Consider the following 71,698-nt stretch of genomic DNA (forward strand, 5'->3'; position numbering starts at 1 on the left):
TTTTACATCACCAATCAGTTGTGTGCTTTGATGCAAGCCTTGCACAAACCTATTTGCAAGATAAACTGTGAATTAGAGAGAAATAGGAAATTAAAGTTATCATTATTATGTTTATAAATGTGAGGGTTTCTGTTGTTATTCATGTTATAACAGAAGTATGACTTTCAATCAATCAACATACTTAATTAATCCCAGGGGGAAATGAGGTTTTGTGACAGTTGCATATTAGAATAGGAATAAATACATATTTATAGAAACAATAGTTTCTATCTAAAAGAAAAAAAAATACTATAAAAAATGTAAGACACACAATCATGTCTTCCTTTAAAAGAGCTCATATCTGCACCCCCACATCTACACATCTTTTTTCTAAAAATCTATCCCGCATAATTATTATGATCTACTTTGATTTAATTAAGGTGGCATTTCAGGTGTTTCTTAATGCATACGCGTTCATAATGTTTATTTGTGACAGAATATCATTACTACACTGTAGTTTTGCTACTTTTACTCAAGTAAAGCATCAGATCAGAACTTCATTCACCCCTATACAAGTACAAAAATGTAGACTACATCTAGTGCATTAAGTGTCAGCCTCATGTAGTCTCACAATGTAGTGCTAATGTTAAGCTAATTCTACTCCAACTCGTCTCCCTAGCGACCCGTTGCTGACTCGGTTGCCATGGTGCTTTGCTGCAGTTTCCCGGATGTATTTCCCACTGTTCAACATGGCGTCGGGAAAGTGAGACTTCGGCTAATGTTAGTCAGTTTGCCCAAAGTTAGCCTGCGTCTACTCTTCTAAACGGAGGAAAGTTTATTTCCACATTGCGGTGGCAGCAAAAAGACGTTTTCCTGTGAGTTTTGGGGTGAGTAAGCACAGTTGATTCTAATACTTGTAGTTTGTTGTGCACTAGCTTGTGGCGCGTCTCTGCTCCCCGTTTAGTTGCTAACAGTGGCTAACGTTAGCTGCTTTCAAGTCTGGGTTTAAGGAGACCACAGTAACCTCATTCGGTGTGGTCTCCCTCCGTTTGTGTGATATTTGAATACCTTACTGAGATGTAGCTTGGCATTTTTACTGTGTGGCTACGATATGCGGCAATGTGTCACTTGTAAAAGTTTTAAACAATTTAAAGCCGCAGTCATTGGGACATAAGCAAGCTAACTTTACGTTGGTGCTGTGTGTTTGTTTGCTAAGACCCTCTAAGCTCGCTGGACGGCTTAATAGCAAATCCAGGAGAAAAGCTGGTTATGGTTTCATTGGCTTTTCTTATCTGTGTACCAGCTATTATTAACAGTGCAGCCAACTTATCTTCATTGCCATTTTTCATTAATGATGACGGGATGTAATTAAATACATTAACTCCAGTACTATATTCATGCTACTTTATCCTTATAACGTTATCCCCCTACACGTCAGAGGTAAATATTGTACCAACCCACAGCAGTAAATGCATTATACACATTAAGTAAGCAATATTCATCGAATAATAATAATAATAATTATCATATACTAATTTAACACTGACAGGGAACATCCTACTGCACAATGACTGCTGTAACTGTTGATACTTGATATTTTGCAGTGCAGTATGTTTGCAGCGTAGTATTTGCATAGTGTGGCATTATTATTGGTATTACAATGCGCATTTAAGGGATAGTTTAGCAGGTTCTTGTGAGTGGTTGTTCAAATGTAGTGTGTGTGTGTGTGTGTGTGTGTGTGTGTGTGTGTGTGTGTGTGTGTGTGTGTGTGTGTGTGTGTGTGTGTGTGTGTGTGTGTGTGTGTGTCTGAGCCTGAGCCTTACACTGTCTGGCCAGGCTCAAGGAGGAAAGAGGATATTGTCTGTCTGAGAGTCTTCCCTCTTTGACCTCACCCTTTTATTAAATACAGGTCACTGTTCTTTGGTCTTTTGGGTTCCCTCCTCTTCCTTTTCCCCCAGCATTTTGAGATGTATGTGTGTTATTCATATATAGTGTGCATGAGTGAGTCGCAATGAGATTTTTTATGCTGTTAGTAAGCTAGCAAGGTTGTGTGATCAGTGTTGGGCACACCACACATTCCTGGGATGCCAGCGCTGTATGGAGGGGTAATTCTTCCCTCTCATATACACCCAGCAGTGAGCGCTGACTCTTATCAAAATCCACCCCCTTTTCTACGTCATGCTCTGCGGATATTCAGCCAGGACAACTGTGTCTGGAAGGAACTGGGTGTCAGGTTGAAAATCACAGGGAACTACAGGTCAAATGACTGGTAGCTCATCTGTATCATTGCAGATTTGAAAAGTTATGTATTTGTAAGGTAATATAAGGTAACATAACATTACAACTCATTAGGGAATGACCTAAATATCAGAAATGTTTTTGTGGTCCTTTTGGTGTACAAGTATGGTACAACCAAAGTCATGGCTGGATTTGAGCAACAAGGCTATGCAGGGATGGAATTGGTTGTCTTGTTGTCTTGTCTAGTTTTTAAAAATATCTTATTCCAGTCCAGTGAAATGAGCTGTTAATGTAAGTGTAAAAGTGTTCACGACTCCAAAACAACATTTTGCCTTTGACAGGAGGCTTTACTTTCTGAAGCCCTGGCTGCTGTTTACAGTAACAGTAAATGTGTCTATTGTACCCTGGTGGCTTCAGAACAGACAAGAATGAAGGCCTTCTTTTCTCTTTACATTTCAGCTTGTCTTCAAAGCAAAAAAAGATATGGAGAACAAATATGGTGTAAAATGACAAAAACCATTTCCTGTACGTCAAGAGATGGAAAAGTAAAGACAATGACTTTTGCCCTTTCACAAAAAAAAAACCTGTTGCTGCTGGTATTATCAGCTGTAGCTTTGAAAAGTAACAGATACAGATAGACATTGTGAAACATATATCATAGACGGAAGAAAGTCACATGTTTCAACGTTTGATGATGAAATTGTGCTTTGTAAGGGAATGCAACTGTAAGGCAGCTCCTGGATTCTGTTTCAAGGTACTTGCTGTTGCAGAGTTTGAGGGTTTCATGCTTGGTATTCAGAATGGAAGGAGTGGAGTTTATGGTGGATCGCAGTATAGGGTTGAGTCATGAAGACAGAGACTATCAGGAACTGCTGACACCTGTTGAAAGACGTGTCCTGCAGGGAGAGAGCTGATGGCAGGACAGATGTTGTCATAAGGTGACCTGAAGGTCTCTCAGGGAGAGCGAGACAAACACAGCTGCTGTTTAGGTGTCTTCAATGAACTCCAAACAACTTTCACATCAACATAGAAAGTTCTGCCATGCATTGTCTATGGGAAACTGTGACATTTTGGGAATAATTAATTGTGGCCTGAAACACAGAAACATCCCAAATACATACAAATGACATTACTGCGGCACTACATATTGCTGCTGCTTGATGTTTTTTGGCATTAGGCTTTGAATGATCATAAAAGTTTTGAACGTTTTTATGTGGTTGAGAACATTCATTCTCTGTTTTCTGTCTGTTCCTCTGTGCTTTTTTATTAGGTTATTTCTGCTTAATTCATTGATTTTATTTCCTAATTTTCTATTTTTTTACAGGAATGTTTTTCAAACCATGCACATTAAAGGTCCTGTATTATGCAAAATGCACTTTTTGCTCTCTTTTATACATAAATATGTGTCCCCGGTGTGTAAGGAGACTCACAAAGTGTCAGAAAATACAACCCTCCTCTTACCCACATCTCTAAAAACGGGGGTACAAACGAGCTGATCCAGATTTGCTGCCGATATGACGTCATATCGTAAATGTGGGCTGGCTTTACATTGATCTCCTGGCAACGTCCCCCCCACGTGACTTGTCCCAACCTATCGTCCCCCTTATACAGTCAGTGCGCTGAACCCCCTCCGCAGCACCTCTGTGTGTTCAGCAGGATGTCTGCAGGAGGGACTTAGAGTTGTTGTGTATATAATACATATAATGTGTCTGTTCTAGTGGTAAACACTGAGAAGTGTTTCAGAAATAATACTTGATGTGGTTTTGAACATAATATGGCGTTTAATCACAGCAGCGTTTAGCTGAGTTTCTCCATTAGAAACTTCTCTCTTCAGAGAAGAGATCGTGACACTCCAAAGGGGCGTGGCCAGCTTCGGCTCAGCTCAGATTTAAAGTGACAGTGACAGAATCAGCACTTCAGGAACAGGGCTGAAATATAGGGGGATGAGGCATGCTACAATGGGTGATCTGTTTGGTATTTAGAGCAAAACACTTAACATATGCATTGTATAGATATTGCCCTACAATATATTGTTCAAATATAGCATAAAAAGAGACCTTTTAAAGTATCCAGTTTAAAGAATCAACAGAAAACAATGAACAACAGCTACATTTGCTTATTGACATACTAGTGTCTGGAGAGAGAGGATCAAGCTAAGCTGACTTGTAACGGATTAAATAAACTCTGGGTGGGTCATATCAGAGCCTACGTTATGATTCTTCCCTTGAACAGGGAAAATGGGCCAAGCTTATTGCCTTAGAAGAAAAACACTCCTCTCAGGAATGAATGCAGCAGCCAATATCAACAAACCCCTCGAGGTGCTCAGTGCAGAGGCATAAACACTGTAATATAAAATATATGCTTATTTTCACAACTATAAAATACATAGTTTATAAGTAGGCTAGTTTGTAACACCAGGTCTGGGTTTCAGGCCAGAATTGTAACAAAATATAAGGAGTTTAACACACGTGACAGGACTGGAGACATTACGGACAATTTTCTTCTCTGACAGATACTGCATGTTTCGTGATTAGTTGATTTAACAAAATATTGAACTTTACTGTTGATAGATGAATCATTTACTTTGTCAAGCAAAACACAAGACATTCGCAGCTTCTCAGGTGCAATGATAAGCTTGTTTCTCCTGTAAAAACGACTGTTTGCTGAATATTTCTAGTTAGTCGGGAAGAAGCTCTATAAAATTGTGACGGAATCTGGTTCTATTTTCTGACCTTTTAACAACCAAATAATAATAATAGTTAGAAGAATTAATAGCCCAAACTTGCTTCCATTATTATTCTTGTTTTGAATGTATAATGGTTGTCTCTTTAGGTTAGACTCTGTTCCTGTCTGTGTGTCTTTTGCATTGTACACAGCAACCCAGTGAGGAGGGTTGTTCTTGTGTTTGCATGTACAGTTGTTTTAATCTTGGCTGAAAAATCAAGCTTGGGCCTGCACGATCCCAGTGATGTAGACGTTTTAACATGCACCCACGCACGCACAAATACACAATAAAAAGAGGGTTCTGGATAGTGGCCGCGCTTCACCTCAGTTGTAATGATGTTGCAATGCTAGTGAAAGGCAGTATGTTACAGTGGGAGGGGGAAAACAGCTTTTTTGTTTCACTCTGACTCTGGAATAGTCTGGATGACACAGGCTGGACATTTGTTGCAGTGCTCTGTCTGTTAATAAATGCGGTCGGTCTCAGGGTCCTGCTATCGAGTGCAGTTAGCCAATCTTTAAGATAAGTTTCACTTCATTAAGACATGTTATTACAAGCCAGAGAGGGGTGTGTGTGTGTGTGTGTGTGTGTGTGTGTGTGTGTGTGTGTGTGTGTGTGTGTGTGTGTGTGTGTGTGTGTGTGTGTGTGTGTGTGTGTGTGTGTGTGTGTGTGTGTGTGTGTGTGTGTCTGTGTCTGTGTCTGTGTCTGTGTCGTCATCATCCTAGAATGTGCTCAGGAGACACCTACTGCAGTTGGTACTACCATATTTGTGGTCAGGTTTTGTCACCATAAATAAAGTTGCAGCAGTGAAAGATACAGTAATCACATTTACAGATGTGTTGTTGAGATTATAATGAAGGCTGAGTTCAAACAAGGGTGTGGTCGTGGACATTTTCCCCACTTCACTTTACATCCCGACCCATTTTGCATTTTTAAAATTTCTTTCAAAAAGTGTAATTGCAGAAAGGACCAACACCAAAGTGGAATGTTTTTTGCATGAAAATCTCCAAACGTTGTATCGCTTTGCCTGCACATCATTTCGGAGTTACTGTTATTTACGAGCATCTGATGGTTCTGATCTCAATTTCCCCTCTGTGACTTGAGTTTGAAAAACAATCACTAATCTGCTGTTGCAGACAGTACATCTCAGAGAAGCTGATGGACTGATGACTGGCCTCACTAATGACAGGGGAGATTGAGGTGATGTTTGACCTCTTCACAACAACATCACCTCAGTGTCAACATGCCATAACCATATAATGACGGTGCTACACTGAGTCATGTATTCTACAGTGTGTTTTACATGACACTAACATTGGCTCGAAGCACCTTGTCTTTATAGTGTAGATTAGTTGAGTACAAGTAAGTGGAGGAATCTACATTTACATATCAAGTACTGTATTTAAGTATTTGTACTTGACCCTTACTTTCCAGAAAATAAATGATTGTCAAACTGTATTCTTTATATATTAGGATGTTTTGTCTTTGGGGTAGATTATAAGCAACTTTTGGTTGGGGTTTATTTTCAGCTTGCTGTGCTAAAACTGATAGGGCTGTTGCATTTGATCTCCTTTTCTTTATAAATATAAATTGTCTTTTGGGTGTTGAATTTTTTAATTCATACGCCATGAATCCTTGAACTTGCATGTTGCTCAAAAACTCCCAGCAGTAAACTTTTTTCAAAACTTGATGTTTCCGTATCAGAGGACAAGTTAGTTGCAGGCAAAGGTCTGTCTGAGTATGTGTGCTGAAATATGTGTAAGCTAGCCTGCGTGATCTTCGTAGCGCTCTCTTTATCATTGACCTTTCCACATTCCTCGACCTGCTTCTGGAAGTCAGTCCTCATTGGCTGCAACACTGCGTGCTTTGTTTGAATTGGGCCTCGGGATTGGCAGGTTTGTGTGTTATGTTGCTTCCATACTTGTGGAACAGTTCCTGCTGTATTTTCACTCTGAGGAATGTCAACAGGCCTTATCCTTATTGAAGCTGACACCTTGTAGTCTGTTAGACAGTAGATGATAAATGATGAAACAAATGGACAGGATTCTTAGTTCACTTAAGATAGATTTGATAAGAAACTATTATTATAAACTTTGATTTAAAGATTCTTCAATGTTATCATAGGATTTCAAAGTGGCTGGTTCATTCATTCAGGAAACTTAACATTTGGTTAAAGTAGCGTTTGTGATTAAATGTTCCATTGCAACGGTACATTTATTACATTTCAAGTTTCTTGTTTACAGTGGATCAGTTGATTTCTTTTCCGCCAGCTTCATACAATGCTCATACAGAAATGTATACAAGAAACACAAACTGAAAAACAGACAAGTCAAGAATAATAGTTTTAGACATAAAATAGCACATCAATTAAAATATAGGATTTGTTGTGGACAGGTGAACATGAAAAACTGTAATCTCGTGCAAGTATCCCTCTTTGATACTTAAGTTAGTTTGATTTTATGTCCAAACTGTGCAACTATTTGATCTGTTTAGGTTGGCAGCATGGCGACACACATTATTGTCCTTTCTTTGCAAGGAGCAACAATGAACTACATGAAATGAAATATAGTGCAATGTATGAGACTAAAACAACACTGCTGCCACGATGACCACTGTCGCCTGCGTTTTGATGTGTTGAAGATGAGTTTTGTCCTCATGTCACTCTGTGTGCCCTGTGTAATGTCTGTGGTGATGGATCTGTTTATCTTAGCAGACAGACATGGCATTTCACAGCAGCCTGCCTTGATCGGACTGCTATAATAATCTAAAGCATTCTGAGTTTGTTGCTCCACAAAGTGTGTCATATTGTTCTGGATTATTAAAGTAATCCGTAATCTTCTCATTGAATGTAACAAATAAGAATCTCATCCCCATTTTGTAGCTCACTTGATGTTTCATTTAATTAAATATTCATTACTCAATGCACTTAATATTCTCCTTTCAGGAATGTATGCCTTATTATTATCGAAGAAGTAAAATATTATGGCAGGAATACAGTAGTAGTAGTAGTACAGTTTTATTTGAACAAAATATCAAACTTTGACTGGTTAGTTTTTATTCTGTTGGAGCTCACCAAAGCCAAATGTTTCTGTTAAGGACTGTTGGTTTGATAAAAAGACAAGTTCTTTAAGGAACTTTTTATAATTGGTGTATACTTATTGTTATTAAAGGTTGGACTAATTATACCCAACGTATATATTTGTGATTTTCAGGTTATTAAAATCAATTCATTTTCTATAATTAATCATATTTGCTCATTCTGTAATCTGTAATACTAAATAATTATTTATTTGTTGATGTTTGTATTGTTAATCTAAATCTGAAAATTAACAAAGTAGCCTACTTTTAAAAACGTAAAGGACTGCAAGACTGTTTCCTGCAGGACAGGTAACATTTTATTCTGTTCCCGTGACATTTATTTGTAACTTTATTCGAACGGACATATAGTAAGGGTGCTAATAGTAACAGACCCGTGCTAATCTCTCTCTCTCTCTCTCTCCCTCCCTCTCTCTCTCTCTCTCTCTCTCTCTCTCTCTCTCTCCCTCCCTCTCTCTCTCTCTCTCTCTCCCTCTCTCTCTCTCTCTCTCTCTCTCCCTCCCTCTCTCTCTCCCTCCCTCTCTCTCTCCTCCCTCCCTCTCTCTCTCTCTCTCTCTCCCTCCCTCTCTCTCTCTCTCTCTCTCTCCCTCCCTCTCTCTCTCTCTCTCTCTCTCTCTCTCTCTCTCTCCCTCCCTGCGGTGACGTCATGATACTGGGCCGCGTTTTGCTGAAACCATAGGAATGCGACACACTTTGTATGTACAGTCCAAAGCTACGGGACTTTTGTCTATGAATGTATTCATTCTATTTTTATCCTCATAACTCAATCTGTGTCCCAGTCCGTTGTTATGAAGACGTGTCGACGCTTGCGACGGTTTCACTGAGTTTGATTTGTTCGCGGAAACAACCTTGTTGCTGCAGGAGTCTGTTTCCCCTCCGTCCTCAGCTGCGTTTCCGACATGACATCAGGTGGATAGTGTGCTGCTGTACCTGGGACTACAAGTGAGTAGATTTCCCCCGTCGAGAAATATAGTTTTGTACACGGATTTATCGCTGTTTCATACTTTAACTACTCGTTTTATCTGGCGTAAAGCAAGCCTTTCAACTTCTGGTAGAGTCACTGGGAACGAGCGAAAATGAATCTGGGCCACAACAACACAACTCTGTTGCTTAAATGGCACAGCATGGATTAACCGCGAGTCCGAAAAAGAAGCATAATAACTTTATTGTTTGCCTTGTGTGAAGGGTGGGAGTGAGGGGTGATCCGTTTCACATCGACAGCCCTGTTTGACTGGCTGTGTCTGCCTGACTGTTACCATTCAAACCTGTTACTGACTGATCATATGTGTGTGACTGTCAAGCAGCTGCTGGGCTCCCGGTCATCTGTCTCTCTTTGCACAAGTGCTGGTGACACGGAGAGGAGGGGGAGCGCAGGTTGTGGTAGTTATTCACAGTTATTTTTGTTTTCAAACACATAAGGAAGTTTGCTCTTTTGTGCAGGAACTGTGTTTAATGTTTTTGTTTATTGTATTTACCTAAAGGGAGTAGCTTGTAGTTCCTACTCTTAATGAGCTATGAATATAGAGGATGGTTTTGCCAGTGTGTCGTACATGTAATGTTTGTTCATGTTTAGAATAGAATATACCCGTATAGTCCCACAGAGGGGAAATCTACATTCTGCATTTGACCCATCCTAGTGTTAGGAGCAGTGGGCTGTCATGTTTACGGCGTCTGGGGAGCAGTGTAGGGAACGGTGCCTTGCTCAGCAACACCTCGGTAGCACTTGGTCTTTCGGGGGCGTGAACCAATGACCTTCCGGTTCTCCAACCAAGTCCCTATGGACTTCGCCACCCCAGCCCACCATTTGAGTTTGAGAGAATTGTAGTTATTTCTATGGCAAATGTGTTATTTTTGGATGAGGCTTGGGTTCCTATGGCTGGGTTTAAATATATGATAGTTCAATTGTGCCCTTTTATTTCTTCTCTCTTTTTGCCATTAGTAATGTACAAACAGAAATTGGGTGTGTTACAACAAAACAGATATGTTAATTATCTTGCAAGCCTACCATTTTAAACATCGTTTTAATTCATTTATCTGGGCTTCTGTTCTTTTAATGTTATTTGTAATTTAGCGTTACTATAAAAAATGTTGTTACCTGTAAAAATGTTGATTCATTGCAAATGTTGTTATGAGTTAATAAAATTACTATTGCTCTTTAGCGAGGATCGTCTCTACGGACTTCACAACAAATTTAAGTATGCACATATTCAATGATAACCACGCCGCTCAACGTTAACAATATTAGGGCATTACTTCTTCATTCATTTTGATAGGCAGTCCCCTACTAGAGTGTGTCTGAAATGTCATCTTGTAAACAAACTAAGGACTCCAGATGGTCAGGAGTCAAATCCAAAAGTGTCAAATATATTGCTTCAACCAGAGGATATGCTATGAGGAAATACTGAAACCTGTTATCCCAGGTCAATGCAGCTTCATGTCACAGGAACTGAAGTAGACCAAGTGTAACAGCCAGTTGTGCATCTTAACTACCATAATAGTACACAGATGTGAGCAGGCACTCAGTCTTGTATTAAAGCTGAGACTGCCACTCATATAAAGTGTTGTGAACCAGGGGTGGAAGAGGTATCCAAATTGTTTACTGAAAGTACCATAACAACAATGTAACAATTTCTGCATTATAAGTTAAAGTCCTGCACTCAAATACCAGCTATGCTTATAAAACATTTCCAGCAAAATAATCTTTAGTGAAAAAAGAGTATACCTTCTGCTGCAAAATGTTTCTTATTATGGAAATAGTGATGCCTTATAATACTGACGTGGCAAGTTGTTAGCAACAATTTGCTGTTGTAGCTCTTTAAGGTGGGGGTAGTTTTGTATACTTTTATACTCAAGTATGATTACCTCAACACTGCCCTGTAGTACAGTACTTGTGTACTTTCACCACTGGTGTAAGCAGGCTGATGGTCGTAATCACTAGCTCTAAGGTCACACGGTGTACGCTATGTTTGCACTGCACTTTATAAATCTGGGAAACGCTGGGAAAGAAGTCCTGCCCTTGGTGTGTGTGAGTTTGTTGATGTGTGTGGTTTCAGCAGTGAGAAAACAGGCTATTAATTATCAGCCCTGATTCAGCATCAGCAAGCTAATGTAAGAACACCACGACAACAACGGTAACCTGACTACTGTTGTCTGCTGTTTGGCTGGTCATTCTTAAATCGTGTCTCATTGAAGAGCTAATACTTGCGCTTTCATTTCTTAACTTTGCTGAGTGCTACTTTTTATCAGAGCTGAAACCAATAATACGACTAATACATTAATAACTGTTTTATATTATCTTAAAATGAATATGTTTGGGTTTCAAAATGGTAAACAAGCCATTTAAAGACTTCACCTTGGACCTTTTGTCAATCATTTCTGACATTTGATAGATCCAACGATTAACCAATGCATCTATAAATGACCTGCAATTTCACTGATAATGAAAATGATTGTTTGTTGCATCTATTCTTTATCTAGTGTGAAAAGTATTTCCATCTGGTAATGTTTAGATTGTTTTGCCTTGGCTGGTAGCTCTGTGTACAAGTGCCTTTGGCAGGTTACCAGCCATCATTTAGAGGCAATTCTGAAAACGTGGTCAACTGTAAAATGTGGGGATTTATCACACATTGTGGCTCGTATGTGAACAAGAGAGTTTCTATGCTTTAATTAAACTTATTCCATGGGTCCAGTAACATCTGAGTTGTGCAAGGGAGGGAGTCGGCAACACACATTATGGCCTCTGACTTGTGGTAACGGAATATCAGTGTACGCAAGGCAACATATTAATGTTCACCATCCATATTCAGCACATTTTCTTTTGAATCACCATGTATTACAGGTATTTAGTCAGTCTTTGATTATTTTTCATGGAAAGGATGATTTGCTCAAGAAGAGAGCCTTACAGTGTTTGCCTTGTTGCAAGTTGTTAATAAGGTAAAATACTCAAAACCAAAATCTCTGAAGTGAATCATCCAGTCCACTATGATTCATTTGATCTATTTGAGGTGTGTTTGCATTGGTCTTCTGAAGCCCTGAGTGTTGTTAGTCTCTTCTTAGGAAGATAGTTATGCAAGGTATGTCTCAATGGAGCCGCAGACAGAAAATCATTAGAGCGGAGGAGTGTGATGCATCGCACGCTCTTTGAGGTGGATGATGCTGATGAGGTGTTTACAAACTAATGAGTTCTTTCACTAATAAAAAAAACACATCAGTAGTAGTAACCTACTTATGTGAGCTCAGCACTTTTTAGATGGTACTTTTTATAATGTAGCAAATACTCAGATCATCAGTGATGGATCCATCAGTGTAATGGATTCTGGGTATCAGGTCATTTTTGATTCACAGTAGTATATAAAGTATTCCTGTGATTTTCATTTTACCGTTCTGTCATAGGTTTTAAAACATGTACAAAATGTAAAAAATATTGAAATGTTATTCATCATATTGTGTAACATTCATTGGTTCCAAGTCAGTGGCAAATTTTAAGAAAGAAAAGAAGTTTTGTTAAAAGCAAGCACTATATGAAAAAACATCGTATATCATCTGTTTTGATCCACTGCATGAATTTGCTTTTACGCAGTGGAAATGTTGTGATTTTGGACATACACAGGCATTCTTCTGTGTCTATGAATAAAAGTAAAGCACCCTTATGAATTTTGATCTCTTTTCAGTTCCATTCACGCCTGTATCTTTGTAGCTAAATAGTGTTGTGACTGACAGTGTCTTTTCCAAGTGTGGACCACCCGTGCACAACACTTGAATGAGGCCAGAGGACATCGGCTTCATCCAGAGCTTATCAGCCTGCTTTGGCCCACTGAGCGGACAGGCTTTCTCACTGTTCAGCCACGCATACATGAGAGAGGGAGGGAGACAGAGATGAAAAAGTGGGAGGAGGGTGGGAGCCTATTAAAGGGGGAAGGAGAGTAGAAAGAGAATTTGAGGGTAGTGGTGGGGGTGATTCGATATGGACTTTGAGTAGGCGGGAGGGGAAAACACAGGGAAGCTATAACTCCAGTGATTGTTGTGTTCAGGGAGGGATTCTTCTTGTTTGTGTCTGTGAGAGGAGAGGTCCTTTGATAGCTTCTGGTTTACTCTTTATGTGTGTGAGAGCATTAACAATGTTTGAGTGTGTGGCTCTTCCACTGTATTTATCCCCAGCTTAAAAGCTGTGCCTGGCCATGTACCATTTGCATAACATCTTTTATATCTTTGCTTGTTCAGTGCAAATGTTTCCTCCTTCCATCCTGACTCAGAGGAACAATGTCTTTTTGTGACATTTACAGTAAGCACTGTTGTTTCAAGTAGATGCAATAATTGGAACATGGTATCTGCATGTCTCAATTGAAAGTATTAAATGTACACTTTTTCAAATATTGGTAACGGTTCCTCTGTCTCCACAATTTTATTTTTGAGTGATATCTTTGTGAAATCTCGTTGAACAGCTATGTTAATAATCTTAACTTAGGTCGTTGAAGTCTGCAATTGAACATACAGGGAGCTACTCAACCTTGTGGAAAAATTGGGTAATTTGTGAGGACATTGTTTGAGTCTTTTGCTGTGTGAGCCATTTGTTAACTCAGTCTTTCTTTGCTTTTGAACAGTCCATAGAACACATTTTGGTACAGTCAGGAAGAGCAGACACCTGTTGCTCTCATCTTCCTGTCTGACACTGTGGTTTTCACTTCCTGTTTTATGGTGTCGGGGTTATGGAGAGGGTTGTGGTCGGCTGAGCCCTTGGGGCTGTTTGTGTCGGGGGATTGACCATACACCTGCTTCAGCTGTAAATCACTCTCCCTGGCTAAATCCCTGGGGATCACTTGCTCCCCTAACACCTGTCCCACTCTCTATCTGTAAAAGGCCTCTGTGATGCTGGACATATAAATAATAGTACATTTTATATCCGATGACATTATTCATAATCTTAAAATGTGCACTTTTTTACATTCTCATCTTTAATAGTGTGCTGAAAAGGTTGTATAAAAACTCATTTTATCACTTTTTTTATGTTGTGAATTCCTAGCATTTATGTGCATCTATCGTCTACAGAAGTGCAGACCCAGATGTAAAGCCCTCCACTCTTTATGTTTATTCCTACTACAAACAATCAACTCTGTGCCACCTAAGTTCTCTCTGAAAACAAACGCTCTGAGGTCAGAGCTCTGTAATCTTTTAGCTCTTTGCCTACGTAACATTTAAACTTTATTGGCTTGCCTTGGCTCTTGACAGCAGCAGTAAAATCTTGTTTTGCACCCACAACTCCTCAAGCTAAGAGTTGCAGATATCTCCAGATGCAGAAAGAAGCCATGAACTTGAATGCAACAATCCTCCACGATCCCCAGCCAGACCGCTGTCTGTGACTCTGAGACGCACAGTGTAATTCTCCATACCAACATGACTGATTTACGCTTTGTTTAAAGCTCCAATAAAACATGACAACTCAAAACATTAACTGACAGCTCTAACTATACATGTCTTGCAATTTGTAGAGCTAATCATAAGTGCATGCACATATTGCTTCATGTTTTTGTGCTCTGTAGGTAGAATGATTTCTCCTGCCACCTATTCCAGTGTTCATTAGTTGTATCCTTCTAAAAGGCAGGAGTTGCTATCTGTCCCAGAGCTCACATGCATTGATTGGCTGTATCGCTGTCTCAGTCAAACACTAATGATAGTCCTCCCCAGTGATTTATACCCCTCTGCTCTGTTGTCACCACACTCATTAGGACTGGAAAGAGGCATTTATCATCAAGTGTTGTAACCTTGCTGTTATGACATACTTTTGCTAGGGTTATAGAATCCAGAGTTGGTTACAGGGTGGAGTAACTGAACATGAATTGTAATGTGGTAATGGCGCATGGACATTTGAATGATGTCAAATCACTTTTTAAATATGAAGACATTGGCAGTGAAAAATCAGATTTAATTTCATTAGAAAAATATCTATATATTGAGGTCAACGTGCTGAAATGTAGCTTTATTCACCAAACATTGAAGGATGACCGTGGCGGAAACATTTGTTCAAATGATGGGGGTGCTCTATCACAGGAAACTCACTGGAACACGTGTTGATGTACATTCTCACTACAAATCAATGGCATTAGATAAACGTTTAAAATTCAAGCTACTAATTAAGAATTATGATAAATGCACCATGCCTGAGGATATAAACTGTGTCATTTTTCTTCCAACCATAACCCTTAAATGTGTGTGAAAATGTTAGAAATTAGTAGTATAAAACACTGTCCTGCTTGCTGTGCATTTAGTAACCAAATAAAGTGTGATAATATCCATATTAGCATTGAATCCTGATTTTTGTATTGCTGTTTTTAGCAGAGCGTTGAAGTTTTGTGTTGTTGCCGTCATTGTCGGCTATGATACTCACTTTTTTCTGTGTGTTCCTGGGCGGGTCCCGCTTGACTTCAAACACTCCTGCTGTTAGAAGGCTTTATTAAAACTGCACACTGTGAGCTCTGCCGCATGATTCATGACCTCTAACTGATGACCCGCCCAGATTCCCCTATTACTCAGCTCATCCACCCACCATCCTCCTTTTTAGTCCTCACATCCGTGCATCTATTCATGGTCTTGTTTTAGACTCCCCCTGTTTTCTGTTCTTTGATACAGTATTTTATAGAGAAAACAATAAGAGAAAGCTGTGGCAGAACTCGAATGGGCCCCTCCGCTCCTGTTGGCCCCTCTGGCCAGCTGCCTAGCAGGTCCTGCTTTTGCTCATAACACACTGATCTCTATCCAGCCTCTGTTTGACTACTGGGAGTGTCTCCTTTGATTCCCACTGACAAACAGCAAGGCTGAGTGGGAGACGATTTAGACTCAAGCTAAAAATGGTGAGCAGTGTGCTCTGTGTTAAACAGGATAGTTTGGGATTTCAGAAGTCTTCCTACATCTGCAGGTTTATTATTCAAGCCAACCACAACAACAGCAGAATCTGCCGTGATGATGCATTTGTTCCAGTCATTGATATACATCTTGACAATGTCTGGCAGTAGAAACAGGTGCATTTCAGAGTGCAACACTGGACATTTTTATGTTCACTTTGAAGATCAAACCTTCCTATTTTGCAAGATGTTTTACCCACACTCCCCCAGAAATATAGAAACAATCGTATGAAATGTACGGATGTTATTTTAAAACTATTCAATACCAACAATATCAGTTATTGTTGTACTTTTCCTACAGTGACATGTCACAATGTCGTCTTTGGCAAGACACACGGTGTGGATTCAGTTGGATGTTAAACTGCAGTATTTTGAGTGCTTGATATTTGGTCCCCCTAGTTTATATTTAAAGCACTTTGCACTAAATACCAGACTTGTTGCAGCCATCAAATATCAAGCTGTCCTTAAAAGAAAATGTCACCAGGCAGTTTGTTAAGATACAAGGGCTGGGAAAAATCCTCAGAGGCATCCTCCCACTTTCCCTCTGTGAGAATGAAGTCCAGAATAAAGTGTGCTTCTGGTGTATGTTACAGCAAGTGAACTGTCAACAGCAAACGGGACTGTAGTCAGTCTAATGTTTACACAATAGTGTGTACGGGAAGTTGCACAGAGTGACAGTCATAGTAGCATGAGATGGGAAGAAAAGCTGTAAGGAAATGTCAAATTGATATTGCCGCTGGGTGTCACCCCCCTTCAAGCTGGTTACATTGTTATGCCCATTAGGAAATGCTGGAGCAGGAGCAGTTGTCCTGTCATTAGTATTTAGAGGCCAGCAGTGAGCCTATTGTTCGGCCTGCTGATGAGCTTCAGTTAAAGGTCACATCTGCTTCATGCCAGTACACAGCTTAGTGCATGGGCTGAAATAAACAAGTTGGATTGTCATTTATTTGCTTAACTACACACAAAACCACAAGCACATTTTTTTTGTAATGGTGATGTGAGTTTTGCAAACAAGTATTGAGTGATTTCTGAAATTGCTGTGTATGTCTTAGTGCATGTCACAAGATTTAGATCTTTCTCAGTCTTCCCTGCTAAACCTCCTCTCTTTTCTCCTTCCTGCCGGTCTGATGCTAGGCTGCAGCTGCCACAGCCGCCATCATGTTCACCAAAAAGAAAAAGTCTCGGATCCAGATCTCCTCTCCATCAAACTTTGAGCATCGCGTACATACCGACTTTGACGAGCAGGAGCAGAAGTTTGTGGGCTTGCCGCGACAATGGCAGTCTCTCATCGAAGACACTGCCAAAAGGCCCAAACCCTTCATCGACGCGACGGTCATCACAACTGTGGAGCCGCGCAAGGTGGGAAAAGCAAGGGATCTAAACAACCGTCATGACAATCAACTGAGAATGTAGTTTTTCTCAGTTTGTGGATCCAGCTGTATTTTGAAAAATGACACAATTTTCATATTTCTGGAGCAATTATACAGTTTTTGAAGAACAGAAATATTGTTTTCTGGCATCACTGAGTGGGGAAAATCTGCATTTTGGTATGACAGTAAGAGGGCGCAGCGCTCCTGTTACCTGGTTTAGACAAAACCCGATAAATTACATTTCAAAATACATGGAAACAACCGTGTTATTGAAAATGGTTGTCATTCAATTATCTTTCATCCCCATTCATGCTTTCTTCTACATTATAACTGAAGATTCAGATGTTAAGCTACCCAAGACAGTCTAAAGTTGGTAGCACTTAATGAAGTTATTATCTGTAAACTTTTGTATGACTGATTGTATTCTGTCACTAAATTGACATTGATACTTAGAGAAGAATCATATAATAGTGCCAATCTCTCATTCTCACCACTTTTAAATAGATAAATGGTTTTACCAAAGCAGCTAATTGGGAGGAGAAGCGTTTTATATGACAGCCTGCCATGTTCACGTCCCACAAATCTCATCATTTTTTGTAATGTCTCCAGACAATTGTGCGTGGCAGCAAGCTGGGTGTGGACGGCTCTCTGACATGGCTATTGGATGAGTTTGACGACATGTCTGTGACACGCTCCAACTCCTTGCGACGAGGCAGCCCCCCCATCCATCCTCGCAAGGACTCAGGCTCTTCAGGGGGAGGGGGGCAGGAGAACGGAGATCCTCACCACAGACACCACCCACACCCAGACAGACAAGACAGGTACGGAGTAAAACTGCATCGTATCTTAATGATGGAAACGGGACCAAAGCAGATGTCAGTACCACCTGATGAGGCATCACTCCACATGTTTCAGATGTCTGCATCTCTTTGCTTCTCAGAGACCGACCCAGACCAGACCTCCATCCGGGTGGAGGTGACCTTCGCCAGGGTCAGCGTGCACTCCGGCCTCCTCAGTGGGAGGATGGAGGTCAGGGTCGTCCTCAGCAGCAGCCCCGGGGCCAAGAGCCCAGCCGTGCACACAGGGATAGACCGGGCTCCGGGCCCCCTCCACCACCTCACAGAGACAGAGAGCATCGGGACCGGGACCAGGTGGGGCTGCAGCTTCACTTTTATTGCTGGTTACAGATGGCTCATTCTTAATCTTCCAGACCAACATGCTCACCTTTGTATATCTTACATTGATATATCCTTACAGTTGACATCTAACTAATGACCCATCCATCTCTCCACAAAACCCTTCATCATTTCAGGGGGTTCAACCAAGTGACCAAAGGCCAAAGTCCAGCTACATGGTGCGGGATGGCAGCCCTCAGTCTCCCAGGGACAAAAGGCCTCTCTCTGGTCCTAACATCCGCACACCTAACCTGCCAGTATCAGATGGGGTGATGAAGACCACACAACAGAACACACGGCCGTTTAACACCTACCCCAGGACGGACAGTGAGGGTGGACGCAGCCCGACGGGACAGGTAGGGACAGCAGCATGGACAGAGGACAGGCAGAGTGAGAGCGGGCCGGAGGGAAGCTATTGACTGAGAGAGAAACGACAGACAAGTGCAAATTGAGCTAACAGCTGATGGATGATAGCTCTTATCACCTTGCTCTTTGTTCAGCGGTCAGCGATGCTTGGGAGATAATTAAAGCAGTGCAAGTTTAGGGCTTTTTTTGTTTTACAGAATTATGCAATGAAAGCAAATGCAAACTGTTCAGACAGTTCAGAGGGAAATGCACTTAAAGATTGTGGTGTTTTCTATTAACAGTAAATCAAAGATCTTCCCACATCATTTATACTGCACTAACTATTCCCTCAGATATCTCTGTGTATAAGGTCTTTACTGGTCATTAGGCAAATCCGTCAGAAGGCTTCTCCCATTTGATCGGTTCATGTATTTTGCATAAATTCGAGTTACTTGGGTTTTCCAGGTATTTAATTTGCTATATTAGTCTTGAACAGACAAAGTTCTGCTAGGCTTTTTCTCCTGGCAAAATGAATATATTTCAAAATATAATGTGAAATCAATCAATTCTCTAACAGAGGATGCATCTTGCCCCTTCCTGCTGTACAAATGTGGTATTGATATTTTCTGATATAATAACAACGCTAAAAAGCTTATTTGCTGTAGATATTCTTGTTATCTTATTATCGGCCTGTGATCTATTGGTGATGGTGGTCTCTTTCTCACAGCCTGTTCGACACCATGACTCTCCTCAGAACGGGCCCTCCAGTGGCTCCTCCCGAGGATCCTCCAGCTCCAAGCCCCCTGTGAGCCACCCACACCCTCATCACACATCCCATCCCAGCCTGACCCCTGAGGCCACCCAGCACCCTCACACCCCTCACCCAAGTGTTCCAGCCCCCCGACCCCCAGCACCATCTGGGCCCCCAGCACCAGGTGCTCCTCCCCAGGGCCGCTCGCCCCAGAGGGAGCCCCAGAGGGTTTCTCACGAGCAGTTTAGAGCAGCGCTACAGATGGTGGTGGATCCTGGTGATCCCAGGACCTACCTGGACCACTACATCAAGATAGGGGAGGGGTCCACTGGGATCGTCTGTATCGCCACGGTGAAGACCACCGGGAAGCTGGTAGCTGTGAAGAAGATGGACCTGAGGAAACAACAGCGCAGAGAACTCCTCTTCAACGAGGTAAGACTTTATGATCTGGTGAAGGCTGTGACTGATTTGAACAGATTAAGAAATGTTCCTGATTAAATCTATTTTGTCTTCTTTATTAGGGACACCGTTTCCAAAATAATGCAACTCTACAACAGCTCTGATCAAATAAACAGAAAAAAGATATACCTTAACCGTGTTTCCATCTGTGTCTGTGGTGACTGCAGGTGGTGATCATGCGGGACTATCACCATGACAATGTGGTGGAGATGTACAACAGCTACCTGGTAGGAGACGAGCTCTGGGTCGTCATGGAGTTCCTGGAAGGAGGAGCTCTCACTGACATTGTGACACACACCAGGTGAGGGAAAGAAACCTTTAATGCCTGTACGTTTTTATTATGCTTTTAACCACTCTTTATGACCTTTTCATTGTATAAGAACAAATGCATTTTACATGATTTCTACCTGTTATTGTACTAATACTGCCTTTCCATGAATCTAATTCCCCTTACCAAATCCCCAATTCAACAACATGGGTTCCACAAGGGGGCAGTGTTGCTCTATTTGTTCTGCAGTAATCCAATGAGCAATACTACAGTGTAAAAACACTCTGTTTCTTGTAAAAGTCATGCATTCTAACTTAAGTAAAAGTACAAAAGTATTTTCATCAGAATTAAATTCAATTACCATCATTGAAACTCCTCATTTGACGTAAGGCCCATTTCAGGATGATAATAAATGATGCTATTCACTTGTTGTAGCTGGTAATGGTGGAGCTCCTTTAATCACTGCTGTGTAACATATACTATTATAATATATCATCATCTTTTTTAACATGTTTTTCAAATAGTCTGAAAATAATAAACTGTCACGTGTAAGTAAAGAAGAAAAAAGTCAAACACAAGTACATCAAAATTGTACTTGAGTAGATATATGAATTTACTTGCCCCCACGGTGTGTCATTTTACATTATTTATTTGATTGTCATTCTAGGTTCTAAGTTTGTTTTTCTTCTCTTGGAGCTTCCGATCATTAACATGGCTTCAGAAATGATTGTAGAGTGAACCTTAATAAAACAGAACTGATTCAACTGCATAAAAAGGGTGTGAAGAGTCTAAATCTGTGTGTGTGTGGTGTCGTTGGCTCTGCAGGATGAACGAGGAGCAGATTGCCACGGTGTGTCTGTCTGTCCTGAAGGCGCTGTCTGTCCTCCACACACAGGGTGTGATCCACAGAGACATCAAGAGTGACTCCATCCTCCTCACTCATGATGGCCGCGTATGTACCACACACTTCCCACTGGATAACACTGCATCTTAGTTCTCTTAAGAGGCATTTCAAACTCATTAAACCTGTCAAAGCCTTCCTTTCAGTGCAGTAGTGCAGAAGATCGGTGTATGAGCCACCCAGTCAGACAGAGAGCAGAAGTGTGTTCTTTATGCTGTTCAGTAGCAGCACACATCCACATTTATCAGTCAAACCACAACACTGCAGCATTAAAGCATTTCTTCTCAGATATCTCGACTTGTCATAGAGGGACATGTGCAGGTGTCACAAATAACATTAGTCGTTTATTGTTTTCATTTAAATGAAGGGAAAATATGTTAAATGCGTGCTGTGATAAATGTTTTAGCCTCACAAATTGTTGTAAGAATCAGATACATTACTCTGTTGTCTTAGTTAACCAAAACTGGGGCTGATATCAGCTCACTTCCTGAAAATTTACAGGCAGGTTTCTGCTTTCAGTAGAAAATGAAACCAACCTGGTTAGACCAGAGGGAAAAGGAAGTTGCTTAGCGGAATACAATTAAGTACTTGGTACTTATAGGTACATGTTATGCCGTTTTATACTTTGACACCTCTCTGAGGTAAATGTTGCACTTTTTACTCCTACATTTATCTAACAGCTTTAATTAGTTTACAGACTTTTCCTTCCCCGTCCTTTTGAGTAAAAAAAACACATATCTCCAGATGTGTTAGTTTATATGGTGAGAAAATATTTCTGCTTTTTAATCTAAATAAAAGCCTCTCAGATCAGCTGTAAAATGTATTGTCACAAAGCTAAAAAAACTGGGCTGTTTTTATGAGAAACTCATGAAGAGTTCAACAAAGTCCAACCTACTATATACAACAAATAATATGAATCTAGAAACATTATATATTATTATAAAACACTGACAGGGAACTATTTTCCTGCACAATGAATACCTATTCTAGGTGATTTTGCAGATAATACTTACAGACTCATACTTAATAAGGTTCTGAATGCAGGTCTATAACTTGTAGTGGAGTATTTTCAATAGCATACTAAATATCTAAATGCTTCTTCCACCACTGTGTCTCAGTTGTGCACAAGCAATACACAAGACCTTGTCTCAGTGTGTCAGATGCTGGATGAGTGGTTCTGCTGAGTTGAGCTTTTAACCACACATTTTAACAAGGCCGACAAGTTGTGGCAAGTTTTCTGCTACATGTCGTAAGAGCTTGTGTGAAACTGGCACCTTGTCCACATTTGTTGGATCACAATGATGTCCAATGTTGTAAACAAAATACTTAATTTTCTGTCAAGCGTACCACATCTTTTGTTTGTTGATCAATTTGTTTAATATAGGTTAAGAGGCAGATTGTGTCTCAGTCTCTTGCTCCAACATATAGTATGTTGTTTGTGCAAGTTACAGATCTGACACTAAAAGGGCCTAAGGTGTTAACCACAGTGACTTTGATGACAGCTGATGAGTTTGTGGCTTTGTGTCTTTATGAGCTGTGGTGCAGGCCTCTGTGACGCTGAAGGGCTTCTTCAGCGTGGTCAACCCGTGTGAGAAACAAAATGACAGCAGGGTCTGCTTCATGTTGCTCATTCTCCTGCAGACAAGATGTGCAGCCGACAAAGTGATCCGTGTGATAATCCATGTGATAAACGTGATCTTTATAACTCTGCATGGTATCGGAAGGCTTGTTTTATATTTTTTACTTTGCATCATACATGTAAACGTTTCCAATCCAGTTGAGTATTTTCCACCTGTGCACACAGCATCAGTATTTGTATGGTGGCTGCTTGCACCAAATGTCTTCAAAAATAACTTGAAATACTTTCCTAAATGTTTAAGAAAGTAGTTGATGTTTCTTTATGTTTATATCACTTTTGGTAGTGAATTCATGTGTAAACATTGAACTTAGTTAAAGTCTTAGAAGATACTTTGAGATGCATCACAGAAAAGCATTTCTGTGTGACCTGGTTCCTGCAGGCTGCTGTGGGGAGATAGTGTGAGGTTGGGTCTGATTCCCTGCCTGCACTGTTGACAGGCAGGGGAAGCAGACTCGACCAAGCCTGACGTGTTTCTCGTCAGTAGGTCAGTGTACCTGACACAGCTGTGCGATAACTGGAAGGCTTTAGAAACAGTTTTAAGACATAAGCTCTCTGTTCTGTTTAACTCTAGTAATAATGTCAGGGTTACATTCAAAGCTAAAGCTCAGTCCATCAGTGGCAGACATACTGTTACAGGGTCTTGGCTGTGTGAGATGTCATTGTTTATGTGTTGCAAGAGGTTTGTTTCATTTCTCTTTCTGAGGCTCACAGTCGGCCCTTTTGGCATTATCAAAGGCTTCTTCTCTGTTTATATTTCTAGCCATGCATAGACTTTCCTAGAAAGATTTGCAGATGGTATCAGTGAGGGGTACCGTTGAGGGAACGCCTCGACTATTGAAGCATAAGCTGTGCCTCACATAATATTTGTTTCACACCTTTTTTAGATGTTTTATATTACTTTTCTTCATGTTTATGTAATCTAAAGTCAAATGTTTCCTGCTGAGAAATGCTTTTAGACCATTTGGACATGCTTCATGTAGTTTTATCTATCTATAATTTTGTTATCCTTTTTATACTATAATGCATTATACATTCTATTTCTTACAAACAATTTCTATTGCATGTCTTTCCTGTTAACATGCTTATATTTACATACAGTTCTAATTATGTTCATGTAACTACATATAAATGCCTGTATAAGAGTTGACATAGTAGAAGGAAGTAGGGGCTCTTATTGTGAAATAAACCGGAAGTTAGTTGTTGGTTGTTGCGCTTGGAGCGTGGAGTGAACTATGGCTAGCGTCAATAAAGGAGTTGTTGTTTAACTACAAAAGTTGTCTTCTTGTTGAGTAACATGTCCCTCCTGAGAGGTTCTTTCTCTGTAGCTCTACCCAAAGTTTATTCTATTTTCTTGTGTTTTTTAGGGTAGGTATGCTCTGATTCTAAAAACGATTTGTCATTAAGTTTTATACTTTCTTGGAAAAATAATCTTGATTTCCATCAGTCATTCTGTTTGGTTTAAACCTGGGGTGTCAAACTCTGGTCCTTGCCACCAATCTATATGACCAGCTGATGGAAAAGGGAACATTTTTGGTTGCATTCTCCCTTGCTGCGGATGAGAGCAGCGACACATCTGATACTGCCCAGCTGTCAGTCTTCATCCGTGGAGTGGGCTCAAATCTGTGTGTTACGGAGGAACTTTTGGGATTAAAATCAATGCATGGCACAACCACAGGACAGGAAATCTTTGAAGTGGTTTACAAATGTGTAACTGAAATGAAGCTGCCGTTGGATAAACTCTTGGGATTAACGACGGATGGTGCGCCAGCGATGTGCGGTCAAAAGAGTGGACTGGTGGGCAGGGTTTGGTAGAAGATGCGGGAGGAGAACTGTGCAGGTGAGCTAACTGTTTATCACTGCATCATACATCAAGAATCGCTGTTCGGCAAAGCCCTAAAGACGGAACATGTTGTGACCACAGTAACACGAGTAGTTAACTTTATAAGAGCCAAAGGCCTGAATCACCGCCAGTTCAAGTCATTTCTGGAGGAGTGTGGATCGAAATACGCAGACGTGCCGTATCACACAGAGGTGAGATGGTTAAGCCGAGGAAAAGTACTGAACAGATGTTTCGAGCTGCGTGAGGAAATATGTCATTTTCTGGAAAGCAAAGGGAAAGACAGAGCAGAGCTCCGGGAGCAAATGTTTCTGTGTGAGTTGGCCTTTCTGTTTGACATCACGAGTCATCTCGATGCGCTGAACCTGCAGCTTCAGGGGTGGGGGCCTATCATCACTGACATGTACGCTGCAGTGAGGGCTTTTCAAACTAAATTGTGCCTGAGGGGGAATCACATGCTGCAAGGAAACCTGGGCCATTTTCCCCGCTGCCAAACCATGATAACGCAGATCTCTACCGCCGTGTTCCCATTTGCACAGTTTGCTGAAATACTCAGCGTACCCGGCGATTTGCCGACTTTGATATCTAGAAATGTAGGTTTGAACTGCTCAGTAATCCGTTTGCAGTTGACGTGGTAAACGCACCAACCAACCTCCAAATGGAGCTGATTGACACCAGTGGTGCCTGTTAATTTACATAGTTCTGACTTTTAATGTTTGTTGTTTACATGCTTGTTTTTTAATATTAGTATGCAAACGTCTCTGTAGGGCACATCTTTCTGTGCTTTTCTTGTGGTTTATTTTTTAAAGTTATTATTAGCCTGTGGGAAAAAAGGTTACTGTTGAAATTTAAACCAGAAGGCTGCAAATAAAAATAGAGGCATACGATTTTTATTTAAATTGTATTTAACAAATGAATGCCGTTGATGTGGTTTTTTTTTTATTCGATCTTGCATGTGTGCGATATGACGTTATCTATTGGATAGTATTAAGCTTTGCTTGTTCCATATTCAATGTTTAAGCAAAACTTGTTTTGGTCCGTATGAAAAGGTTCATTGTTAGATCTGGAGTAAGATTTTTTCAATAAATATCAATGTTGGCTGGCGACTTTGTCCAGATTTTAAATGTTTGCCCACTGTGTATTTGAGTTTGACACCCCTGGTTTAAACCATTTCTTTGTGTGGCTTGTTCTGTCTCCAGGTGAAGCTGTCAGACTTTGGTTTCTGTGCCCAGGTGTCTAAAGAAGTGCAGAGAAGGAAGTCTCTGGTTGGAACGCCCTACTGGATGGCACCAGAACTCATATCCAGACTGCCTTATGGACCAGAGGTAACACTTGCACTCATCAGGGTTTAACTGCTGTTCATGACGAGACATCACCATAAATACATCTCTCCTCTTGGTGACTCTCTCTCCACTGTGTCCAGGTGGATATCTGGTCTCTGGGTATCATGGTGATAGAGATGGTGGACGGGGAGCCGCCGTACTTCAACGAGCCGCCGCTCAAAGCCATGAAAATGATCCGAGACAACCTGCCTCCCAAACTGAAGAACCTGCACAAGGTACCAAGAAAGATGCTTAATTCTACAGAGCCATTTATGTGGAGCACCAACATCATGGTGTAATTACACGAATGTTGGATAATAAGAGACACTTTTCACGGTTGGATCATAACCTGTGTTTAGGTCTGGTGACGTTTAATTAACAAAAGCACTAAGACAGCTAAATAAAGCTTTGTGCAAATTTGCTCCAAAAGCATAAAGCCACTCGAAATGAAGTTGTTTTTGCTGCCCGTGTGTGGGTTGAAGTGTCTTGTGATCCGCTTTGGAGGAGTACAAAAAAAGCATATCCAAAGATGCAGCTTTAACTGAGTCAATTTAGAAAGACCAGGATTAAGGTTTGTTGCTGAATTTAAGACAAGATGGACCTTTATTTATCCCCATGGGGACATTCAGGATTTAAAGAAGCAACAAAGTGAGAGTGATACAAAAAGACAAGAAGGTAAAAAAATACATCACAACAAGGTAAACGTTGATCATTTGAATTAATATATATACATATTTGGCTCGAATTGTTAAATATATTTACATGTAAGTCTGCAGGTCAGAGGTCATTGTACAAACAGTGCAGGTTTTATGTATGTACAGTACGGGTTACAGGGTAACTGACCAAGATCCGAGGTGCGTAGTGCTGTTCCTCATCTTCACTAGGTCTGCATGGAGGGGCTGGGAGGGGTTCTTATGGATACAGTCCAGCCTCCTCCTCGTCTTCGCCCTCCGCCACCTCCTCAAGATTATCCAGTTTTACAGAGCTAGCCTTCCTCACAAGCTTGTCCAGCCCCAGCAGACCCCTGCAAAGAAGAGCACACTGGCCCCCACAGACTGGTAGAACGTCTGCAGCAGCCTTGTGCTGAAGGACCTGAGCCTCCTCAGGAAGAACAGCTTAGTCTGTCCCTTCCTGAAGAGAGCATCAGTGTTGTCACTCCAGTCCAGTTTATTGTTGAGGTGCACTCCCAGGAACTTGTAGATGTTCACCACCTCCACCTCCTCCCCCCTGACGGTGATGGGGGTTAGAGACCTCTTCTTGCTCCTCCTGAAGTCCACCACCAGCTCCTTAGTCTTGCTGACATTGAGTTGGAGGTGATTGTTGTCACACCAGCCTACACAGTTTTCCACAAGGGAATTGAATTATATTTTTCGGTGTTACCCGGATTGAAAAGGAAATGGTTAACATGGGAATATATCTGATGGAGAAATGTGGTTCCTTTGCTGTGTGTGTGTGCATGCGTGCAGACTCCATTACTCAAAATGATTTAATATAAAGTCAGACAAGAACTGACACATACATAAATATTGATATTATATATATATACTGTACATACAGTGGGGCAAAAAAGTATTTAGTCAGCCACCAATTGTGCAAGTTCTCCCATTTAAAAAGATGAGAGAGGCCTGTAATTTTCATCATAGGTACACTCAACTATGAGACAGATGAGAAAAACAATGCAGGAAATCACATTGTAGGATTTTTAAAGAATTAATTGGTAAATTCCTCTGTAAAATAAGTATTTGGTCACCTACAAACAAGCAAGATTTCTGGCTCTCACAGACCTGTAACTTCTTCTTTAAGAGGCTCCTCTGTCCTCCACTCGTTACCTGTATTAATGGCACCTTTTTGAACTCGTTATCAGTATAAAAGACACCTGTCCACAACCTCAAACAGTCATACTCCAAACTCCACTATGGCCAAGACCAAAGAGCTGTCAAAGGAGACCAGAGACAAAATTGTAGACCTGCACCAGGCTGGGAAAACTGAATCTGCAATAGGTAAGCAGCTTGGTGTGAAGAAATCAACTGTGGGAGCAATTATTAGAAAATGGAAGACATACAAGACCACTGCTAATCTCCCTCGATCTGGGGCTCCACGCAAGATCTCACCCCGTGGGGTCAAAATGATCACAAGAACGGTGAGCAAAAATCCCAGAACCACACGGGGGGACCTAGTGAATGACCTGCAGAGAGCTGGGACCAAAGTAACAGAGGCTACCATCAGTAACACACTACGCCGCCAGGGACTTAAATCCTGCAGTTCCAGACGTGTCCCCCTGCTTAAGCCAGTACATGTCCAGGCCCGTCTGAAGTTTGCTAGAGGGCATTTGGATGATCCAGAAGAGGATTGGGAGAATGTCATATGGTCAGATGAAACCAAAATAGAACTTTTTGGTAAAAACTCAACTCGTCGTGTTTGGAGGAGAAAGAATGCAGAGTTGCATCCAAAGAACACCATACCTACTGTGAAGCATGGGGGTGGAAACATCAGGCTTTGGGGCTGTTTTTCTGCAAAGGGACCAGGACGACTGATCCGTGTAAAGGAAAGAATGAATGGGGCCATGTATCGTGAGATTTTGAGTGAAAACCTCCTTCCATCAGCAAGGGCACTGAAGATGAAGCGTGGCTGGGTCTTTCAGCATGACAATGATCCCAAACACACCGCCAGGGCAACGAAGGACTGGCTTCGTAAGAAGCATTTCAAGGTCCTGGAGTGGCCTAGCCAGTCTCCAGATCTCAACCCCATAGAAAATCTTTGGAGGGAGTTGAAAGTCCGTGTTGCCCAGTGACAGCCCCAAAACATCACTGCTTTAGAGGAGATCTGCATGGAGGAATGGGCCAAAATACCAGCAACAGTGTGTGAAACCTTGTGAAGACTTACAGAAAACGTTTGACCTCTGTCATTGCCAACAAAGGGTATATAACAAAGTATTGAGATGAACTTTTGTTATTGACCAAATACTTATTTTCCACAATCATTTGAAAATAAATTCATTAAAAATCCTACAATGTGATTTCTGGATTTCTTTTTCTCATTCTGTCTCTCATAGTTGAGGTATACCTATGATAAAAATTACAGGCCTCTCTCATCTTTTTAAATGGGAGAACTTGCACAATTGGTGGCTGACTAAATACTTTTTTGCCCCACTGTACATACAGTATATATATTAAGGTGGTTTCCAGCTAAAAAAAAGTCATTTGTCCTTCTCACCTCAGTCCAAATTCTAGAAAGGAAGTAGAAAAAGGAAGTTATTGTTTGTTTGGTATTTATAGTGTGCACCATCAGGTATCTCTAGAGATATCTTAGCGGTAGTGTACGTGTGGTTGGATTCACAGCTCTATCACTTCTTCGTTTAAACTAAGGCTCCAGGCTGTGTCACAAACACCCGACTGAATCGGATGGCTCTGAATACTTTTTCCTCCTGCCAGGTCTCCCCTCTGCTCAAAGGCTTCCTGGACAAGACGTTAGTGCGGGACCCGGCTCAGAGGTCCTCGGCCAGTGAGCTTCTCAAACACCCGTTCCTGACCAAGGCGGGGCCCCCCTCCTGCATCGTCCCTCTGATGAGGCAGAACCGGATGAGATGAAACCTGTGACACACTCTGGAGGGCAGCGTGTGCAGGTTAAGATGGAACAAAATACTCCTGCACCTAGAGGGGGGCGACAGGGGCCACGGCTGAGAGCTGCAGAGAGTAAACTGGGTGTGCAGGAGTGTTCTTTTTTCCTTATGTGAATCACTGTCAACTGTAGGGGCGTACTCCTTCACCAAGAGGCAATAAGGTGGTGTGTGTGTGTGTGTGTGTGTGTGTGTGTGTGTGTGTGTGTGTGTGTGTGTGTGTGTGTGTGTGTGTGTGTGTGTGTGTGTGTGTGTGTGTGTGTGTGTGTGTGTGTGTGTGTGTGTGTGTGTGTGTGTGTGTGTGTGTGTGTGTGTGTGTGTGTGTGTGTGTGTGTGTGTGTGTGTGTGTGTGTGTGTGTGTGTGTAAACATGTTGGCAACACTGTTAATGACAGTGTTTTAAAGAGTGCCACAAATTGCCTGTCGAGTGATTTGGATCAGATTCCATTTAAACATTTTGTTTTAATGGAAGACCTGGAAAACACCTGTGGCTGTTCTTAATTCTTCCATTTGGACCATACCTGGATTTAAAGTGTGAAGGGGGGGGTTTTGCACACCTATTGAATGCTTTGAAGGAGCCGTGAGCCCATGGCTGATTTCAGGCATTGGCGGGGCGACCTTTTAATCTCAACATTTGACGGTTCTGGAAGATGACTTCTCTCACTTCAAGGACTTCTACCACGGACAGATCCCAGACACTCTCCTCATCACACCCAGAACTTACTACTGAGGGAGGACTTCTTCTGACTCGCACAGACTTTTTAGTAACCATATAAACACTAGCTTTTTGTTGTAAACAAGCAAACATACACTAAGTCAAAAGGTAAACACTGGAGTTGTGGTTTTTTAACAAATGATTTTACTCTTATTTCCTCCTTATTTTCCTGTGTAAGTACAATGAACATAGAGAGATATCAGTTTTGATGTTTTGCTATCTCGTTTTCATGATTGTTTTATTATAATTATTATTATGATTTGTTTCATGGGTTATTTTAGAGAAAGATGTGATGATTTTTGAAGCACTGTCGGCGAGAGATAGAAGCTGCACTCCGGTTGATTCTAGCACTCAGACACTAGACTTCATTTCTACACCCCTGACCAACCTTTACACATTTTATAGGCTTTTCCATTTCCAACTATTTCACCTGAAAGAGGTTTCCTCATGCTCTAATTTTTAGTCAGTCTGCGTTTGTTTGGAGCTGTTTTCATTCTGTGGTTCACATCCTCTGACAGTCGTTGCTCTCCTTTAACAAACGCAGAGCGGCTGCTGATCAGTGCTCTCATCGTGTTATCCTATTCAATCAATTCACAATGATTTCCTAGTTAAGGTATCTGACAGCGTTCTTGAATCACCTCATAGTGCGAGGGCTTTATTTATAAACGGCAAAGGAAACTCTTCTAGTACTCGGCACAGAGAGAGTGTGAAGATATGCTTCTGTTTGCATTTCAGTCTCTGTGCCTCGTGTTCTGTGACAGTGGACCATCGGGCAGATGACAGGAGTACTTAAGGCCCAAAAAGCTTTCATGAAAATCCAATATGAACACTATAGCAACAACTGAAATACAAATGCGCATATGCATGAGCTAAAAGAATAATCAGACCGGGGTCATAGTTCTGCAGCAGTGAAAGGAAACCATCTCTCATGAGGACTTCCAGATCAGTCACTGCAAAATAAATGGTTTTAAATTCCAGCGGGCTGAGGACACTAAACAGAAATGGATTACACTTCAGGTCTGGTTTAATGCCCTGTTTCACACTGTACCTTGTAGCATTGGACTGTCACTTATACAGACGACGGCTTCATTGATAAGGCTCTGCTATAATTCATCCCTCTGAAGGTAGTTGGGCACAGAGATGCACATCCACACATTCTCCTCTCTGGTGCTGTTTCCATTCCTTCTTTGTATTCTGTTGCAACTAAACAGGAGAGGGGGTTCAATTATCAGGATGGCATCGCACACTCGCTGGTGTCATTAGCTACTCCACATAGCCTACATACACTGCGACACATACAGCTGAAGGTATGCACTAATGATAAAGCGCACGTTTAGTGTGCTCATGCCCAATGACTGTGAAGCCTTGTGCAAATAACGATAAAGAGGATGTGTTCCGAGCTAGAACTTGTTTTCTCACAATTTGGATCATTCTTGCAAAGCACAGCAATGATTAGAGAAGTCACTACACCTGAAACCTTAGTGAGACCTCCCTGGCATGTAGCCTGGACTCGTGTCTTCTTGTAGCTTCCACTTCCTGAAACCTGCATTCTTTTTACATGAGCAGGTCTCTGAGCAGGTTGGTTTATCATCTCTTTCCAGTTTGTCACTGAAGAGAAATTCCTGGTAGGTGTTTTGTACCCAGGCCGGATAGCTGTACATTTCAGCTGTTTTTCCGTCGTGTCAATGATTCAGAGAGTAGGAAACCTGCTGCCATGCTTCGTGTTTCTAATGAGAGACGTGATGGCTTAGCTGTGTGGAGTGATGATTGACTGAATTAAGGGTGCTCAAGGGAATTCAGCATGGCATTTGGGATTCTAGGATATGACACTTTCTCATTTTATAACAGCATCTCAAATTAGACCATTAGATCTGGACGTATTGATTCATCACTCAAATTTCAGAGTTTAAATCTGCTGAACGCTGGTAACGGGATCTGGCGAGCTTCCTGCTGTTCTTTTTGAGAGGATGACATATTTATATATTTGACAGCCTATGAGAACCACTGAGACAAAAATTAATCAAATCATTTTGAGAATAAGGTCAAACTGTATATTATGAGGGGGAAAATGTGTATTTTTTGAGAAATAAAGTAATATTTTGCTCACTATTTTTAGATGAAAAAATGAGGTTACTTCAGGAACAAAAAGGATTAGATTTCTATGTTTAATTGTTTGGCTCTGCCTAATTTTCACCTCAATATCTTATTATACTAAGGTACTCATTTGGCACAAAGACACAGACCACTCTGACATTTCTATATATATATATGTTGTCTTTTCCTCATAGTATTTCAATTTAACCTCTAAATATTGAAACTTCTGTCATCAAACATTTCGCCTTTGTTTTCAGATTTCCTACCTTGGCCCTGTGTTATGTTTATGTCCTTTATAGTGTGTTATGCAAGAGTTTTTTTCTGCCTTGTCCCACCTGCTTGTAGGTCAAGGTGTAAACAAACTCTGATATTTCTAAATATTTGTCCTGTTTATCCCATTCAGTCATTTCTCTTTTGATGACCACTGTGAAATTCCTGATGTGTTCTGGTGGATGGTTGGGTAGACTGTAACTACACTTGCACGGCCCAGATTCTACTGCTGTGTTTGTGTTGGAGGGTATGTTTGTGTACATGTTCATGATTTCTTGCCTTAACATTTACAAACACTTCTTGCCGCATGCTGGTGTTGACACTACGACTTTTAGAGACGGAGAGCAGAGACTTCCATGATGCTTCTTGTCATCTCACATATCTGAAAAAATCAAATAATTCGTATCAGAAGTAATGAGAAGATCTTTCTGCTTGATACATCAAAAAAGCTCTCATTGAAATTCCTGCTGAGACCACTCCAGATTTTCTTCTCACCTCCATTTCCAGAGCTTCCAATAGTTTTCATTTACTTCACAAGTAGCCAGCTCAGTGCTGTGTTCAGGGTTCAGTGCCTTGCCTTGCGCCATCTTGACCGCTATTTTCGGGGATTTTACAGTTCCATGAATAGTCTTGCTTGTTGGGAAACCCCCCAGCAACTGGTTTCCATAGCGATAGTGTGGTGACTGAGGCCCATTGACCACTACTGACTGACCAGCCTGCGCTATGAAATATGTGACAAATGGGTAATTGTCATTGACTCGCCTTTCTGTTTGAACGCTGGTGTAGTGCAGTATTGACATATCTTGCCAAACATCCAAATCCAACTGTTCCTGCTCCATCTTGTTCTTGTAAATTTCACTGGTATTGTAAAAAAACATAGACTACACTTTGCAAATTGTGCTTTTTTTTTTTTAATACAGATTTTGTAAAAGTCGTCCATGGTGTTGGATTTCGGTTCTTTTTATTCTGTTCTGAAATGATGTTCTGAACAGAGACCCTGACAGAGGAGGAGCAGTGAAGGTCAATTTATTCTCCACTTAAGAAGCTTTAGAAGTAAAACAATGTCACATATTTAACAGCTCCATGCTCATCACACACTCAAATAGTACACTTTTAAAATGGTGCCTTATGCACTTAATGGGTCCTAACTATGCAGTTTCAGGGTGGATTGCAACCACATTTTGGAATAATGAACAAAAGTAGAAGTACCAGAGTGTAGGAATACTCTGTCACAGTAAAAGTATTCTAAATGTTCCTCCAGTGAAAGTAGAAAGTACTCTCATCTAAATGTACTTAAAGTAGTGACAGTAAAAGTAGTCATTGTCTGATTGGTCCATTTCAGAATAATATCTCTGATATGTTTTATAATTATTGATCATTAAAGTGTTCTCAGAGCTGGTAAAGGTGCAGCTAGTTTGAATGGCTTTGTATACTGCAGGGTAGCTGCTGGATTTACTGCAGGTGAACTAAAGTCTGATTTAAGGGCTGATCATATTTACCATCATTAATCCAGATCTGTAAAGAAACTAAAGGGATTCAATACATGTAGTGGAGTAAAAGTACACCATTTACCTCTGAATTGTAGTGGACAGTCAAAAGTCTATCAAAATTATACTTACGTACAGTACTTGAGTAAATGTACTTTGGTACTTTACACCACCAATACGGTACAATCGTACCAACAGGGTGTGCTAGTAATATTAAAATGTTATTTCTACATTTCTGTTGACCTAAAGGAAAACCTCCCGACAAGTTCTCAATTTTAATCAATTTATCTCCACAGTGTTGGATATTAAGGCCTTAATAGAGAATCACCCTTTAAAGTCACTCCTCTGAATAAACCAGTGTGATGAAGTTCCACGCGTGGTGAGCTGCTGCTGTAGAGAAACCAGCAGCTCTATTCTCTGCACAGCGGCACGCTTTTATTTTTAGCACTTCCGTCAAGTCGGGGAAGTGAGTGAGCAGTAGAGCTGTAACAATGATGCTGCGCCACTATCAACACTGACAGCACAAATACAGGGGCCAGACAGCTGTGTGTGTGTGTGTGTGTGTGTGTGTGTGTGTGTGTGTGTGTGTGTGTGTGTGTGTGTGTGTGTGTGTGTGTGTGTGTGTGTGTGTGTGTGTGTGTGTGTGTGTGTGTGTGTGTGTGTGTGTGTGTGTGTGTGTGTGTGTGTGTGTGTGTGTGTGTGTGTGTGTGGCCTTCATAAGTATAGAAAGCTAAGTGGCTCTTTAGGGTCTGGTTTAGAATAAAAACGTTATGTTTAGTGTATAGTTTAGCGATAGTGTGCATTAATGATGGAGTGACGATGCCACAGTAGGTTCACAGTATGGATAAGTTATTTATCCATAATTGGGAAATGACTTTGTCACAGCAGCAGTTTTCTCAAGCATTATATATATCATGTGTTCATGTTCCTTTCAGGATGAACAAAAAGAGCATTCACTTTTCTTTTTATTCAGTTAAGTATTCAGATAATGCATGTTCAATTAAAGTTTGATTTATATTAATATTAATAATAATTATAAAAATAATGTAAATACTTTTATACCTTTCTTAACTAGTAACTGAAGTGATGAGCCAATGTAGTGAAAAATAGACTACAGTATTTCCCTCTGGAGTGTTTAACATACAGTTCCGGTACCCCACAGTGTATTTTAGTACACTCTGAAGGAAATGAGATATAATATAGGGTGCAGATGTTGTCGTTTCTCTATTCAAAATGATCTTATATTTTATATATCTTCATAAGATACGTTTTTTCCACATTTCTATATTTGAATGGATGTGGCCGCGATTTCCCTTTTCTAAATAACTGCGTGCTCGCGCGTTGCTGTGTGTGTGTTTGGTGGAGCGCGCCTCTGTGCTTTGAGGTAATGGGAGCGTTTCCAGAACCTTGACGGAGCCGCCCAGGTGGGCGGTGATTGGCCGCTCGCAGCAGCCAATCACAAGCCTGGGCTTCTCGGTGCCAAACACAGCTGATCGATGAGTCAACGCGAGGCAGCAGAGCAGCTCCCACTTGTTGCTGAGGCAGGAGCGGAGCTGACGGAGATCTACGGACGCGACCCATCGCACCTGCCGGGTAACCAGAGGAGCTCCTCCAGCCTACAGAACCTCCGCCTCTCTGCAGCTCTTAGGTGAGACTTCTAGACGTTTGTTATTAATACCTGGTCCTATCAGAGACCTGCCGGCACGTTATTGAAATCAATAATCTATAAACATATAACATACCGTCATATATGACACTGTGTCCCTCCGCGGGCTTCTATATTGCCTTTAGTCTGATAAGCTGAATTCGGTGTTGTAGCTGTAGCTGTGAGTTCCTACAGAGAAAACATTAACTGCTTATTGCCTATTAATTATTCATTCTGCTGATAGAGCGAGCATCAGAATCAGCTTTATTTGTTTAAGTCAAAACGTCAGCTTTATTAATATTATCTGAATAGACATGCAGCTCAAACAAGGACAACAAATCAGGCCAATGTAAACATAACAATGTACTGATACAGATACATAAATGTGTAAAGTCAACAGAGCAAAGGCTGCAGCAATAAATGTCGGATGATTCATGGAACAGATTTAAATACATGGGGTAGGTGGATGTGACTTATAATTATGTGACAGCGATGATGTGTTCATGTCAGTGTGCTGTGTTATTGTTGGGGGGATTGTTCCTGATAGTTAATAATCACAGGAATATTATTGTGAAGTCATGAAGCTTCCCTGAGGAACAAAGGCTCTTTTAACCTGTGCTACTGTATGCAGTGCAGAGCCCTGAGGGGCCCACAGTGTGGAGCTGCGAGGTGGTCCCTGAGGGGCTTCAGTGTACCCTATCAGTCCCTGGATGTGTTCAGGACTGTGATCAGGTTCATTAGAAGTGCTGCAGGGTGGGGGGTCCACCTTGTGTCTCTTTCAGACTTATTTAGAGTTACAGGGATTTATATTTTCAGTATAACTTAAAGGTATTCTCCAGCACCAGCTGTCTTTCAGATTCTCCCATTTGCTGCTTTTTTTGTTCTAAACTGAATATCTTAGACGGTTGGTTTTTTTTACCATTTCATAAACCAGACAATGAAAACACATTTTTTCCGATGAATAGATAACAATTAGGTTTAATATTTAAACTTTAGATGTATCAAAAAAAAACACTGATAACAATGAGAGCAGGTCTTTGCTCCAGACACTCTTGTCTGCCTTTTTAGTGCAATTAAATCCAGATGTATTTATCACTGTACCGCTGAATGATTACATATCTCCAAGCTGCACCAGGAAGTGGCAGACCATGGGAGCTAATATGAAACCTGGTCTATCGCAGGAACATTGAATATGAGGTTCACCTTTTACAGTTATGATAATGTTGTTTATTTCCAGTTGTTCTACTCCACAAGGCAAACCCAAAGTGAACCAAAATCTAACATGCGTGATTCTGTTGCTCATATTTATTTGGCTTTAATGTTCACTTTCAGTTGGACCGTGTTCAGAAGGGGAAGTGTTTCAGTGATGCATCAAATCTGTGGCAGCACATTATACAGAGATCAACTGGCTGCTCAGAGCATTAACACGGCCCAAACATCCCATAATCACACTGTGCATGAAGGAGTAGGTTTCTTGTGAATGCTTTATATGTCATATGTGATTATATCAAGTTAAATATAGTCAGGAGGAAGTTCTGAAGGCGTGGATACTTGCTTTGCTTCCTCAGTGCTGTCTGAACTGTAAGGACTGCAGCTTTGTTTTTCTCTCTTAATGTTGCTTATGTTTCAGGATGATTAGATAGGTGGATCTCAGACTTCACACACCTGGATTTGGGATGTGGGAGAAGGATTGTTCTGTAGAAAGAGAACAGCTACCCCCTAGAACCCCAAACAACAATGAACGTGTCTTTTCTGTGTAGGATCTTTATTGGACAATCACATGTGTAAGCAGCTCTCATAAAATAAGAAGAGTGGTGAAGCTAGGGGAGGGAAGAAGGTGAAGAGAGGATTCCTGAGTCAATGTCTGATGATTTGCTCAGACATCTGTGAGGTAGAGCTTGTGGTGCAGCTTTGTGTCGACGGTGAAGGAATGTTCATTTAGTGTTCATTCATCATGACTTCTTTCTACTTTATTTCAATCAAGTGATTCTATGTGTTACTTTCTCTCTCCACCCTACTTCATCGCGGATGCAATAAGTGATGCATTCAGTTACTCTGCAGATTCAGATTGCTAGTATAGAATAAAAATCACTATTAAAATGATGATGCATTACTAATAGGTATAGTACCCAGCAGTGTTGAAAGTCAGGTCAAATGAACCCCACACTTACCAGCTAAAGTGGAGAACACACAGAATATGGTGCGTTAGATTATTTATTAATGTAGGTGGTTGCAGGATTGTCCACTGGTATCTACTCCACAGCTGGAGACATCAGTGAGGGTTGAAAACAAGAATCAGTTCTTTATAAAAGAGAAGAAAAAAAACCCTGACGCTAAACTTTGATCGATGCAGGGTGTGTTGGTTGTAGAAACAGAGAGGCAGCAGTGCAGAAAGAGCAGAGGTCAGTCAGCAGCTACTGATCTACCTCTGCGTCAGGGTTCAGGGGGGGACTCTGCTGCTCCCAGTGTCTACACCCTCCTCCTCCTTTGTTTGCACCAAACAAATCTCTTGTTTTGGTTGGAAACATTAAGTACATAATTTCCTGTGTGACTAAACATTTTCAATAACGTGTTTACTGCTGGAAATGTTAATATACGTCATTTAAGGTGACGTGTTGACACCTTTAAAATCCACTCAGAGAGAACACAGAGCACGGTGCTTCCATTAAACACATTTAAATGATTTATTTCATACAAAGGTGGAATGTAACTAATGTACTGCACTTCATTACAATCTTGTGTCTTACAATGGTCTGCTTCTTTCTACTTCAAGTCCTCACCTTAGCCATAAATATTTTACTTGTTTTGTTACTTTTACATCATAGTGTTTGATTCGCCTCCTGTGAAAACCATGTTTCTCCATATGTGTCGATTAGGATTTTTCTTAAGCTAGATACACTTTTTTTAAAGCTTCTTGAATCAGATCATGTGAAGTGCGTCATCACAAAGCTGAAAACAGAACAGTTTTTTCAGAGGTATGTGGTTCTCAGGACAAAGCTAAACATGTGATGATCTAACAGAACATGATGCATTGCTACAGTTTCACCGACAGTATAAAGGAGTTAAATGCGCACACATATACCATCTACAGCAGTAACATGCAGCATCCACATAGCTGCAGCCGTACTTTAGTTAAACATAATATTTATTAGTAAAACACACAGGAACTTTTTACTGCACCACTCATTGCAATACTTTTACTCCAGTAAGACTAAGTATTTTGTCAGTGCTCTAACTGATGGAACAATGTAAATAGTTCTTCCCTCAGAGCGTGTGCACAGCAGTTGTTATGTGGCACAGTGGGCTCTGTTGTTTTAACTGAAGCCCCCTCAGTGATGAAGGATGGAGAGGAGTGAAAATAACAAATGCTCAGTGAGCGCTCGGTGTGTGCTTTGTAAGATAATCTGCAGCAGAGAGGATCTCCGAGCTGTGAGGTCACCTGCAGAGCAACTCCAACATGCTGCCCCTCCCCCCCAACAAAACACAGCAGACTGTGACATTTAAAGCTGGCAGAGTGATGATGTGACCATCCTGATCCTGTTAATGCGTCACATCGCTTCATTTTAATTTATACGCTTCTGAAGTACAGTACTTCAGTACAAGTACTTTACTATTTACTATTTTTCCACAACTTTATACTTCTTCTCCACTACAACCAAGACTCAAATAATAAGCTTTTTACATGAAATAGCATTTCAATGCCTAATATTACTTTGCAGTGTCCGATAATTAATAAATAATATAAATCAATAACAATTATGATGTATATATGTCGTCAAACTTTGCCAGCTACATTATTACAATTATTAACAGCAATAATTATATGCAATAATATGAAAGTTATGGTTCTGAAATGGACCTGCAGAATGAGTACTTTTACTTCTGGGACTTAAGTATATTTTGATGAAGATACTTTTGCACTTTTTGAATGGTTTTTGAATGCAGGACTTTAGCCTGTAACAGAGTAATTCTGCATTATAGTTTTGCTATTTTTACTGATGTACAAGACCTGAACACTTCGTCCTCTCTGGATGTAATTTTCTGTGTGTATTAGAGTTATGTTGACAAAAATGACAGCAGTTTTAATATCACGGAGAGCCGTGATGACTAAGATCCAGACCTCCCACGCAGATTGTGTTCATGAGATGGAGCAGTGCGTGTGTGTGTGTGTTCCTCTGTGAGTGTGAGACAGGGACCCTCCCTCACCGCTCCAGAGATGACTGGCATGAAAGCCCAAAAGCCACTAAGCACACCAAAGGCTACACGCACACGCACGCACGCACACACGCACACACGCACACACACACACACATTGACCTTTATTCTGAGACCCGGCTCTGTTGGCACCCTCTCATCACAGGAAGGTGTGTGTGGCAACCAAACTTCCAATAAATGATGCTTAACAGGCTAAACCTGACTCATCAGAGGCTAAGTTTCACGATGTTTAGTAAAGAGAATAAACATCATAATCAGAGCAGAAACATACAGTCAACTAAAGTAACCAAATCCCCCTCCTTCTCTTTCCTCACAAACCCAGCATGCATCAAGCCACACCCAGGTGACACCACCCGGAAGTGACTTATTGTGTCGTAAACAAATGCCAATATAATAGAAACAAACAACAAGTGTTTTGGCTCCCGCAGTGAGCAGTCACCTGCAGAAAGAGTTGTGTTGTTGTGGTGCTGCTGGTTTGTGTTTGTCGCTCTGGTCAGTGTTGACACACGGAACAGTGAAAGGTGACAGTTTCACTATCACTGCTCTGAGAGCTGGCAGGTTTACAGTCGTGGTTTGATCTGACAATAACAGCTCAGCAAATACATTTAGGGCAATTGTAGGGTGTAATTAATTTTATTTAAGTCAGATTAGGACTCCAAAAAACTCCAGCAACCAAACACACCCTTCTGCTTCTGCGGTGACTAGGTTAAAGCACTTAAGCACTTATTAACAGGGATGTTTTATGAACTACTTTTTGACAATTAAATGTGGCATAAAATCTGCATTTGAATGTTTGATGTTGCAGTGGAGTTCAGCCTGACTGAGAAGACAGTGGTTAATATTTCGGTTTTGAAATTGAACTGCAGACTAATGAATGCAGCAGGCAGTCACAGCTGTGCATACTTTCGTGTGTGTGTGTGTGTGTGTGTGTGTGTGTGTGTGTGTGTGTGTGTGTGTGTGTGTGTGTGTGTGTGTGTGTGTGTGTGTGTGTGTGTGTGTGTGTGTGTGTGTGTGTGTGTGTGTGTGTGTGTGTGTGTGTGTGTGTGTGTGTGTGTGTGTGTGTGTGTGTGTGTGTGTGTGTGTGTGTGTTATTTCTGCTTCTGACTCTGCTTCCACTTCATGTCCTCAGGAAGTCAGGTTTGATGTCTGCGTCCGTCCTGTCGCCATCGCCGTGTGGACGCCTCCCTCTGGTGTGTGGACTCCTCCTCCTGGCCGCCTCACCGCTCCTCACAGCAGGTACGACCTCTGACCCCTGCTGACACCAAGAGGCCAACACTCACATTCATTAGCTCTTTGCTTTGGTTTGTCCTTCATCCTTTGCAGCACACAGGAAGATATAAAACACACAACTCCAGTAATAAAGGCAGTGTGAGTGAGAGCTACAGGGTGATGTGCAGCAGGAAGCACCGCACAACACCTGAAAGTGTTTCCAGGGCCTTCTGCTTATTCTTATCTTCCAGTTCAATGAATCTGACGAAACCAAAAAACACCTGTGAAACATTTTCTGAGCTATAACTAATAACATGAAATCTATCCATCATCTTTAATGACAGAAAGACTTGTAATGACGTAACTGCATTTCATTTGTTTTAAACCATTTTTGAAAACATTTGCAATTGATTTTATGTTTTGAACATTAGGCTACTAGTTGCGGTCACAATGTTAAATAAAGCAAAAAAACCTCAACTCCATTTTTTTTTAAAACATTGATCCATGGTCAATTTAGTAACTTTATAACCCAATAACCATGGCAACAAGAAGTGTGTCCCAGCTGTGTGCATCACTGTCTACCGTCCCCTGGTTGCTGTTCTGCTTGAGCTTCTTGCAACAGGTGTTTTGTATTTCAAGATTCGAGGTTAAAGGGTTTTTAATATCGTAGGCACAGTAGCTACAGTGTAGTCATGGCAATAACAATTTTAGGTCCAGAGCTCCTCCAACAATCCAACATATTATATATAAGACGTAGACAAACAACTAAAAATAGTGTAAAATGAGTAATTGTTGCCTCTGTTGGCAGAGTGTAGAGTTCTCAGGGTCCCCGTAGAGATCTCCAACTAAAGAAATGCTGAAAACAGATGCTTAATGATATTAAAAATGAAGAATGATCAGGAAACACGTTCTGTTTAACATCCGGGTAACCCGAGAACAGAAATAATATTTCCATTTTATGTTATCTTTTGGATTTGATGGCGAATACAAGCAGAATGAAAACTAGCGATGAAATACCTTTAATCGTAAACACGACCCGGGTTTATAGTGGCACGCAGGGTTTCATGATGACTGATTGTGAAACATTAAGTGAACTTTAGGCAGCGTGTTCCAGGATACAGACTCTGTTTCAGAGGTTTGAAGCTCTCTGGTTACTTCTCATCAGAACTGTTGTAGCTTTTCTCAGTGCTGTTTCTCTCCTCACACTTGACCCACTCTTCAGGGGTTGTGTTCGGGGTGAAGGAGCTGAGTGGAAACTATCATTCTGCCAACGCAGACTTTTAGATGAAGGTGTAGAAATAGAGGAAGTGGAAACAGTGCTGCTCTGCCAGCTGGGTAACGCAGAGGAGGCTGTGGGCAACGCTGTAATGCTGCAAGAAGGCAGAGTGTTTCTGGAGAAATAGAATCATTAACCAGTAGTAGAGGCACAGAATCAGAATACCTTTATTCGTCCCACAGAGGAGACTTGTTCTTGTTTCAGCAAGTAATGAGCCAAAGATAGCTTAATACTAATTAAGAAGTATGCATCAAATATCAAAGATCACATTAGAAATTACACAATTTACAAAATACACATGCAGTCCCAGTAACAGCTGTGAGATAGCAGCCAGGTGATGGTATTAAAGGCAAAGTATATATTGCACAGATTTATTTCAGAAGATGAATTGAATTGTCTAACTAAGAGGGCCAGAAATAATATCATATTTATGAAGATGTATGTATATCTATATTTTGTAATATATAAATCCAGTGCATGTAGGCCTCACAAGTATGTGTCTGGTGTCCGCAGGCCGCCTGAGTAACTGCACCCACCCTCTGGTGCCGGAACATGGGGGGTTCCGCTGCGACCCCTCACCGTGTCGAGGGTTCCCCCAGAAGAGCTCCATCCACATCTTCTGTGAGCCCGGTTACCATGTCAACAGCAAGGTCCGCATCTCCAAGTGCCGACACGGGAGGTGGCTGCCCCCCATCCCCGCCTGCACCCCCATCAGAGGTGAGACTGAACACATTACATTTCATTTGGCTGAGGCTTCTATCCAAAGCAACTTACAGTAAGAGCAAAAACCAGAGAGCTTCAAACTCCAAACAAAAAAGAAGCAACTCATACCATATAAGAGCTGGTGCATTAGTTACAAGGGCTAAATTCTTTTATAGGTTTTTGTTTTTTATTTTATTTTCACATTATGTTACTCTACACTTCTACTCCGCTACATCTCAGAGAGAAAGAGAGTTCTTTTTACCACACTACATTTTGTTGACTCATGATTCCTTTTAACCGGTGGTGGGAAAAGCACTCTTATTCTTAGCTTAAGTAAAAGTACAAATACTATAGTCCTAAAATACTGAGTCGTGAATTAAAAATGTTACTGAAAGTCAAAGTCAAGTCAAAGTCCACTTTATTGTCAAAGTTTCCACATGTGTTATACATACAGAACATTGAAATACTGTTTCTGGCAGTCCCACAGTGCAAATATAAACAAGAACATATAACATACAAAGATAAGAGCCTATGTTAGACACAATCAACACAGTTTGACGGTAGTGCAAGTAGTTCTTTAGTGCAAAAAATACTTTGTGCAAAGTACATTTTCAGTAGCAGTAATTACAAGTTTAGAAGTATTATTAGCATAATGGACTTTGAGTATCAAAGGTACTCAGTAAGCATAATGGCTTTTCTTAAATAATCATTTGTTATATTGTTGTAGAATATTATATTATTCTGTCCAGGGTATTCTAGAAGATCCGTTAGTTCACTGGCTCGAGACAGAGGATCTAGCTAAGTGCTACGTAGCAATTATCGTAGCGAGATTACGTAGTTTTTATTTTACGTCGAGATGGCAACAGATGAAGATGATGTTGTTGCGGAATTGTTGTTAGTACCCTTTTCAAGACGACCATTCAGTGAAAAGATGGACATTATAAAAAAAGGCCGACTCAACCAACAAGTAAAAGTAGGAGCATTCAAACTTGTAGTTTTTGCAATACTTCTTTCTCCACTTTTTGAAACACAAGAAATGTCTGGAGTGTGTGAGTATTTGAATGACTTCGCCCTTCCTACAAACTTTTAAAAAGTCCAGATTTAACGAGAGTGGTTTGGGTCGCAGTGAAGAACATTTCACTCCCTCTGAGGCTCCAGAGCACGTCTCTCTCTCGGTTTTGAATCACGTGACTTTAAAATTCCTAATCAGTGACCAGTGGTTTCAGACCACTCTAAACATTTCCTGACATTTCCCAGCAGCCCTTGCATCACAGCATTCCTCAGTGATTAGCTCAGGTTAATATCTGCTCAGCTGTTTAGGTCATTAGTTTCCAAGGACATCACTCCTGGTTCAGAGCGTTCCGGAAGCAGAGGCAGCCATTGTTGTGGGTTTGTCCTCTCAGAGGAGTGATAGCAACTTAAGCATGGCTGATTACAGGCTGACGTGTGTCTGGCTGAGCGTCAACACAAAGACGGTATAGTTATATATAGTATATATAGTTGTAACAGAATATTTCACAGTACGGTGTTAGTACTTTTACCTCCACTGGACCTAAATGGACCCTCTGCAGTTGATGGAGGGGGGGTTTGGTCTCAATGACTGACGGTTCCTCTGAGTTCAGAAGGAAGCGTCTGACGCAAGCTCAAGTTCATCTCCTACCGTCACAGAGACACTCAGACTGTCTCAGCCTGAAATCAGTCTCAGACCAGCTCTACTTCCTCTCCCCATTCACTAAGAACGCGATGCAACAGGAAGTCAGAGCACAGAAAGAGGAAGTGGGTGGTGCCACCATGATAACCATTAGTTATTTCCTCTGTGTTGACGTAGTCAGAGCCTCATGGAAATCTACTGCCAGGTTATCACGGCTCAGGCAGAACACAGAACCAGATAAAAACCTCTGTCTGGGTTTTCCCACCACAGGTGATTGTGTCACAGCTTCCAATCATTGTTAGAAATGTACACATCTGAATTTTTTATTCCACCTTCTAAACAATGTTTTACCTGAAGCTGAATGCAGGCATTTTCCACATCCTGGCCAGAAATGTCTGTTTGTACCTTGAGCTCCAATACAGTTACTCTTCTAATGTGTTATTTGATCAATTCAATGGTTCAAAGTGTTATTATTGTTATTTTACACGAGAGGATTGCACAATTGCTCTATCCCCCTCCTCACTACACACAGATACACCGATTTTTTATATATTATTGTCAAATATCTACATATAAGTGGCACTAAATAAAAACATATTTACAAGCCAAATAAACAGCGATGTGATATGTAGTCATATGGAAAATAGTTAAAGCTGGTTATAGTGAGAATAAGAGAAGTGCAAAACAGCTGAAAGTTCTGTTTTTTCATTTATGGAGGAGTGTGGAGGGTCAGGTGGAGGGTCAGGTGCCCCACAGTGTAAGCAGAGGGGATTACATATGGAGTTTGAATCATTTAATGATTAAATGCCTGTGTTTGCTCTGCCTCTGACAGCAGTGTGTACAGAGTTTCTGGGTCTGTCAGTGTGTGTGGGTATGTGTCTGTAGTCCTTGTTTCTGAACCTGTGCCTCCTCCTCAGACGGGCCGGGTCCGAATATGAACTCCGATCTCAGGGGGAACGACTCGATGCCCAGCATGGCCACCACGGCGGTGGGCGTATCCATCTTCCTGCTGACCACCACTGCATGCCTGGTCATCAAGTCCCGCCTCTACCCCTGTCAATCACACAGGTGAGAGGAAGATCCTTTCTTGCAGTGATTTCCCACCGTTAGAGAACCTCTGCTGCTCAGATTGTTTGACTAACAGAATGGGTGTTCTTTTATATTCACGTGTGTGTTAGTGGATTGATCACCGCTGAAACACCTGTAGTCTAATCAGTGGTTCATCTGAAGAGCTTTACTCTGTGATTAATCCGCTAACCTTCTGTTTCTGCTGGGAAGAAGTTTCTGAAGTTAACAGAAGTGAACTCGTGTGTCAACCGCCCCATTATTGGGCTCTTGACACAGAAACAGGAAGCTGATTTCTTCTTCTCTTATTGAACTGTTGAGTAAGAGGACCTTTGTCTCTTTCTGCCTTTTTCTTGATGAACAAATCAGACTCTTTATACAACATCTATCTTTACAGAGGACTTTCTCAGAAGAGGGCAGTCCTCTCAGATAGCTGAGTGAACCCTGTCAGGCTTTGGTGGCAGGAGATTAAAACAAACCTTTACACAATGTCAGTGCCTGTGAGGATGTTCAGTGTGTGCTCTCTGTGTCCCGGCAGCAGGCGCTCCTCGGACCAGCTGGACCTGATGGTGGACGGACTTCCTGTCTCCCTCCCCTCCTACGAGGAGGCGGTGTACGGCAGCTGGGGGCAGCGCCTCCCCGCCTGCTCAGTGCCAGGACCCACCCAGCTCCTATTGGCTCAGGAGGCTCCCAGCTGTCACCCGTCGTCTCTCATCAACCAATCAGACGGAAGTCACCGCCCGCTCCTGTCCAGCCCAGACAACCCCCCGCCCCCGTACGAGGAGGTGCAGTCGTCCCGTGGCAGAGTCAGGAGTGAGGGGGGGCAGCTACATGTGGAGGACAAGGACACCTGATGGACAGACGGAGGGCTTCAGGTGTTGTGAAGCATTTGATTGACAGCTGCAGATGAAAACAGACTGACCGCAGACTGCTGCACTTTACCAGCATCAGGACACTCTGTCCAATCACACGCTTTAGACGAAGCTCCTAAGCTCTGATTGGCCGCTTGTTGGGTCACAAAGACGGAAGTGTTGATTGTATAATGTGTCGTAGGAATGTAAGTGGCAGAGGAGCTATCTCACCTTTATATCCTGAATGCCTTGCTTTTAGCGTGATGAATATGTATTTTGGTTTTAAACAATATTTTAAATAAGAATCTTTCACTTTTAATATAAAACCATCACACCTAATTTGAGATTTCCGTATGGCAGCAGTCATATACAATTGTAAGTGCCTGTGTGTGTGTGTGTGTGTGTGTGTGTGTGTGTGTGTGTGTGTGTGTGTGTGTGTGTGTGTGTGTGTGTGTGTGTGTGTGTGTGTGTGTGTGTGTGTGTGTGTGTGTGTGTGTGTGTGTGTGTGTGTGTGTGTGTGTGTGTGTGTGTGTGTGTGTGTGTGTGTGTGTGTGTGTGTGTGTGTGTGTGTGTGTGTGTGTGTGTGTGTGTGTGTGCGCGCGCGTTTTCAGTGTTGCTCTGGAGACGTCGCCCAACCTCCCCCTCTGTGACGGGGCCTATCTTGCTGTTGCGTTTCCACAGCAACTGATTCTATTCCATTTCTGTTAGATTCTACTTTGTGTAGAAACATCTCTGGGTTCAAAGCCACTGCTGCAGTGCTGAAGAATAACTCAGATCCTTTACTTCAGATAACGTATTTAAACCACACTCAACTTAACGTAGAAGCCCTGCATTGAAACCTTGTAAAAGTATGAATGCACTGCATCACACTCTTTAACATCCTCATGTATGTGTAGCCTCACTGTCCTGTGAAAACCACTTATCTCTAAATAAGCAACTGTTCACGAGTTTCTCAGATGTTTCAAGCTTTGCCACTGTGCATTTGACAGCTAATCTGAAAGGCTTTTAAAAATGTATTAAGATAAAGAAAGGGGAGAATTTGTCTTCTTATTAAGGCACACCTCCTCTTTCAGTTTTTCACAAACATTCAACACTGGACAGGAAGGAGCAGAAGAGTGTCATCTGAAAGTATCTGACTGCTCAAGGCTCCTCTGAGGTTTAGTGCATTGGAAATAAGTACAAAGTTGAAATACTCATGTAGAGTTCCTCAAATTTGGTAAGCAAGTATAATACTGGAGTAAATGTACTTGGTTATATTCCAGCACCGCAGCACAGCACTCGGGTAACAGAGGGTGACAACAGCCTGTGGTGATGCTCATCTGCAGAATGCTCAGACATCATATGGTTTGTATCAGTGTTCTTAAAGTGTTCCTTCAGTGGTGAGTGAAGTGACAGAGATATTTTGAATTATTATCTAAATGCACAGTAAAAATGATCTGAGATACGTGTCTGGCCCTGGTGGCATGGATGCAGACACACAGGTGCGCTTGCTGGTTTCTCTCTCAGATGTTGGCGCTAGCGTTAGTGACCCCCCCCCCCCCCCTGCAGCAGCTGACACCCTCTCAGACCCTGAATGTATTCTGTGTTTCATGTTGTGGCAACACATTTTAAATATGATATGGATTGTAATATTTACAGAAAGATAATTTGTACGTTGTATTATTGCACATAATTATATGATGAATAAATGTTTAACATCTTGGCCTAGTGTGTGACTTGATTGTGTTTAGACAGAGATATTATCCCAATGACAAAGGAACGACCTTTATTGCCCTCACTGCTGTTTTTATGTTTTGGTCATTGGATTTTCTTTTCACAAATGGAATCCAAAAACCAAAAACGAGTGGATATTTAATTTTTGTTTTCAAATTGAAAAAATAATATTGAAATACAAGGCGTTTTTCTTTATCATGGTCAAAAGGGCATTAACTTAACTTAAGAAATGGCATTATTTTCATTTTCTTTTTAAAATAAAAAATGAATTTTTTTATTTTAAAAAAAGGAAGTTGACGTTTACAGAATAAGAGCGCAGATGAGGACGGTCCTGTGTCGGCAGTGATTTGAGGTTGAGTTGTCAAATCAGCCCACGCCAAATAAATGATCTTTTAGCCTGTGCCCTCCTCAAATGTACTACCCCTTGGACACCTTCGTGGCAAAAATGTACACGCACTAAAAACTGCTATTAAATCACAAAAAAACACAGCAATATTTGTTCTTCTTTTTTTTTCTTTATAAATCCGTTAAACAACTTCTCACTTTCTCAAAACTACCAAACATTCAATCAATTTTAGAATTTTACCCCTTTAAATGCATGTTTTAATTATTTTAATTATTTAATTATTTATTATAAAAAACACAAAACATTTTTTTCCATATAATAAATAGTAGGGGTGTGTGGCTTTGGTCGTTATTAGAGTCTTGAATATGTCAAAGGTTAGCCAATTTTTTTTTTGATTGCCTTAGTATTTTTAATGTAGTGTCAGATACTCCCAATGGACTCCTTCATAGCAAAACATACTTAATTGACTTCCAATTTTATATCACGTATAAAAAAGTATAAAACCATACATTCTGTAATGTCAGCATTTCATTTTGAAGAAAAGTAGTGATGTTTGACCTTTTAACTGTATTCCACCAGATTAAAACATAAAAAGGGCATCTTTTGAGTGATGGGTGTGACACTGAAGATCCTTCCCATCCTAACAGTAAGTGGACAGCAAAGATTGGGCCAGTATGGTCTCCATCTTATGCCGAGACGCGGCGTTACGTTCAGGCACAAATCGGCATGATGCACAAGATATGCCATATCAAGAATCCACAATGTGGCCTCTTGCCCTCTTCTTAAACTGGACTCTGCCTTCAATGCTTTAGTGCTGTTAACTGCTGTAAATCCCTCCTGGAACCAGCAAAGAACAAACACACAGAAGTTGTTCTCACATGAGCTGGGGAAATCCATGGTGTCCTCACAGATTGTGCGTAGAAAGTACCTCCCAACGTACAGCAGCTGCTGCTACCACGGTGGTGGAGGTACAGACCACTGTTGCTGCACACGCAGAAACCATCGACACCGCCATCGCCGCTGCTGCCACCCTTTCAACGAAAAGGAGAGGTGGGTGCTGGTTGTGCACAGGACTTAAAAAGAGGTATCCTACCACCTGCACCAACAGCTGCATTTGTAGATAGCACCAGGTCACATGCTGCAGGACCTGCTGGTCTGCTGCTGGAGGCCATGACACCAGGACACACTATGGGAAGAAGGCAAGCTGGCAGAGGCAGTGTGATGCTCTGGGCAATATTCTGCTGGAGGACCTTGGGTCCTGCCATTCAGGGATAATACTTTGAGATGTACCACTTACCTAAACTTGTTGCAGGCCAAGTACCCCCCTTCATGGAGATGGTATTCCCTAATGGCAGTGGCCTGTTTCAGCAGGATAATGTGCCCTGCCAAACTTCAGAAGTGCTTCAGGAATGACAATGAGTTCAAGGTGTTGACTTGGCCTTTAAATTCTCCAGATCTCAATCCCACGAGCATCTGTGGGATGTGCTGGATAAACAAGTCTGATCCATGGAGGCCCCACCATGTCACTTACAGGTCTTAAAGGACCTGCTGCTAACGTCCTGGTGCCAGACACCACAGCACACCTTCAGAGGTCTAGTGGAGTCCAACCCTCGACGGGTCAGGGCTGTTTTGACCGCAAAAGGGGTCATACATAATATTAGGCAGTTATTCATGATGTTATGGCTGATCAGTGTATACATAAACACACACACACACACACACACACACACACACACACACACACACACACACACACACACACACACACACACACACACACACACACACACACACACACACACACACACACACACACTATCCATCCATGTATCTGTTTCTCTCAAACAAACACAGATAGATCACATATTCAAAGCCTGGATATTTATTTTTCATCTGTTTTCCTTTGTTGTTGTTGTTTGCACAATAAATGTTCCCATTGATGAATCAGATATTGATTGGAAAAAAATGTCAAACACAAAAACTCTTGGGGCCCCTTGTAGTCACACAGCTCCATAATATAACTGGCAACAATACACAATTTCCTGCATTGCTTAATGGGTTAAAGGTGGAATGGTGGAATACAGTAAAAATGTCATTACTTTCTTCAAAATGAGCGCTGACATTACAGAATGCATGGTGGTTTCAATGGTAGTCAGTGTGGCATTTTCTGCCACAAAGGTGATGAAAAAAAACGTTTTTTGAATAAATAATTAAAATAAAAGATCTGGCATGTAAAGGGTCAACATGTTAAAAAATATTGAATATTTGGTGGTTTTGAGCAAGTAAGAAGTTGTTTAAGAGCTTTAAGAACAGAAAATTATACATTTTTTAAAAATATGCATTTTTGCCACTAAGGTGTCCAATGGGTAGTACATTTGAGCAGGGCACAAGGTTAAACGATTATGTACTTGGCGTGGACACAGGACCGTCCTCATCTGCGCTCTTATTCCGTAAACGTCAACTTCCGGTAGCAGAATATGAACAAACAGGAGTGTTTTCGTTTCTGTACTCTAGTGATTTCATTTTTTATTTTAAAAAGAAAATGAAAATCATGCAATTTCTTAAGTTTAGTTAATGCCCTTTTGACCATGATAAAGAAAAACGCCCTGTATTTCAATATTATTTTTTCAATTTGAAAACAGAAATTAAATATCCACTCGTTTTTGGTTTTTGGATTCCGTTTTGTGAAAAGAAAATCCAATGAACAAAACATACACTGACCGAAAAACAGCAATAATCTAAATGAAACCCCGCTTCAAAATATTTGTTTACGATTCTCTGCTCACGATGAGATGACTAAAGTGGAGGCATTGCAGGTGAATGGGGAAACATCTGAACCAATAGATATCTCCCTGAAACTTCCCCAGTCGATGACATTCATAGACTGTATATATATACAGTCTATGATGACATTCAATTGTTTTCAGTTTATGTTAAAATATGTAAATGAGGAATTATCCAACGCTAAAGTTGACTCAATTCAGAAGAAATCTAAAGAGACCAATAGCATAATATTATAAACCGGTGTGTGTGTTGCATGTTTTCTTTTCTATAGAAAATGGAAGTAAAAAAGCCCTAACGCAGTAGCGGTTTTGGGCATGGGCGAAGCGGGCAGCCGCCCCTGTTGCTGAGAAGGTGCCGTGCACAGAAGCTGTGTGAGAAGGGGAAAGTGGAGGGGGCGCGGCCGGTTGACAGTTCACCTCTGGGTCTCCCAAATGGAACGGATAAGGTGGGGAACGGGGGTTCCATTGTATAGAGCAATGTCACTGTCACACCTCGACTTTCTTCCAAATAACGCACATTTCTGCCCGGGGTGTAATTCCATGTAGAACCGCCACTGACCTAACGTAACAGTGCCTGATAAACTTGTTTCACTGTTTTCTGACCCTGCGCAAACTAAAGATTGCTCTGATCAGCCGGACTTTTCGCCTCCACCTGCTGTGGGAGCGTCCATACACACCACAACAACAGGAAGTCCTTCGGTTAATGATTTTTTTCTCTGAAATGACAGGAGGAAAGGTTAGCCCAATAAAAACACATCTTATGAAGTGGGCTTTACATGAGCTCAGAGAAAGAGCTGTGTTCAGCTTTGTGAGCACTATTGAACTAATCCTATTATTTTAAAAGTAGGAGAACTGTCTCAACATAAATAGAGAAACGTCACTGCACTGCTCTGGAGCTAGGGAGACAGGGCATTAGCTGCAGCCTCCCCAGGCCCACACTCTTGAATCCTTCAAAAAACTCACTTATTCACTCTAGCTTTCAATCTCTAATCAACACCCCTCCCCCACATTTTACTAAGCACTTTGAATAGGACTTGTGTGGTTTTTCATATTGTTGTTGTTTCTGTTCTGATCTTATGTTAAGCGTCTTTGAGAATTAGGAAAAGCGCTTTATAAATCTTATGTATTATTATTATTATTATTATTGCACTATTTGATGTCTTTTACTTTTTAGGTTCAGTGTATTACTACGCTGTAGTTATTGTGCTTAGGACAATCAAGCCTTTGACTGTAAACAATCAAATTCCTCACATCTGGAGGACACATGTTTTCCCCTCATCACGGGTGTGGGGATATTAATAATTCCGTGGCTGAGTGATGCTCTGCTGGAGTTTACCCCAGTGGGTGAAAGGGCCGGCTCCCTACGCCTTGCGGGTTATGGGGGGGCAATGAGTCTTTAACCCTGCAGGGGAAGGCGTGTAAGTATTGTGTAGGTCTTGTTCTGAGTGAAGGGACAATGGAGCGTGAGATGGGCCGGGGAATCAGAGCAGCGGGAACTTTAGCACTTTGTTTAATCAAGAACAAAATCACCAATATAAGCAGACAAAATGGGTTTTTATTCCAGAGGAATGCTGGCCTCTCCCATAGGGATAAGGACTCGGAGTACAGCTGCTGCTCATTTGCGTTGAAAGGAGCCAGTGGAGGTGGTTCAGGCAGTAAGGATGTCACCTGGCTGCATCCCTAGAGAGATGTTCCAGCAAGTCCAGCAGGGAGGGGACCAAGGGGCCGACCCAGGACCATGTGGAGGGATTTGATCTCCACACTGGCCTGGGAGCACCTTGGAGTCCCATAGTAAGCTGGTTGTTGTGGCCAGGTAAAGGGAAGTTTGGGCCAAAACGACCCAATTCCGGATAAGCAGGAGGCTGAAGTTGAGGATAGAATGAAACAGTGCAGAACAGGAATGTTCAACTGTACTTAACTGATGAGTGGATGTGCTAACATGTCACCCTGCTCTACAGTTAATGAGCGAGGGCTTATTTTTGTCTATTTATATATATTCTCAACACACTCCTGCTGGTGCTTCTGTAAAAACTAAACACTTCCTGTCAGGATGTGTGGGATTTTCCTGGAGACAGAGTTTTCAGAAACTCATTACCAGAAAACACTGTGAATCATTACTGTATTATCCATTAGGGACTAAAGTGTTGCAGTAAGCACGTCCGCACTGACATGTGATGTGGGGATTTAGGGTTAAAACCTGACTTCTTGCTCTAGTGTAATCCAGGGGGTGTTTGAAGAGAAGTTGGTTGGATGTTTGTTTTGTCAGGAAGTGAAAAGGAGAAGAGTAGATGCAGTTTACTGTAAGCTGCGGTCACAGTCATATGAATGGAGTCATTGATAAAGACTAACCAAAGTTCCCATAATCAGCGGTGATAAGTAACCAAGTACATTAATGTCGAGAGACTCTAAATACAGCATGATATATTATAGATTCATATCCAGCTGTATATAAAGTGATTCAAATTAGCCTCACCTTTACCAGCTGCAACATTAAAGGTTATTTAATCAATAACTATTATACACTGATGTGATATGTATTCCTAAACGATCCATTCTGCATGAGTACTTTTACTTAAGGTACTTAAGGTAATTTTGTACTTTAGTAAGAGTTTTTTACACAGTAGTACACAGTGTGTTTTAAGGTATTATTTTGCTATCCTACAAAGTACATCAGAGTTGACTGCATCTCTCATTTAGCTCTGGTTAGTTGTGATGCTGCTTCCAGTCATGTGAGGTTTCTTCCTGACATACTGTACTTTTTCTTTCTCCTTCTGGTATTTTGGGTTGTGAAATGGATGAACTCTGAACAGCTTGTGTCAATTGATCCACCAGCATTGTGTAATCCGGATCCCTTTACCTCAGCTGCCCGGGGTCTGAGGACACATTACAGACTGGAAGTCACAGCCTTTGAACACTGATTACAACAAGTTACACAAGTCTGAAGCAGAGGAAACACACAAACCTTTACCAGAATATATGATATGTCATCCACTTAAAGATTCTTCAAAAATGTCCCCACTGTAAGAAGGAGGACTCCCTCCGGTCAGATTCAGTGGAATGTAACTCAGCAGTTCCTAAGTACTGTGAATAAATACATTTTGGTTACTGGTGAATATTTTACGGTATGTTAAATTTTAACTCCACCACAGCTGAGGGAAGTATTGTACTTCAATACTGTGGAGTGGTTAGAAAGCATTACATATTAAGATTATACAAAAGGCTGGAAAATAAATGACTGTTTAAATGTAAATTTAATATTTCCATTTTCATGCCACTTTACTTGGCCCTTACTATATCTCAGAAGCAAAATTAACATGTTTACTGATAACTTTAGCAACTTTGCAGATTCAGGTAATTAAAACAAATGATGACACATTCTGATGTATTATTGTCATCAAACAGTAGTATATAAAGCAAAATAGTTTACTTAGTGTCTTAGTTTCTCCTGATGAACACATGAATGCATTAATAATTATGATCCAATATGATACTAAAATATTCTTAAATGTATCATTCTGCATAAAATGTAAACAAAGGAGTGGAATGGAGGCGTTTCATGCACTACAAGAGAGGGCAAACCCCAAAAAGCAGAAGAGGGCCTCTTTTAGACATTTCATAATAAATGTACATACTTATTATTGCTCCATTTATGTTCCTCGTTCTATAACCCTCCAGACCATGAATTTTTTTTATCTCACAAGCAGAAAATACTTTTCTGTATTTTGATGTTATTCTTTATTATATTTACTATGTAAGGTCTTTTACTAGATGTAAAAGAATTGAAACACTGTCATGTTGCTACAATCTGAGGACTTCCTCCAGTGACCGGGGTGTGACATCAGAAGTGATAACAGGGTGGGCTCACAGTTACAGGGGGCTGATGGGAACAGCTTCACCTTACATTACCAAGGCTCTTGATTGGCTAAACAGCTAATAAGAGAGTGGGTGAAAGGTCACTACTTCAGAATTCACTCAATATAAAGGACCTCTTCATAAATAACAGGGTCAAGCTTTTGTTGAGATGATACAGATCTTTTACCAAAGCCAAAGTAGAAATACAACTGAATACCAATTTAAAAAGTATCAGCATCCAAACATACGTAAAGTAATTGATTTATTTAAAAATACTGCATTTGTGTTTTAGTAAACTCTCAAGCTAAAATCCTTTGTTCATCGTTGCTAAAAACATATGTGATTTCCTGTTTAGAGCTGCACTAACGTGAAGGCAGATCACAAAAATAATACAACTTTAATGAAATATTCTGTTGATTATCTTTACACACAGATCACAACACAGCCTCTGCTTCATCAGCTTTATTCAGTTTAAAATGTTAAAAATAAAAGAAAGCACATTTGATTTGTCACAGAGAACTTTTTGAAAGTTAACAAAAAAGCACATTTTACTTTGGATAAGTATTGATAGTCTGTATTTTATAAAGCAGAGTCGTTTGAGTTTAAATGTAGGGAATAAATGAAGTCACAATATTTCACTGCAACGAAAACACAAGAATATGTGGAGGCACAATGTCATGAAAATAAAATCATACTGAGAAAACGACTAAATACTATGTCTTATTGACATCCTACTGACTGCATAAACAAGTGAGGCTGCAGTTTGTACTTCAAGTCAATCCGATTATAAACTTCAACATTGTAAAAAAGAATCAAATCTAACTGCATTATTTTTTTTAGAGTTTTTTTTAGTCTGACGCCTAGTTTGATGCCTGACGTTAGCCTATAGGGTGCGTTAGATAAAGTAACTCCGCCCACCAGACACAACAGGAAGATTAAAACAAACAAGAAGAGTCATTTATAGACGACTGTCTACAGAGAACATTGATAAACAGAGTGTATAGAAAAGTTTGCCACTGACATGAATGCTGCCACTGATATCGCGTGCTACTTTGTATCTTTAAAAGGAAACACTGAATGGCAGTGAGTTTTTATAAAACTGCTCGTATATTATGGACATTTGCTCCAAGTGAAAGCAGAGCACTATGGGAGTTCCTGCGCATCACCATGAAACTGAAACAGAACAAATGTTAGCAAGTTGAAAGATGCGTTCCTTTAGCTGCACAGAGACACTTTTCCAGATATGTCTCGCTGTTTAACTCGTGTGGGATGATTTACAGAATCTTGTTTAGCACCATCTGCTGTTTTGAAGTTTAGAAGGGATCAATCGATTGGGCAGCGATGGGTTGTAGACTCAAACCGCAGATCTGACCTCCTGCTTCACCCACAAGTCACCTTCCACCTCAGCAGGGTCAGGAACGTCAAGTTATTGGAGAGACAGGAGGAGACAGGTCGGGGGGGCGAGGTGTGAATATGTCCCTCATCAGAACTGGAAGGGGCGGAAAAGACAAAACACGTCATTTATCACAGCCTCTGCGTTATCTTCCAGAAGCTTTTCATTCACAAAGGATTTAGGTGTAATCTCCCTTTATCCCTCTGACACTGACTCTCACCCCCCCACAAACATCATGTGAGCCATGTCCATCCCTCTGAATATATTTTGCACATTTCTGCACAGCCCTCCACTTAAAATAAAATACACTGCAGTTTGTTTTATATTCTTTTGCATTTCTTTTTTATATTTGTAAAATCGTTATATTTTTGACCTTCTCTTACAACATCAAAAACTCCACTCTGATTCTTTAAAGTGTTATTTACACCTGATTATAACATGCCATATGGATTAGAAGTACATTTCAGGAGTCATAAGACCACCCCCAGCTGTGTTCTGGCTCACAGAGATACAATCACGTTCTTAAACCTGTATATTCATTCCCTCTGTTTCATCACCTTCGCTCTCAGTAGCTCGCATTCCTTGCCTGTGTCAGGTTTTGGAGTGAGAACCTGCAGCTACTGGTTGATGGTGACATTTACAAAGATGGCTTCTGGATCTTAGCTCTCAGGGCCACGACAGTCCAGGGGCCAAACACTCAACAAATCAAATCAAATCAAATCCAAATGTATTAAAGCCCCAAATCACAACAAATGCCTCAAAGGGCTGTACAAAGCAAACAAATGCAAAGACAGCAACACAGTTCTACCGTCAGGGTAATACAGATTCTCTTTTGTGCTTCCTGCTTATAATTTAACGTGTATGTGTGTGTGTGTGTGTGTGTGTGTGTGTGTGTGTGTGTGTGTGTGTGTGTGTGTGTGTGTGTGTGTGTGTGTGTGTGTGTGTGTGTGTGTGTGTGTGTGTGTGTTCACCATACCTGCAGTATCACACAGTCCCTGTATGGCTCCCAGAACAGGGTCTCTGTCTGTGAGCAGCTGATTGCGCCCTGCAGGGCCCGGCTGCAGGAAAGAATCTGATTGGTTGATTTCCTCCAGACAGCCCTGGAGATTTTAAGGAATATCAAAATGTGAGAGGAAGCAAAATAGACCCAAGTCAGCACATTTTTGGTATTTGTAATGTCAAACGTCTTTAAAATAAATGAATGTATTTTGGGAAACACATTCTTTAAACTATAAGCCCTATTTTAGAAAAAGTTATCTAATGTTACAGGGAAGTTGAATCTACTCTGAACTATTCAAAGCATGCAGGCATTGATGAGCGCGTGATCTGTGGGATTCCACTGCAAACAGAATGAAAGGGACTACTTCCTCCTGACTGTTCTGCTCTCTGATCTGTACAAAGCTCAGACTCAGAAATGTCTTCCATCATCTCAATTTATCCTCCTGCTGATCCCATCACTGAAAGGTTAGCTAGTTCCAGATACATGTTGAATCATTATTAAATTCAGTGGAATCCTTAAGGTTCCCTTTCTTTCGCTCTCTAAAGCACTTTGTTAACGTCTTTGTGAGAAGCTGCTGCATAAACAGCAGTCCAGCAGTGGCTCAGTCACCTCCTAGGCCCTGCTGTGGTGCCCTTGAGCAAGGCACCGTACACCTCCAATCCCCCCTCCCCATTGCTCCCCGGGTGCTGCACAATAGCTGCCCACTGCTCCTAGTACTAGGATGGGTTAAATGCAGAGGACCAATTTCACTGTGTGCTCTGCTGTGTGCATGTACTGTATGTGACTAATAAAGAGGGTTTCATCCTCCGATTCTATCAACGTTTCCTCTGCCTCACCAGCAGTCTGTGGCTGAGCAGCAGTTCCTCTTCTATGGAGGAAGGATCCACTTTCTGTCTCTTGTCCTGAATCATCAGCAACTCCTCATCTGGGTGACGAGTCCTGAGAGACAGACAGACAGGATAAAGTGGAACATTTGTTGTCTTTTAGAGTTTTTGAGTTGCATTATACACTTTGTAGTAACTGATGTAAGACCTCAACCAAAAGTGCAGCTGAGGATGATCTGTTTCATTGTGTTGGTACAAAGTAACCACCATACAGAGGTTAAACCATTTCACAACTAAGTATTTCCTGTGGTGCCACACAGGATACATTTTCATTATGACGTTTTAAATCAAAAAGAGTATTACCGTTCATTTAACTTTCCACTTGCCAGGCACTGTGAGGACATTTTCTGCCCTCTTTCAGGTGTATATCAGTATGTAGAGTCTCTACTTTAAAGAGTCCTCTCCTGCTGATGTTCAGGTGTATATCAGTATGTAGAGTCTCTACTTTAAAGAGTCCTCTCCTGCTGATGTTCAGGTGTATATCAGTATGTAGTGTCTCTACTTTAAAGAGTCCTCTCCTGCTGATGTTCAGGTGTATATCAGTATGTAGAGTCTCTACTTTAAAGAGTCCTCTCCTGCTGATGTTCAGGTGTATATCAGTATGTAGAGTCTCTACTTTAAAGAGTCCTCTCCTGCTGATGTTCAGGTGTATATCAGTATGTAGAGTCTCTACTTTAAAGAGTCCTCTCCTGCTGATGTTCAGGTGTATATCAGTATGTAGAGTCTCTACTTTAAAGAGTCCTCTCCTGCTGATGTTCAGGTGTATATCAGTATGTATAGTCTCTACTTTAAAGAGTCCTCTCCTGCTGATGTTCAGGTGTATATCAGTATGTAGAGTCTCTACTTTAAAGAGTCCTCTCCTGCTGATGTTCAGGTGTATATCAGTATGTAGAGTCTCTACTTTAAAGAGTCCTCTCCTGCTGATGTTCAGGTGTATATCAGTATGTAGAGTCTCTACTTTAAAGAGTCCTCTCCTGCTGATGTTCAGGTGTATATCAGTATGTAGTGTTTCTACTTCAAAGAGTCCTCTCCTGCTGATGTTCAGGTGTATATCAGTATGTAGTGTCTCTACTTTAAAGAGTTCTCTCCTGCTGATGTTCAGGTGTAAATCAGTATGTAGAGTCTCTACTTTAAAGAGTTCTCTCCTGCTGATGTTCAGGTGTATATCAGTATGTAGTGATTCTACTTCAAAGAGTCCTCTCCTGCTGATGTTCAGGTGTATATCAGTATGTAGTGTTTCTACTTTAAAGAATCCTCTCCTGCTGATGTTCAGGTGTATATCAGTATGTAGAGTCTCTACTTTAAAGAGTCCTCTCCTGCTGGTGTTCAGGTGTATATCAGTATGTAGTGTCTCTACTTTAAAGAGTCCTCTCCTGCTGGTGTTCAGGTGTATATCAGTATGTAGTGTCTCTTCTGGGACATGTCTCCATGCTTTAATGTTCAAAAAGCTCTTTATGTTTCTCATACAGCCTGTGCTGCAGCACCTCTTTTCACCCTCTGTCTGAAACCAGAGGCCAGTCTGCTCTGATCGGTTAGAAGGCCGGCTCTGTTGTGATTGGTCAACTGCTTAGAGATGTCCCGCCCCTTAGTTTATCATGGACAATGAGTTGGAGTGCTAGCCAATGGAAGCGTAAGTGTTACATAGTGATGTCACTATGTTACAGATGTAAACAAAGGAGTGGAATGGAGGCGTTTTCTGCACTACAAGAGAGGGGAAACCCCAAAAAGCAGAAGAGGGCCTCTTTTAGACATTTCATAATAAATGGACATACTTATTATTGCTCCATTTATGTTCCTCGTTCTATAACCCTCCAGGACTTACATTTGTTTATCTCACAAGCACAACTTGCTTCCCTTTTTTGAAGTTGTGTTTCTGCTGCTCTGTTTCATTGTGCAACAAATCAAACCAGAAAGATGGTCAGAAAAGCTTTTCATTCGTATTGAATGAATAAGACAAAAGCACTGTACTGTTTCTTTAGTCAGGTCTGTGTTCCTACCGTTTCCTGCTGGCTGTGTCTGCAGGCTGCACAGAGTGCGCTTTAGAGGAGGAGGAGGGTTTGTCGTCCTCCGGCAGACTGCTGAGGACGCTCAGCTGGAAGTCATCGTCCATAGAGATATACGGAGCCAACATATCCAGATCCATCACCTCCTGCTCACAGAGACAGAGACATTAAGCTGTGCACAAACAGCTGAGACATGTTCAGACAGAAAGTACACTTTCACAGCCTCATTTTGTCTGCACAGAACATAATACATTTATTTAAAAAAAATCATGGTTCAAGCATATATATTCCAAATCATTTTTTTCATCTGTTAACAGTATGCTGGTTAGCTGGAATAGCATATCAGATGTAAAACATCTCAACTAAACTAAACTAATTTCCCCCCACATTTTTGTCCCAACTGTTGAATGTTTGTGTGACAAAAGGTTTCCTGATAGCAAGGATTTGTATAAAAACAAGATTTTAACCTTTTCAAATTAAAAGTCCGAAAATTAAAAGTTCAAAACATAATTCCACTAGAAGTGAAAGGAAAACTGAACTGCTAAAAGAACGTCATTTTTATGTTTGCTCTTACTTCCAGTGTTTCTCCCTCCTGAACATCTCCTGGACAAAGAGCAAAGAGCTTCTCCACCATGCTGGTGTCCGTCACCTCCTCACAGGGGCTCTGAGGGACAGAGGAGAGAGGACAAAGGGAAATCAGACAGATACTAACACTTTCATAGTTTTAAAACATTTCAGGGTGGTATATACCAGCTGAGCCTCAGGTGAGGATGAGGAAGGTAGAGTGATGGGGCTGAAGATGGGTTTGAGCAGCTGAAGCAGCTGGGGGGAGCACAGGTCCTCAGGGTGCTCCGGCACAGAGAACTGACTGCAGGGACTGCAGAACGACAGCTCCACAAAATCTGAGACAGAAAACAGAAAGGGTTGTAGATAAAAACAGAACATCCGAGCTGCCACTGATACATGCTGGTTTGGATGTTGAAGAAGGCACTGAATGGCTCTGAGATTTAATACAACTGCTCATTTTTAATGGACATTTGCTCCAAGTAAAGCAGAGCACCGTGGGAGTGCCTGTGCATCACGATGAAAGATGAGATATATTTAATTTAACTGCCCAGAGACACATTTCTAAATGTGCCTCGCTGTTTAATTTACGTGGGATTATTTACAGTATATGTTTTAGCACCATCTGCTGGTTTGACACTTAAAGAAGTGATAAAGTGTAAGGAAAACATTTGAGATAAAATAAATCCCTAATAAAATAAACTCTAAATCTTTTTGATAATACAGTCACTACTCAGTCAGCACGATGAGCCTTAGGTAAAACATTATTTTTAAAATAATCTATAAGGCTTTCTAATTTAAAAGCAGAAGAAGATACCACATGCTAACGGTTGAACGAATGTATAAAATGCATTGTGGTATTTTACAAGATCATTATCGCTAGTTCCCATTTTGTCCTGGCAGACAAACAGAAGCATGTCACTGGTGCTCAGTGGATATAAAAGTCTCACCTCCTGTCAGCGGGGCGATGAGGTCTTCTGCCTCTGAAGCCTCCTTGAGAAGCTCCTCCTCCACTTTGGAGAAGAGCTCTACGACGGGGCTGGGAATCAAACCCGCGTCCTCAGACTGTGCGTTGCTGATGAGACGCTCACTGTTGGGGTCTGACTGGCTGAAGTCAGAAATCCCAGAATCCTCTGGTGGTAGTGCTGATGAGGGGGGCTCAGCTTCAGGCAGCCGGCCACAGCGGGTCTGCTCCACGGAGAAAGCCACGTCTGGCTGCTCCACACCACTGCAGACAGGAAGAGGAGGCAGAACATGAAGAGTGGATAAAGAGAGAAAATAGTTTCTGAAGACTGATGTAACAGTTACGTAACTCTACACTTCATCCTTTCCCACGTCTTCTGTTACAAACCTAAAATACTGGCTCTGCCCTCGCTCTCTGGGCAGGACCTTGTTTTTACAGTTTTCTTTTTAGACTACAGAGAAAATAAATTGTAGATCAGCAAGCACTATGGAAGTCAATCTCAAATACAAATCCCCCTGGACAGAGAGAACAGTCGTCAGTAAGTAAAACTACCACACCAGCTCCTGATGATGCTGATATGGCTCTGATTCTCACCTGAGTATGAAGTTGAGGCAGACCACGGCCTCGGGCTGGGACGTCTTGCTGCTGTAGAGGACGGTGGCCTGAGTCTCCGCCCACACAAAGCCGCTACCGTTCGCCAGGAAGCGGTAATGTCGGGTGCTCACCTGACCTTTGGACAGCACTACAGCAGAGAGGGACGTAAAGAAGAAGAGGGACGGGGGACAAAACGATGGACACAGAGCAGATTGTAGCGTTAGCATTATTAGCACTGACACAATGATGTTACTGTCTGTGCTGACTCATTCTCAGTCTGCTTTGTGATAAATAAAGATGCTAAACATTTCTGTGGGCTCAAATAACTTTAAATCCTTAAAAGAAAAATAATTAAGAAGCGTAAGTGTTTAAACAAAAGCTAAAATGAAGCAGCTACTGAAAATACAACATTTTATAGACACCATTTCTAATATCTGTTACTACAGTCTCTTTGGTATATTCATCAGATCAAAATTTAAATTCTTATCATGACTTTCAATCGTTTACTCGATTTTTCCGATTACCTGGAATATTAACTAGCTGAGAAAATGCACCCCTCCCCCTCAACTCACAGCACAACAGTCTAGGTTAATAAATCAGATTGCAAGTAAGAGGATAAATATATATTACGGATTTGGCACTGTTTCTTTAGGGATGGTTGCATGGATGTACCAAAGCAGCTAAGGGATACATTTTGTTTTTCAAAAGCACGTCTATGTATTGGTACACCTTTTCTATACTTTTTAAGGTAGTTTTTACAGATAACTATATTAAAGTAAAGTTGAAAAACAACTGAAGCAACACGGTGTGCCTTATAGTCAGTTTTAGTATTGATTTAAGCTGTATTTAGATGTCCACTGTCTTTATTCCTGGAAAAGCATGCACGCACACGCACACACACACACACACACACACACACACACACACACACACACACACACACACACACACACACACACACACACACTGATACTCACGTGTGTGCATGCTCTTGTTGAGGTGATGAGAGTCAAGTGCATGATGAAACTCGTAGGCTGAGCGGCCAATCAGATCTTCAGGTTTGTATCCCACCAACTCTGTCACCCTGGAAACAGGAAGATGGAAGAAAAACAACAGAAGAATTAGAATTAGAAAAGCTAGATTTCTCTCCCTCTCTCCATTCTCTCTCTGTGATGTGATTTTCTTTATTCCCAAAAGGAAAACCTCTGTTCTCTCTTGCCCTGCATCCACAGGGGGGTGAAAGGTCAGGGACGGTACAATTCGTCCTACCTGCCCTCGCAGTGTGTGAAGCGCATGTCCATGCTGTGGCGGGTGAGGAAGGTGCAGGTGTCCAGAGGGAACTCCACGCTGGACGGGTGAGGGATGGGTTCACACAGCAGGGTCATCATTCTGCCTGCAGGGGACGACGTTGAGCCACCGTCCAGCTGACGGAGGTGTCCCGTACAGTGGAGAACCTGCAGGATGGAGGGAAGGTTCAACATGGGGGAGCTGGGAAGAGGATATCCTTTTTTTAGCTTACTTAAATGCACATTCCAACACAATGCTTTATCGATCATTTACTGAAAACTAAACATTTGTTCCTAAAGACAGACAAATCAAAAGTAGCAATGTGAAATGTCAATAAACACATAGTCTGTCTTAAGAATTACTCAGGAAATATCTGATCAAAGTACTGAACTTCTTTATCATATATCTGACTTGCAGATAGTATGGTACTATATACATTGTCAGAATAGGTTCAAGGCATAAAAAAAACCCAAAGATTAAAAATATAAAAATAATGACATATATATATTTAGCAATTAATGCTAGTATCCAAAACCTTTATTAAGCAATTTAAATGAAAACAGCAACGTTAGGCACAAATTACTATATTTAAAAGAGCCCCCTAATTTGTAAATCTTGCCCCAAATGTTCCGGATCAGTGCAGAAGCCTACTAGTTTAATGTATTCTCATCACAGTCTTAAACATTTTCTAGTGCTTCAGAATAAAAAAATTGGGAAAAGCAGATTTCTTTTTCCTCCCTTGTGTGACACATGAAAACAAAGCTCCAGTCTACAGCTTGATGCTTACAGAAGTTTTTTAAATACAGGAAATATAACTTCAGGCATAAGTAAAGCTGGACATGTGTTGCTATAGTTGCAGGTAACACTGAACCTTCCAGGCAGCAGACTTGATGTTGATAGTGCGCCCCCTGTTGGTCAGCGTGGTCTTCATTCTCAGGAAGAAGTTTCTCTCACTCGGCTGCTCTGCCAGTGGTTTCTTACGTAAACCTGAAAGCAGCACTCATTTTAGAATCAAAATCCCAACACATTTTTAAAGTCTTATGGACAAAACAACACCCCACTTCTCTGTGTTAAACAGCTTTTTAATGCAGAGAAAGGTTATATTTAAAAATAAAAGGTGTAGTATGCTTCAATCTAGATGTTACCTGGACGTGTAGTGAGCAGGTCTCTGAGCTCCTCCTGATCACACGGATGAACAAAGTCATAAACACTCTGACCCAGCAGCTCCAGCTGTAAACAGCAAACAACAACAGATCCAGGAATAGATTTACTGGACGGCTCCTCTCTGTTCCATTTACAGTCACACACCAACTCCAATTAAGAAAACAATACAAACACACTGTTATTTTAATAATAGTGTTTTTCTCCTATAGTAAGTGTTTCAATTTCTTACGTTTATTACTGTTTAATTAACTGAAAGCACCGGCGGAGGACTTTAAACAGTCCCTACTTCTTTGTTGCTTAAGTGATGAGTCCTCCCATTAACTGCTGCAGAGTGAGGAGGAACACTGGCTGGTAGGGTGGGGAATGACAGGTGTGAACAGAAAGGTTGATGCTGACTCATCAGTAGTGACACAGCAGCTGAAGCAGGATGTGTTTGCAGTCATTTGTTTTGTTGCGTTTTTTGTTGTAGTGTGAATGCAGGTTGTGATGTACCTGTGTGATGCCGATGTGTGTGCTGACGTTCTCCGTCAGGTAGATCAGGTCCCCCTCCTCCGTCATCACCATGATGAAGCCACCGAGAGCCTGAGGATAGAAAGCATCCATCGGATCTTCCTCCTCCTGCTCCTCCTCTTCTTCAGACTCGTCTCTCCTCCCTGCGGTATCTTTGATGACAGAACAGCCTTGGTTAATATTTTCACTGCTGGTTGGATTATCAACAGGTATGAACACAGCTGTCAGCAGAGCCACAATTCAAAATCCTAATGCATCTATAGTAATACAAATTCTGCTTCGTCATTTTATTATTGATCATTTAATAACTCTGCTCTCACACCTGAGGGAACAGAAAATCACTGAGCCAACTCATACCAGCAGTATAACAAAGTTAAAGGAAATAAAACCCCTAATATTTAACATGCAAAGTGTCAGAGAGCTTGTTCTTAAAATAAGACAGTGCTCACAAAAAAACCCTAAGGTTGGAAACAATGTTATGTTGGCCTGCAGACTATAAATTAGCTGCTAGTGTGGCTAAAACAGCAAATAACAAATACAAACCAAGAGGCAAGAAAGACACACGCTACATGAACAACAGTGTTTGTGCAAACTTAGAAACACCCTGCATTACAAATTATATTCTTATCATTACTAAACTGTCTTTTTTTTTCAAAGGCTAAGAATATGCAACGTTCTGGTTCTGTAAGGTCAGATTACCATCTGAGGTTCTTCTTACCGGGGCGGAGGAGGTGTTGCATCCGCAGGAAGCTGAGTGTGACCCTCATGATGGTCGATTTGTCCAGGTGGGTGCGGACTCGACGGGGGAGTGGCAGAGTGTGGGCGAGGTCGTAAAACACCTCCGTCTCCTGACTGCGCCTGCACCTGGCTGCATCACGAGAGCGCAGCTTCCTCTGATCTGAACTGCTCCTTCAGTTGGGGGAGGGAGAAAATCAATTATAGCACTTTGCAACCTGAGATTCTTAGAGGTCTAACATGCAACAACAAATCTGAGGTTCCTGCTCCAGCAACGTGAACTTTTTCAGCTCAACTGTGTTAAAGAGTCCTCTCCTGCTGATGTTCAGGTGTATATCAGTATGTAGAGTCTCTACTTTAAAGAGTCCTCTCCTGCTGATGTTCAGGTGTATATCAGTATGTAGAGTCTCTACTTTAAAGAGTCCTCTCCTGCTGATGTTCAGGTGTATATCAGTATGTAGTGTCTCTACTTTAAAGAGTCCTCTCCTGCTGATGTTCAGGTGTATATCAGTATGTAGAGTCTCTACTTTAAAGAGTCCTCTCCTGCTGATGTTCAGGTGTATATCAGTATGTAGAGTCTCTACTTTAAAGAGTCCTCTCCTGCTGATGTTCAGGTGTATATCAGTATGTAGCGTCTCTACTTTAAAGAGTCCTCTCCTGCTGATGTTCAGGTGTATATCAGTATGTAGTGTCTCTACTTTAAAGAGTCCTCTCCTGCTGATGTTCAGGTGTATATCAGTATGTAGTGTCTCTACTTTAAAGAGTCCTCTCCTGCTGATGTTCAGGTGTATATCAGTATGTAGCATCTACTTTAAAGAGTCCTCTCCTGCTGATGTTCAGGTGTATATCAGTATGTAGAGTCTCTACTTTAAAGAGTCCTCTCCTGCTGATGTTCAGGTGTATATCAGTATGTAGAGTCTCTACTTTAAAGAGTCCTCTCCTGCTGATGTTCAGGTGTATATCAGTCTGTATCAAAAAATGTGCTGAGCGGACAAAAACAGGGCTTCATTTCTCTTTCATTCACGCACGTTTCGCCACAAAGCAGCCAATATGGGGATAAAGAGAATGTAAAATAGTGAAATCATAATAAGATGAGTAAAAACTCAAAGATAAAAAAAAATGCAAACTGTATAAATATGAACAAAAATAAAAAAGAATATAATGATTATATTGATGCAAATACTGCAGTGGAGCACTAACACAATATAGTTTGATATGTTTAATCATGTTATTGAAGATAATACAAAGAGAAGTATAGAAATATAACAACAAATAGGATGTCAAATATATAATGGAATATTATGGGCATATTGTACTAGTGTTGGGGGTCAAATTGTTTCATGTAATAAGCTGTTCTAAACAAATTATATATACAAACTCTTATCCACACTGAACTCTGCGTTCATGCCTTTCCCACACAGCCATTTTTTAAGTCCACAGCAGATTGATGCTGAAATTAGCAGCTCCATGTTCTGAATTCAAAATCAATGTCAAATGAAATCGAGACTCCAAGAAAAGAAATACTGACTGTAGTGAAGTGAAGTTTGATATTGAACTGCTGCTGCTTCAAACTTCAAACTTCTAGTGGCAGCGACTCCCAGTGTGTTGGTTGATTTGTTGTTTTTTTGCCACTTAAATGTCTTATTTTTCGATTATTTCTATTGTTTGTATAAACCACAATGTCCACCTTTAATTTCGACAGTTTTATAGTTTAGTTTATGTTTGTATTATTTACTGAGAATTTGTATATATTTTTTTATTTTAATTTTTTATGTTTAATTATTTTGTATTCGTATTTCATTCTATGTTTTAAGTATATTTGTAAGTCCTGTATATTGACTGTCAAAATGCTGCTGTGAAAAAACAACAATTTCCCAACTTGGCATAAATAAAGTATCTATCTCTAAATCTACATGCTTACTACTAATCTGCAGATAAAGAAGTTATACAGTGGTTTAAATAAAAGGAAATAACCAGCAATAATAAAGGGACACATTCACTACATCACCACTCAGAGGATGACTCAAATTTAAAGGTCCCCAATTATGCAAAATGCACTTTTTGATGTCTTAAATATATGTCCTTGGTGTGTAAGGAGACTCACAAAGTTTCAGAAAATAAAACACTCTCTCTTTTCCTCCTTACCCACATCTCTAAAAACGGGGGTACAAACGAGCTGATCCAGATTTGCTTCGGTTATGACGTCATAACCAAAATGTGGGCTGGCTTTACATTGAACTCCTGGCAACACCCCCCCCACCGTGACATGTCCCAACCTATCGTCCCCCATACAATCGTAAAGCTGAATCCCCACCCAGCTGTGTGTGTGTGTGTGTATGTGTGTTCAGCAGGATGTCTGCAGGAGGGACTTAGAGTAAAGTTGTTATATTTATAATCAGAGTTGGGTGTAACGCGTTACAAAAGTAACGGAGTTACAGCAATGTATTACTTTTAGCTGTAACGCAGTAATATAACGCATTACTTTTGAAATGTGGGTAATATAATACCCGTTACAATTCTCAGTAATGCAGTTACAGCACATTTGAACCCGACATGATTGTGGTGTTTTGTTTTTAAGGGTTCACAAACATCACGAGACATTCTGACACCAGAGAAATAATTGTGCAGGTAGAATAGTAACTCAGTAAGCCTGTTTACTATTGGTTAAGAGGGCTGCAGAAACAGATTCACAATGCAGAGCTGCAGGCTCACAATGCAGAGCTGCAGCCTCACAATGCAGAGCTGCAGGCTCACAGTGCAGAGCTGCAGGCTCAGAGAAAAGAAAAGAAAGAGACAGGAGTGAGCGCAGGCCCAAGCAACAGAAGGTCACTTTCTCTGGGTCTGCTGGTTGAACCCAGGGAAGTTCAGAGACTTGTGGCAGAGTGTTGAAGATCTGCAGCCTCTGTCCTCTGTGGAATCGCCGGCTTTTAGAAAGCTTGTCAGCCAAATCCCCGTTAACACACCAATGATAAGGTGAGCTAACGTTGAATAGAGACTCGTTCATATACAGCAGGTTACAGGGCCGTGCAGAGGCTCCACTAACATGTTATTAATAACACACAGAGACGTCATGTTACCGGTATCACATATTATTTAGCACACTTAAAAAGAGAGTACGTTAATTTCCGCATACTGCCATAGATAACTTTAATTAATGAGCTGCAATAAACTACATTTGAGCATTTAAAGCCATATTTTTGCAGTTATTTTGGTCAAAGTAACTCAAAGTAACGCAAAAGTAGTGTAACGCATTACAGTTCAGAGACAGTAATAATGTAATGTAACTTATTACTTTAAAAAGACAGTAATAAGTAATATGTACTGTATTACATATTGGAAGTAACTTGCCCATCACTGTTTGTAATACATATAATGTCTCTGTTCTAGTGGTAACACTGAGAAAGAACAAGCTATGTGCTGTATCAGAAACAATGTGCCACGTGTTCTGTAAGTATTATTGTCTGTGTTTATATTAGCAAGCATGCTAACACTCAGAGCTAACGCTGTACTGTAGACTGTGTGTAATATAAAGGTCCTGTCCTTGTGGTAAACCGAGAGAAAGAAACGTTTGAGCTCCATACTGTTTCAGAAATAATGCTGGATGTGGTTTGGAACATAATATGGCGTTTAATCACAGCAGCGTTTAGCTGAGTTTCTCCCGGTAGAAAACTCTTCAGAGGAGAGATCATGACGCTCCAAAGGGGCGTGGCCAGCAGCAGCTCTAAAGGGGCGTGGCCAGCAGTAGCTAGTTCATTTAAAGCTACAGTCACAGAATCAGCGCTTCAGGAACAGGGCTGAAATAGAGGGGGATGATGCCCATCATGCCTGCAGCATATCTTCATACCTCAATTAAAAAGTATTTTCTATATGTGTGATGACAGGAGACAAACCCACATTAAAGTCATGCAAAGCAATTTCAAAAATCGCAGCTCACAGGAGGCTGGCAGCAAATCGGAATTTTAAAACGGTAGCTCTGTCACTTTATAAAAGCTTTTCCCATGATCCAATAGACTTTGTTCTAATGTTGGCCTCACTGCAACTGGAATTAGTTAATCATTTCATAACTGCAGACAATAACATAGATTTTTTCTAGGAGAGGTTTTACTGCACTCTACCACTACTGTTAATTATTCTACTACAGTTCTACAGTTATAAACTACATTACCACAAAACATACTACTGTTGCTGCTACCTCCGGTACTATTACCTGAGATAAGTGAGGAGCTTTATTTATTTCATTGAACTGAGGGTCGACCAATGAAGGATCACAGCATCCATCTGTGATGTCATCGCCCACTGACCCCGACACAATTTAAAGAGATGGGGAGATGGATGAATCTGTACAGAGGTGCAGCGAGAGTACAAAGAGAGCTGAATATTTATTACAAAATCAATCCTGAAGTAGCACTGCTTCCTTAACAACCGTATCCATCGCCATGTTTCACATCGTCATACGTTCAGTAAAGATGGCCCAGTCCTGCTGACTGTATATTTGAACTATTTTTCTTTATTAGATATTGATAAAATATTAAATATGCATAGAATCAACTGCTGTAGATCGTCAATTTTGCTGCCAAAATCCACAGTTGCTAGTAAGGAATGAGAAACCTGCTCATATGGCAAGTCAAAATAAATGTGTTGGTTCCTTTTGTCTGTAGAGAGCAGCAGGACTCAAATAAATGAGTAAATATCACAAAATGTTTAAAAATCACAATATCATCATATTAAATATAAAATATTGTTATAATATGTTTGGTGATTACTACCCACAGCTTGTTCCCAGCACGCACCACATACTGGAAACTGAACATTATGTAAAAAAACACAAACTTTCCTTTTGAATGGCTTTATCTGTACAAAAACAAACCAGTACTACCACTGGTAATAGTGCAGCTGCTAATAATAACTCTAATAATAATAAATAATAATCTCTCTCTCTGTCTCTCTCTCTCTCTCTCTCTCTCTCTCTCAGCACAAGGAGCTAGCAGGGAGGAGCTACAGAGAACACAGTGTACAGTGAGTGAGCACTGATTCTTGGCCACCATTTCTTATTGCACAATCTGTGTGTGTGTGTGTGTGTGTGTGTGTGTGTGTGTGTGTGTGTGTGTGTGTGT

General features: G+C 41.1%; 3 protein-coding genes across 6 annotated transcripts in view; 2 read left to right on the forward strand and 1 right to left on the reverse strand.

Moving 5' to 3' along the window:
* Positions 1-732: 732 nt before the first annotated feature.
* Positions 733-33,626, forward strand: pak4 (p21 protein (Cdc42/Rac)-activated kinase 4). Its single transcript, XM_063907002.1, has 11 exons — positions 733-866; positions 17,065-17,289; positions 17,910-18,121; positions 18,241-18,451; positions 18,613-18,831; positions 19,548-20,003; positions 20,198-20,331; positions 21,124-21,250; positions 25,875-26,000; positions 26,099-26,233; positions 29,429-33,626. Exons 2-11 carry the CDS (start codon positions 17,089-17,091, stop codon positions 29,582-29,584), a joined length of 1,977 nt encoding a protein of 658 aa, XP_063763072.1. The 5' UTR covers positions 733-866; positions 17,065-17,088; the 3' UTR covers positions 29,585-33,626.
* A 2,030-nt stretch (positions 33,627-35,656) lies between these two features.
* zgc:152863 (uncharacterized protein LOC562658 homolog) lies at positions 35,657-48,494 on the forward strand. 2 transcript variants are annotated; one of them, XM_063907431.1, is made up of 5 exons: positions 35,657-35,826; positions 41,168-41,274; positions 43,037-43,240; positions 45,794-45,944; positions 46,480-48,494. In XM_063907431.1, the coding sequence occupies exons 1-5, from the start codon at positions 35,675-35,677 to the stop codon at positions 46,793-46,795; spliced, it is 930 nt and encodes a 309-aa protein (XP_063763501.1). In that variant the 5' UTR covers positions 35,657-35,674; the 3' UTR covers positions 46,796-48,494. The 2 variants fall into 2 exon arrangements, with proteins under 2 accessions (XP_063763501.1, XP_063763502.1); XM_063907432.1 differs by having other exon boundaries at positions 46,483-48,494.
* Positions 48,495-55,864: 7,370 nt separating this feature from the next.
* The window catches only part of hif1al (hypoxia inducible factor 1 subunit alpha, like), a 19,443-nt gene continuing 3,609 nt past the window's right edge, over positions 55,865-71,698 (reverse strand). Inside the window, exons 2-15 of one of the 3 annotated variants that reach the window (XM_063906189.1) lie at positions 66,568-66,758; positions 65,832-66,001; positions 65,321-65,405; positions 65,047-65,162; positions 64,158-64,342; positions 63,866-63,972; positions 62,889-63,036; positions 62,281-62,558; positions 61,517-61,668; positions 61,341-61,430; positions 60,761-60,912; positions 58,716-58,818; positions 57,856-57,979; positions 55,865-56,975 (exon numbers count right to left, since the gene is read on the reverse strand). In XM_063906189.1, coding sequence (XP_063762259.1) covers positions 56,908-56,975; positions 57,856-57,979; positions 58,716-58,818; positions 60,761-60,912; positions 61,341-61,430; positions 61,517-61,668; positions 62,281-62,558; positions 62,889-63,036; positions 63,866-63,972; positions 64,158-64,342; positions 65,047-65,162; positions 65,321-65,405; positions 65,832-66,001; positions 66,568-66,758 — 1,969 coding nt within the window. In that variant the 3' untranslated portion in view covers positions 55,865-56,907. The remainder of the gene's footprint in view (positions 56,976-57,855; positions 57,980-58,715; positions 58,819-60,760; positions 60,913-61,340; positions 61,431-61,516; positions 61,669-62,280; positions 62,559-62,888; positions 63,037-63,865; positions 63,973-64,157; positions 64,343-65,046; positions 65,163-65,320; positions 65,406-65,831; positions 66,002-66,567; positions 66,759-71,698) is intronic. The other 2 variants (XM_063906190.1, XM_063906191.1) reach the window with 2 other exon arrangements.

This window comes from Eleginops maclovinus, chromosome 18 (genome assembly GCF_036324505.1).
Source record: "Eleginops maclovinus isolate JMC-PN-2008 ecotype Puerto Natales chromosome 18, JC_Emac_rtc_rv5, whole genome shotgun sequence".
Taxonomy (NCBI): Eukaryota; Metazoa; Chordata; class Actinopteri; order Perciformes; family Eleginopidae; genus Eleginops; species Eleginops maclovinus.

What these genes read in the sequence shown, in the direction of transcription:
- pak4 (XM_063907002.1), top strand. Translation starts at nt 17,089, where the DNA reads ATGTTCACCAAAAAGAAAAAGTCTCGGATCCAGATCTCCTCTCCATCA. An exon ending in GACGCAGCCCGACGGGACAG is followed by an intron (nt 18,832 to 19,547) that starts GTAGGGACAGCA and finishes TCTTTCTCACAG; the next exon opens with CCTGTTCGACACCATGACTC. An exon ending in GACATTGTGACACACACCAG is followed by an intron (nt 20,332 to 21,123) that starts GTGAGGGAAAGA and finishes TTGGCTCTGCAG; the next exon opens with GATGAACGAGGAGCAGATTG.
- zgc:152863 (XM_063907431.1), top strand. Translation starts at nt 35,675, where the DNA reads ATGAGTCAACGCGAGGCAGCAGAGCAGCTCCCACTTGTTGCTGAGGCA. An exon ending in CGCCTGCACCCCCATCAGAG is followed by an intron (nt 43,241 to 45,793) that starts GTGAGACTGAAC and finishes CCTCCTCCTCAG; the next exon opens with ACGGGCCGGGTCCGAATATG. An exon ending in TACCCCTGTCAATCACACAG is followed by an intron (nt 45,945 to 46,479) that starts GTGAGAGGAAGA and finishes GTGTCCCGGCAG; the next exon opens with CAGGCGCTCCTCGGACCAGC.